Here is a 72,089-nt window from a genome sequence, read left to right as displayed (position 1 = left end):
GCAGCTGTGCTAGGCCCACAGGTTGCTGCAGGAAACCCAGTGATATAGGAGCTGGAGTCTAAGACTCAGCTCTGAACACGAGGCCTGTGAAAGTCCAGGACAGCTCTCACTCCAGCTCTGATTGTAAAACTCAGTTTTATAAAGTATCAGTATTTCCTAGCTGACCTGTGCAATTCCAGTCAAAATTGCAAGTTTCTCATAGAACTTGAAAAGTTGCTTCAAAAATGTATAAGGCAGGTGAAGGGCCAAGATTAGCCAAGATATCTAATCATAAAGAAGAACAAGGGGCCATGCTTGCCATATTGGCTATCAAGCCTTCCATAAAGCGTAACAATGAGGAGGCTGTGGTGTTGGTGCAGAGGCAGTCACATAGGCCAAAGGAACAGAGCAGGATCCCAGAAACAGACTATGGCATCTATGGAAACGTGATAAAGGGGATTAGAACTGTCAGGAAAAGATAGGTCGTTCAATAACTGGGGCTAAAATGATTGGTTATCTATATGGAAGACAATAAAACTGGGTATCCAGGAGCTGGCCTGGTGGCATAGTGGTTAAGTTCACACTACACTTTGGTGGCCTGGGCTTCATGGGTTCGGCTCCTGGACGTGGACCTACACACTGCTCATCAAGCCATGCTGTGGCAGTGACCCACATACAAAGTGGAGGAAGATTGGCATGGCTGTTAGCTCAGGGCCAATCTTCCTCACACACACAAAAAAAATGGGTCTCCGTCTTATCATACACTAAAATAAATTCTAAATGGAGTAGATAATTAAGAAAGGGAAACTTTTGGAGTTTTAGAAGAAAATATAGGAGGACATTTTTATGACCTCAGGATAGGGAAGAATTTCTTAACAAGACATAAAGAGCAAAAGCAATAAAAGAATTGTTAAAGTCAATTACATTAAAAATTAGTAAACTTTATGCATAAAATATGTTGTAAATACAATGGAAAGACATGCCAATGTGAGAAAACACACTTGTGATACACCTAGCCAAGAAAAGCTAAATATACAAAATGTGGAAGGAATTCATACAAATTAATAAGAAGAACATCTCATGGAAAAAGATACTCCAGGGGCTGACCCCATGGCTGAGTGGTTAAGTTCATGCACTCTGCTTCAGCGGCCCAGGGTTTCACCAGTTTGGATCCTGAGCGTGGACCTAGCAATGCTCATCAAGCCATGCTGAGGCAGCATCCCACATAGCATAGCCAGAAGGACACACAACTATATACTGGGGGGCTTTGGGGAGAAGAAGAAAAAGAGAAGAAGAAAATTGGAAACAGATGTTAGCTCAGGTGCCAATCTTTAAAAGAAAAAGATATTCCATGCAAATAGCAAAGAAAAGAAAGCTGGGGTAGTAATATTTATATCAGACAAAATTAACTTTAAAACAAAAACTAACAAGAGACAAAGAAGAGCACTACTAAATGATAAAGGGAGCAATCCAACAAGAGGATATAAGACTTGTAAATATCTATGCACCCACCATAGGAGCACCTAAATATATAAAGCAATTATTAACAGATGTAAAAGGAGAAATAGACAATAACACAATAATAGTAGGGGACTTTAACGCTCCACTTACGCCAATGAATAGATCATCCAAACAGAAGATCAATAAGGAAACATTGGCCTTAAATAACATATTAGACCAGATGGACTTAGTAGATATATAGAGAACATTTCATCCAAAAACTGCAGAATACACATGGAACATTCTCCAGGATCACATATTAGGCCACAAAACAAGTCTCAATAAATTTAAGAATGAAATAATACCAAACATCTTTTCTGACCACAAAGGTATGAAATTAGAAATCAACCACAAAAAGAAAATCAGAAAAGCCAAAATATGTGGAGATTAAACAAAATGTTACTGAACAATGATTGGATCAATGAAGAAATCAAAGGAGAAATCAAAAAATACCTGGAGAAAAATGAAAATGAAAATACAATGTGCCAAAATCTATGTGATACAGCAAAAATTGTTCTAAGCGGGAAGTTTATAGCAATACAGGCCCACCTCAACAAACAAGAAAAATCCCAAATAAACAATCTAACAGTACTCCTAAAGGAACTGGAAAAAGAAGAACAAACAAAGCCCAAAATCAGTAGAAAGAAGAAAATAATAAAAATCAGAGCATAAATAAATGAAATAGAGACAAAAAAAAATAATAGAAAAAAATCATGAACCAAGAGCTGGTTCTTTGAAACAATAAACAAAATCGACAAACCTTTACCTAGATTCACCAAGAACAAAAGAGAGAAGGCTCAAATAAATAAAATCAGAAATGAAAGAGGACAAGTGTCGGTGTCACAATCCAATGTACACATCAGGATAGATGCGGAGAGGGCTGATGGCCACTCTGAGTTTATTATAACCAGCGTTTCAATATATACATAGCTTACAGCTGTTAAACATACACAGGTGTTCTGGATGAAGTAATTAGCGAATGCCAAGAATTCTTAGTGATTTCTCAAGGAGCCCTCCCTTGGCCTCTGTTTTGATATTATCATGTTGTTGCTGTGCTCCTATATTTTGATCTCAGAGCAGGCAAGGTCTCTTAGGCAACGGTCCCTCTTGCTCCCGATATCGATATCGTTTCTCCATCTGTGCCCCCGGGCGGCCGGCCACCGCCTGGCTTAGGTTGCCCCCCCAGGGGGTCTTACCCGTCATTGGCTAACCGGCCTTCTCACCTCCAGGTCACAGTTTGTTGGCAAGCTTTTTTCAGTGATTATTAACCCTTCCTGTGTCAGGGGCGGCTAGAGAGAAGTTACAACAGACACCTCAGAAGTACAAAAGACTATAATAGAATACTATGAAAGGCTATATGCTGACAAACTGAGTAATCTAGAAGAAATAGATAAATTCTTAGAATCATACAACCTTCCAAAACTAAATAAAGAAGAAATAGAGTATTGAATAGACCAGTCACCAGTAAGGAGATCAAAACAGTAATCAAAAACCTCCCAAGAAATAAAAGTCCAGGACCAGACAGCTTCCCTGGTGAATTCTACCAAACATTCAAAAAAGACAATACCTATCCTTTTCAAACTCTTCCAAACAATTGAAGAGGATGGCAAGCCTCCAAACTCATTCTACAAAGCCAACATTATCCTGATACCAAAACCGGACAAGGAGAACACAAAAAAAGAAAATTACAGGCCAATATCACTGACGAACATCAATGCAAAAATCCTCAACAAAATACTAGCAAATCAAATACAACAATACATTAAAAATATCATACACCGTGATCAAGTGGGATTTATTTGAGGGATGCAGGGATGGTTCAACATCCACACATCAATCAATGTGACACACCACATAAACAAAATGAAGAATAAAAATCACATGATCATCTCAATAGATGCAGAGAAAGCATTCACCAAGATATATCATCTATTTATGATAAAAACTCTGAATGAAATTGATATAGAAGGAAAATACCTCAAGATAATAAAGGCCATATATGACAAACTCACAGCTAATATCATTCTCAATGGAGAAAAACTGAAAGCTACCCCTCTAAGAACAGGAACAAGACAAGGATGCCCACTTTCACCACTCTTATTATATAGTATTAGAAGCCCCAACCAGAGCAATAAGGCAAGAAAAGGAAATAATAGGGGTCCTAATTGGAAAGAAAGAAGTGAAACTGTCACTATTTGCAGATTATATGATTTTATATAAAGAAAACACTACAGAATCCACTAAAAAACTTTTAGAAATAATAAATGAATATGGTCAAGTTGCAGGATACAAAATCAACATTAAAAAATCAGTTGCATTTCTATACATTAACAGCAAAGTAGCAGAAAGAGAAATTAAGAATACAATCCCATTTACAATCACAACAAAACAAATAAATACCTACGAATAAACTTAACCAAAGAGGTGAAAGATCTGTACACTGAAACCTATAAAACATTATTGAAAGAAACTGAAGAAGACACAAAGAAATGGAAAGATGTTCATGCTCTTGGATTGGAAGAATTAGCCTAGTTAAAAAGTCCATACTTCCTAAAGCAATCTACAGATTCAATGCAATCCCTATCAAAGTTCCAACAACATTTTTCACAAAAATAGAACAAAGGATCCTAAAATTTACATGGACAACAAAAGACTCTGAATAGCCAAAGGAATCCTGAGAAAAAAGAACAAAGCTGGAGGTATCACACTCCCTGATTTCAAAATATACTACAAAGCTCTAGTAACCAAAACAGCGTGGTACTGGCACAGAAACAGACGCACAGATCAATGAAACAGAATCGAGAGCCCAGAAATAAACCCACACTTCTATGGATAGCTCATTTTGAACAAGGGAGCCAAGAACATACCATAGGGAAAGGAAAGTCTCTGCAATAAATGGTGTTGGGAAAACTGGACAGCCACATGCAAAAGAATGAAACTAGACCACTGTCTTACACCATACACAAAAATTAACTTAAAATGATTAAAGACTTGAAAGGTAAGACCTGAAACCATGAAACAGCTAGAAGAAAACATAGGCAGTATGCTCTTAGACTTCTGTCTTAGCAGCATATTTTCAAGTACTATGTCTGACTGGGCAAAGGAAACAATATAAAAAATAAACAAATGGGACGACATCAAACTAAAAAGCTTCTGCACAGCAAAGGAAACAGGCAACAAAACGAAAAGACAACCTAACAACTGGGAGAATATATTTACAAACCATACATCTGATTAGGGGTTAATATCCAAAATATATAAAGAACTCATAATCTCAACAACAAAAAAATTAAGAATCCAATTTAAAAATGGGCAAAATATCTGAACAGACATTTCTCCAAAGAAGATATACAGATGGCCAACAGGCACGTGAAAGGATGTTCAACATTATTAACTACCAGGGAAATGCAAATCAAAACTACAATGAGATATCACCTCACTCTCATCAGAATGGCTGTAATTAACAAGACAGGAAACAACAAGTATTGGAGAGGATGTGGAGAGAAGGGAACTCTCATACACTGCTGGTGGGAATGCAAACTGGTGCAGCCACTATGGAAAACAGTATGGAGATTACTCAAAAAATTAAGAATAGAACTACCATACGATCCAGCTATTCCACTGCTGGGTATTTATCCAAAGAACTGGAAAACACAAATGCATAGATACATGCACCCCTGTGCTCACTGGAGCATTATTCACAATTGCCAAGACTTGGAAGCAACCTAGATGCCCATCAAGGGACGAATGGATAAAGAAGATGTGGTATATATACACAATGGAATACTTCTCAGCCATAAGAAATGATGAAATCCAGCCATTTGTGACGACATGGATGGACTTTGAAGGCATTATGATATGTGAAATAAGTCAGAGGGAGAAAGTCAAATACTATATGATCTCACTAATAAGTAGAAGATAAAAATGAGAAAGAAACACATAGAAACAGAGATTGGATTGGTGGTTACCAGAGGGTAAAGGGGGAAGGAGGAGGGCGAAATGGGTCATTAGGCACATGTGTATGGTGATAGATTGTCATTAGTCTGTGGGTGGTAAACATGTTGTAATCTACACAGAAATTGACATATATAATGATGTAAAACTGAAATTTATATAATGCTATAAACCACTGTTATTGAAATAAAAAAGAATTAAAAAATAAAGAAAAAATAAAAAAATAAGAAGAAATAGAAATAGAAAGCTGACATAAATAAGCACTTCACAACAAGAGGAAAGAGAAAGGCCAATAAACATAAAAAGACACTCAACCTGAACAGAAGTAAAATAAATCAGAATTAAAGTTGTGATCATTTTACCCCCTCTAGATTGGCAAAAATTTTTAAGTCTGGCAATACTAAGTGTCAGCAAAGATGTGGGGCATCTTATACTCTACTGGTAGGAGTGTAAATTGGTACAAATTTGGAAAATAATTTGGCAGTAACATGTAAAGTTGAACAAGTACACACCCTTTGACTCCTAGGTACTACACTTCCTAGGTACGCACTCCAGAAAAATGCTTGCATGGGACACCATGAGATATGTACAGGCATTGTGATTGCAAAAACTGGGAAACAATCTAAATGGCCACCAGCAAGGCAACAAAACTGTGGGATAGTCATATGATGGGATACTACTACATCCACCAATGGAAACTAACAAATTACTGCTGCGTGCATCAACATGGATGAGTCTCAGAAACATAATGTTCGATGAAATATGAAAATTGCAGAAGAATACACACAGTATGATACTATATTTATATAAAGTCTAAAATAATTAAAACAATATTTTATTAAGAATACATGCATATGTATTAAAGAATGATACACCCAAAATATCAGAATGGTAGGGGCATGGGGTGGCAAAAAGAAGGATGTCCATGAGAGGTGCAAGCAGAGTGTTTGCAATATTGGTAATGTTCCATTTCTCTCACCAGTGGTAGGCCACTGGGTGTCATTTTATTTTTCATTTGTATGTATAATCCTTCATAATGTTAAAAAAAATGTTTTTAAAAATTCATCCCTATGCTTTCAGTTACACATATTGGCACTTCCAAGAGTGTGGGTTCCTCAGGATGTGATGTAGGGGAGTCTTGTTAATATCAAGGATAATCCCCCAGTGTGTGCTAGTAAGTCTGTAACACCATCAAACATCTCTTAATCTTTTTAAGCAGAAACCAAGACTCAGTTGGGGCCTTTCCCAATACCAGTACCTAGATGGAATAGCATTGTCTCATTTTCACATCATTTAGGTTTTTTGCTTATCTATTCATGGCAAGGATATTTCTTTTCCATTACAAAAAATAGTAACACAGACTTCTACTTCTAGGAAAATGGAGTAGGCTTTTTTCCCCATTCTTTACACAGTACAACTGAAAACCCTGGACATCATGTATAAAGCACACCTAAGAAGAAGACTGAAGTGGAGAGAACAAGACAGACCAACTAGGGACTTTGGGAACCAAGGAATGACACAGCACTGAGTTCCTTCTTTTTCGTGTTTGGTTGGTTGGTTTGGGTTGGGTTGGGTTTTGTTGTTGTTGTTTGTTTAATATATCCCAGACTTGGAGCTGAAGAAGCCAGCAAACTCAAAACACCAATGAGCATAGACTAAGAAAATCTCCCAAAAAAAAACTAGCTCTCTCTAATCAAAATAACAAGAAAAGGAACAACATAGCAAGACAGAAAACTTTTAGATGTAATCAGTCTACTCCAACTAAACACCACAGAAAATACTGTGGCCCCATACCCACTCATGCAAGCAAAGACCTAGACTTCTACCCTCTCCAGGCACCACAAACTCTCCACCAGGATACATTCAGTAAAGACCAAATGGGGAGCCAGGACTTTTATCCTAACGGCCACTAACAAGGCCTCCAAACCCAGCAGTGTCAGTGGAGACCACATGAGGACTTCAGCCATCACTCAGCAAAAAGGAGGCACCCTGTCTACTCCCTGTTGCATCAAGAAGGCCTAATGAAGAGTCAAAAATTTTACCACCACCCAGTGGTAATGAGACCACCCCTTCATGGTATCAGTGGAGACCAGACGGAGAGCAGGAACTAGCTACTCCAACCCCTCTCAGCAAGAGGTATCAGTGGACGCCTCATGGGGAATTCGCATCCCTGCTCAGCAATAACAAGAACCTCTTCCTTCAGGTGTCAATGGAGTACAAATGGGAAACCTGGACTTCTACTCCCACCTGGCTATAACACTGCTGAGCAGTGTCAGGAGAAGCCAGCTAAAACAGATTTAAATAAGATTCAGAGTCTCATAATACCCAAAATATCCAGGTTTCAAGTGAAAGTCTCCTGTCATAGCAAGAACCAGTGATATCCCAGAATGAATGAAAAATGACAATTAATAGATGCCAACACAAGATGACAAATACGTTAGAATTACCTGATGAAAATTTTAAAGCAGCCATCACCAAAATGCTTCAGTGAACAATTACAAAAATACATGAAACAAACAAAAAATTAGAAAGTCTTAGCAAAGGAATAGAAAATATAGAGAACCAAATGGAAATTTTAGAACATAGAAATATAATAAATGAAAAAATTCAATTGATGAGCTAAACAACAAGAAAGTGAAAAGAAGAAAGCATCAGAGTACTAGAAGATAGAGTAAGAGAAATTACCCAGTCTGAACAACAGAGAGAAAATAGGTTGAAAAAAAATAAGTGGAGCCTCAGGGACTTAGGAGACTATAACAAAAGATTTAACATGTGTGCCATCAGAGTCCAAAAAGGAAAGGAGAAGGAGGGTAGGGCTGAAAAAGTACTCAAAAAAATAAGAGCTGAAAACTTCCAAAATCTGGCAAAAGACTTAAACCTATAGATTCAAGAGCTGAAAAAAAATCACAAAATGGATAAACTCAAAGAAATCCACACCAAGACACATCTCTGCCAAACTTCTGAAAACTAAAGAACAAAAAAAATCTTGAAGCATCAATTGAGAGATGACACCTACCTATAGAGGGAAAACAGTTTGAATGACAGTGATTTCTCATCAAAAATCATGGCGGTCAGAAGGTGGTAGCACTATCTTTTCAAGTGCTGAAATAAAAGAAATGTCAACCCTAATTCCCATGTCCAGCAAAAATATCCTTATAAATGAAGAAGAAATCAAGACATTATTAAATAAAGGAAAATTAAGAGAATTTTTCACCAACAGAACTACCCTTTAAAAAATGGCTAAAGGAAGTTATCTAAAGAGAAAGGAAATAATAACAGATGAAACTTTGGAACATCAGAAAGGAAGAAAGAATATGGTAATCAAAAATATGGGTAAATGAAATAGACTGTCACATCATGAGTCATCTAAATTGTGTTTGACAGTTGAAGCAAAAAATATACCATTATCTGAAGTGGTTCTAAATTCGTGTAGAGGAAGTTTCAAAATAATTGTATTGTAAGTAAGAGAGGGTAAAGGAACATAAAGAAACGTAAGTTTCCCATACTTTACTAGAATTGGTAAATTATGGACATGAATAGACTTTGACAAGTTATGTATAATGTATGTATTAGTCAGAGTTTTCCAGAGAAACAGAAGATATATAAATATAAATCTTATATATCTATATATCTATCCATCACATATATATATGCATATGTATGTATATAGCCAACCTTATATATGTGTACATGTATATATATATACACATACACATACACTACACCTACACATAGAGAGAGCGAAGCTGGAGACCAGGAAAGCTGATGGTATAGTCCCAGTCTAAAGGTCTGAGAACCAAGAGAGCCAATGATATAACTTCCATTCTGAGTCTGAGACTGAAGGCAGGAGAAGACCAACATCCCACCTCAAAGACAGGCAGAGAAAGAGAATTCTCCCTTACTCAGCCTTTTTGTTCTATTATGGTCTTCAATGTTGTTGGATGAGGCCCACTCATATTGGGGAGGGCAATCTGATTTACTCACTCTACCAATTCAAATGTTAATATCATCTAGAAACACTCTCACAGATGCACCTAGAATAAAGTTTAACCAAATATCTGGGTACTCCATGGTCCAGTCAAGTTTATACAAAGAAATACACTCAAAAACACTATAAGTAAATCAAATGAGAATTCTAAAAAATGTTCAAGTAACCCACATGAAGGCATGAAAAACAGAGAGGATAAACAAAACAAAAAATAAAATGGCAGATAGAAGCGCTAACATATAAATAACTACATGAAATTTAAACGTTCTAAATATACCAATTAAAAGACAGAGATTGGTAGAGTGGATTAAAAAACATGATTCAACTATATGCTATCTATAAGAAACTCACTTCAAATATAACAATACAGGCAGGTTGAAAGTAAAGAGATGGAAAAATATATCATGAAATATTAACAAGAGAAAACAAGAGTGGCCATATTAATATCAAATAAAGTAGGCTTAATGCAAAGAAAATTATCAGAAATAGAAAGAACATTCTATCATGACAAAAGGGTCAACCCACTAAGAAGACATAATAATCCTAAATGTGTATGCACCAAACAACAGAGCTACAAAATATCTGAAGCAAAAACCTATAGAGCTGAAAGGAGAAATAGACAAATTCACAATTACAGCTGGAGGCTTCAACACTCCTCTCTGTACAGTTGATAAAATAAGTAACTGAAAGTCAGCAGGAATATCGAAGAACCCACAATACCATTAACCAACAGGATCTAATTGATATTAATAAAACATTCCACCCAACAACAGCAGAATACACATTATTTTCAAGTGCCCATGAGCTATATACTAAGATAGACCACATCTTGCATCATGAAACAAACCTCATAAATTTAAAATTATTTAAATCATGACTGGTGTGTTCTCTATCTCAGCGGAATTAAACTAGAAATTAATAAAGTAAAGACAACAGGAAAATCTCCAAACACTGGGAAACTTTGCTCAAGGCACATGAGGAATTCTGGGGAAGGGGCTCAAGTGTGAAAGAACCACTTACCTTGCCACCCCTTGGAGGAACAAGCAAGGGGCTCACCATCTTGCTTCACTTATAAAAGGAGATTTCCCCACAGAAAGCTTTGGGATCCAAAACAAAGATACTTCCCGCCAAACAGGAAGTGCTGGGCCAGGCAGCCTTAGGAACAAGTCAAAAGGTCACAATGCTGGAGACAAAAGGCACCATGGAGAGTGGTTGTTCCAGCAGCATGGATTTACAACAGAGGAGAGGGAGGCCCCAGGTGATGGTGGGTAGTCACTGAGGCCACAAGTCAGACCCGGAAGTCCCACCCCACCCTCCTCTAAATTCCATATAAAAAGCAGAAACTGGTGCTGTTCAGAGTCTCACAGCAGGAATTCGTGAGACGGAAGATGTACAATTCACAGAGCTTATGTTTTATAAAATTTTATTTGGTGCCGAAAGAGATTTTGGAGTCACAGTTTCCGTTGCTTGTTTTCTTACAGGGAAAACGTTTTAGGAAAAATAATGCATGATTTGTGTTCCTGGATGTCACCTAGGATGTGCAGGCCCCCCACACTTGATGTGGTCAGTAAGGTCGGCAAGAGCCCACAAAGATCCGGAACCCAGGGGTCATGGCCCTGGGAAGCCACCCAGGCTGAGGCCAGCATGTGGCACGAGGTGAAGCCAGTAGTGGTGTCAGGCTTTGCCCCCGCCCTGCAGAATGCATCCACAGAAGAGTTCATTGCGGAAGAGCGTCTCCTCACCTCATCTTGTTTTCCTTATTCTCCTTGGAACCCCCTCAGACTCTTGGTGGGGGCGGGCCACGGTGGCCTGTGTGGCCCCAAAACTTTACTGACTACTTGTGGAAACCATGTCCTCGGGTTGGAAGTGAGAATCTCATCTCAACCAAGAAAGGAACTCATTTTAAAATTCCAACCAGCTGGGAAAATATGTACACAAAGGTTAGCGCTGTTTTTGCACGTACACACAAGTACATAGATTGGGGTTAATTCTTTCCGAGTTTCTCTATACCTGGCGTTTGGAGGTGTTCTCGGCCTGCCCTGTAGGAGGGTTCCAGTGAGCGCATAGGGGCGGCTTTCCGAGGACCTGGGTCTGGCTTGGGGAGGGGCCGAACAAACCCCACTCGGCAGATCTCGTTCCCCCGACGCTCCCACCGCAGTGACACTGGGTGAGACGGGCCCACGGAGACCGAGCCGCGGGGGGAGGGGTCGGAGTTCTGATCCCCGCACCCTCCCCCCCACCCCCCCCACGGCAAGGTTCCCGCTCGGAAACCCGGGTCTGGCGCCGCGTCCTGGAGCCGGGGCACCTCCTGCCCAGCCAGACGCCCCACGTGGTTCCGCTCGGCCCGGTGATGTGCGCCCGTGGCCCGAGGTGGGAAGGCGCCCCTGTGGCGGGGCCCCGCCGTCCCGCCCCGTGTCGGCCCACGACCTCCCTCACTGGCGGTTCCCTGAGAACCTGCGGGCCCCACGTGCTTACTCTGAAGGTGGAGGGTTGTCCCCACACCCCAGTCCCATGTGGGCACAGGCCCCAGCCCCAGGGTATGCGCGACTGTGCTGTCCCTCATCTGGCTACAGCCATGTCTCTCCATTCCCTCGACAAGCCTTTGAAATGGACAGGAAATATCTAAGTCCCATTTACTTTGGTGAAACCGAGGCACAGCCAACAGCCCCATCCTCCCCTTGGAACCACCCTGAAATGCTGCCCTCCAGGGTGGAAGCTACCGTCCTCAATCAACTCTGCTCAGGATGTGGGAAAACAAGTCACTCCACCAGGCAGCCGCCTGTGGGGAAGAGGGCTGTGACAGGTGGACCTGGGAGAGCACAGGCCACATCCTGCTTCTCAGGGGGGGTCGCTGGATCTCCTCTGGAGACACAGAAGCCCACCATCCCCTAAACTTTGCTCTTGCCAAGTCCCAGAAGAGCCCCGGAGGGGCAATAGCACTTCCTGGGGCAACCAGATTCTGAGGGTCAGGCTCAAGGCCAGAGGTGAGGAGGGCTCATGGCCAGCTCTGTCCCCACCCATTCCTTCAGCCTCTCTCTCCTCCGGTATGGGCCTTAACCTGTGCCATTAGCAAGATGATGGCAGCAACCTGGGCCCACCTCACAACAGAACAAAGTCCAGCACAGAAAGGGGGTGGGCTTCTCCTCAGGACCTCTCCCAAAGGCTCCCCAGACTCTGCTCCCCCACACTGGCCAGAACCACACACCCTGACCTGAGCCCTCATCCGGAACAGATGGAGCACCAGGTTGGCCTTGGCAATCAGGATTTGTCAGGGGGTACATATGGGTCACACTTCCTGCATCGCACAAGGAGGGTGGACACCACCAGACTCTGCCAGGCACCACCACGGGACATTGAGCTTGATGCCAGGGTATGGCCAGCCTCTGAGCTCAGGACTCACCCCTACGCTCCTGATCCTGTGAGCAATGCCACCACCCAGCGACAACCCTCATAGACTTCCTGGAGCCATCAAGGCTTCCCCAGTCTTGGGATGGAGGTGGCATTTCTGAGCCAGCCACCATGGCAGTCCTCCAGAATCTGGCCCTGCACACCTCGCAGCTTCCCCCACAGTCAAGGTACCAGACGTTTCATTGCTACAAGGATCCTCACGTAGCCCTGCTGTAGCCGCCACCTCTTCGTGTTCCAGAATCACTGACAAGGGTAGAGTGAGCAGGATGGAGGGGGCGGGGGGCAGCCACAGATGCGGCTGGCCAGAAGGAAGGGTGAGAGTCAGGGGAGCTGGTGCACGGCCAGGCCTCAGAGTGACAGGCAGCAAAGGCCTGGAAGGGACACTGGCATCTGTCTCGTGGGCTGTGGAGATGATGGTCGTTGTGAATATTCTCAGTATTTTACTCAATCTGCCTGACAACTCTCTGGAGAAGGTACATCATTATCCATAGCTTACACATGGGGAAACTGAGGCACAGTGAGGTGGAGTCACTCATTCAAGGCAGAGTCAAGACTTGAGCTGGGAAGTCTAGGGTGCTCAGCGACCTGGGGTGTAAGTCCTAGGATCATCAGAACTGTGGGTCTGGAGCTCAGGAGAGAGGCCCGAGGCTCTTGAGGTCACCAGCAGGTGTGGGGTGAGTCTGCAAGAGTTGGTGGGCAGGCTTTGGAGAAGCTGGAAGAGCCTTTACAGGGAAGGTGGAAGGAGACGGCAGCCTGACAGAGTTCCAGGACGTTGGGAGGTGATCCAGTGGAGTGGGGGGTGCAGCCCTACATGCAGGGAGCCTCTGAAAGGCCAGAGGAAGTGAGTCCCAAGATGAGGTAGCCATCCCTCCGGAGACAGGTGAAGCAGAAGGTGCTTGTCTCTAGGGGGCAGGACTGTGGGGAATTTCTTTCTTCTCTGACATCACGGTATTTCCCAGGTGGTCTATAGAAGGAATGTCTTGATTGTGAAGTGGAAAAAAATTTTATTTAAAAATCAAAACAAGCACAAATAATAAAGTAGTGTTCTGTGGAGTCATGACCATCCCCCTTCCCCCCACCTTCACCTCACACTCAGCCCAGCTTCTGGTTCCAGCAGCCCTGACTTCTGTGCTCTTGGCAAAGAGGTTTCACACGATGGGAAACCTCCGAGACTCACTGAACACCCCTGCTGCTCCCCGTTAAGCTCTGTGACTCAAATTTTGTTGCTCCATTCAGGGGAATTCTAGTGAAGAAAATGAAATCTGAAAGAGGTCCGATAACCCTGTCCATTTTTACGGCGGTGGCGGGTTTGTAGTCTGCGAGAATCTGCCTCCCTCTGCTTGTACATAAAGTGACACTCTTGTCACTCAGCAGATGATCTGGGGAAGCTGTGTTGGGAAGAAAAAGTAGTAGACTCCTGAAAATGTTTGTGAACACAACATGCCTTTAAAATTTAAAGGGCTCTTCCAATTTTCCTGTTTCTTATAGGGAACAGATTTGCTTACATACTGAGAGTAATGTCTTTGAAGACACAAATTAATTTGGATCACATGTATATGTTTTGCTGTCAACCAAAAGGACATGTAGTACAGGCAGGCTGCCACATTTGCAAACTCCATGGGCCATCATGGCTGCATGTTCCATGGGCTACCACGTCCCACCACTCCCATGTCACCCATGGTCACCCATGTGCACACTCCACAGGCCACTGTGTTTGCATGGCTCCTGGGGCACCCTGTCCTCACCACCCCTGCAGATGCCCACTTTTCTTAGTTTCTTTTGGAAAAAATAAATACATATATATGTGTATTTATATTTCCTCTTCTTATATGTGCATTTATATTTTCTCTTCTTACATAAAAAGTAGCATATTTACATACTCTTTTGCACCTTGTTATTTTCACTTAACAATATGTCCTGGCAATCAGGTCACATCAGTTCATAGAAACTTTCCTGTCTCTTTACAGCTACATAGTACTCCATTCTGGATATGCCAGAGTTAATTCAACCAGTCTCCTATGGTTGGGCATTGAGTTTATTCCAATACTTTGCTATTACCAAATAATACTTCCATGAATAACTTTGTGCATATATTGCTGCACATTTGTGAAGATGTAGCCTCAAAAGTTGACTTTAACCACTGAGATGTGGATGTGGTTTGAAATCGTGTGTATGTGTGTAGAGGAAAGGAAGAAAATCTAATATATGACGCCCACGGAGGGGTGATTTAATGTCTCTCTGCAATAGATGGTCTTCTTTATTGCAGGAAAAAAACCCCACAAAAAAACAAAAAGCCTTGATAATCTGCTCTGGGTGTGAAAAGCACGACTCCCAAGGCTTGGAAGGAATCAGAGAAATGAAGATGTTTAAGAAATAAGATCAGTCCTGGGGTGGGTGAAGAGAGAGGACAGGAATAGGGGTGGCGACCAAGAAAGGGGCACTAGGAACGCAGTAGAGGTGGGGACTTCTGGAAACATGGTAGCCAGTGGCAGGGGCTGCACATATTATATGTACTGGTCTGATGGCCATTCCTACTGCCGTCAGCCCTCAGGAATGCCCAATGGACACACACACATGCCTTGTGCCTTGAGGACACAGACCTGCACTCCAAAAAGCAGAGATGGGATGGTGACAGGGGATGAGAAACAAAAAGGCAATGTTTAGATAGAAATACCATATGACCCAGCTATTCCACTACTGGGTATTTATCCAAACAACTTGAAATCAACAATTCAAAGAGACTTGTGCACCCCTATGTTCATTGCAGCATTATTCCCAACAGCCAAGACGTGAAAGCAAGCCAAGTGCCCATCAACTGATGAATGGGTAAAGAAGATGTGGTGTATATATACAATGGAATACTACTCAGCCATAAAAAAAAGACAAAATCGTCCCATTTGCAACAACATGGGTGGACCTTGAGGGTATTATGTTAAGCAAAATAAGCCAGATAGAGAAAGACAAACACCGTGTGATTTCACTCATATGTGGAAGATAAACAAACACACACAGAGAACAGATTAGTGGTTACCAGGGGGAAGGGAGTTGGGGGGTAGGCAAAAGGGGTAAAGAGGAGCACTTTTATAGTGACTGACAAATAATAATGTACAACTGCAATTTCACAATGTTATAAATTATGACCTCAATAAAATAATTTTTTAAAAGGCAATGTTTAGAGGAAACAGGTAAGCCAAGAAACAGTAGGCAGCGGACTGAGCACCTGGAATTTGCTGGAACTTCCAAGAGGTCCTATGATGGTTCTGAACCTCGAGATAAGATTTCTGAGCAAAGGCCAGGTAAATCTCAAAGAATAGGGTGACCTCAGCTGACATTTGGGTTTCAATAGAAAAATTACTCACATTCACATAGCATAAGCTACATTTGTTTGTATCCTGAAAATTATCTTATTCGACAATGCAATATCACATCCATGTTTCAAAGTATGTTTCGGGGACTCATACAGAGGGTTTTATGGGATATAGATGGCTTGAGTGGACATCAAGATGTACACTGGATACTGCAGCTCCACAGAGGACAGGACTCACAGGCAGAGGCTTCAGCAGGGCCCTCAGCAGAGGACAGATGGCAGACTATTCAGTGTCCACAAAACGTGGGACCCTCAGAACAATGAAGCTCTGGGGAGTGGAGACCTCTCAGCAACAAGACTGGGTGGGTTCCAGGAGCTGCCATTGTTGTGGCCCTGACTGTGCCCTTGAGGGGGAACCTGGGCTTGCAAAGTACCAGAGAGTGCCTTGTCTGTGCTGCATTTCACATGCTGTTAATAGAACGATGCTCTGCTCAACACAAGACCTCCTCAGCCAGCAGGGAGCCACCGGTCCCACCCAAAACCCTGAAAATGACAGAAAAGAGATGCTTTCAACAAATAGATCAGCAACTCCTTCACAAACTCAAGACCCAAAACACCAAAGCAAGTGGAATTTGAGTTAAAGGAGGAAACCACAGGCCAAGAGCGACATGGGATGGAACAAAAGGTGAGACTGCCCAGGTTTGAGTCAGGAGGTGTTAAGTATGAGGTAGAAGTTGGGGCACCTGACAGGGTGATCAGTGGAGATCTTAGTAGGCACACACACACTCACACACCACACACACTGCACATCACACATTCACACACACCATACACTGCACACACTACACACATACAACACACACACCATATGTACAACACATACACACTTGCACAAACACACATCACACCACATACACATATACAGATTTGAGAATGCAGTCAACATCTGGTTCTGGAGAGAATTCTAAGAGTTCATGCATAAAGGTAAAACCTTTGGCATTAATATGATCATATCTAGAAAACAACCTTTCATATAACCAAGTTGCTACCTACTGTCATAGTACATTTTGTGTCTCAAAACAGTCATATTTGTACCGTATATGATTAGCAAAAAAAGTACATACATGCAGACATAAATACATAGATAACATAAAAAATTTAGAAAGGTATTTGCTACTTTCTTATCTTGCCTATATGAGACTGATTTTATTTTATAAAATTTAGTTCATGATTTTAGTGATGAGAGACAAAGAGAAATGTGGGAAAGGGATACTTCCACTTACTAAGGAAATAACTAAGATTTTCACAGGCACGTTGTGAAAATAGACCAAATCCAGAGGGGCAGGGTGGGGTGAGAATTTGCTCTCAGGGTCTGTCAGTTAAACAAAAGCATCATGTATCAGGCAGCTTTTGCTGCATAACAAACCTCTCCAAAACTTAATGGTTTAAAATGAGGATCATTTACTAGTTCAGGATTCTGTGGTCAGCAATTCTGGCTGGGGTGGCTGAGGTTCTTTGCTTGGTCTTACTCAGGCTCACTCCCACATCAACAGTCAGCTGGTGCTTAACTTGTGGAGCTGGAGATAGAAGTAGGCTAAAAAATCGCCCCCCAAAATATCAGGTCCTAATCCCCAAAACCTGTAAATGTTACCTTATATGTAAAAATGGTCTTTGTGGATAATTACATTAAAGATCTTGCTATGGGGAGATTACTCTGGACTACCTAGGTGAGCCCCAAATGCAATCACAAGTGTCCTGATAAGAGAAAGGCAGAGGGAGGCTCCAGCGGGAGCAGAGGAGAAGGCCATGGGATCAGAGGTGAAGAGCCAAGAATGCAAGGAATGCAGCTCCAGAAGGTGGGAGAGGCAAGGCTTTCCTACAGCTTCCAGGGGTAGTGTGGTCCTGTTGTCACCTTGGTTTTAGCCCAGTGTAACTGATTTTGGACTTCTGGCCTCCAGAACTGTAAGAGAATAAATTTCTAATGTTTTAAGCCACAAAGTCTGTGGTAATTTGTTAGAGCAGCCACAGGAAGCTAATACTATATGGGTCCAGGACAACCTCACTCTGACTGGCATTGGTGCTAGCTGCCACCTGGGCCATGTGTCTCCAGCAAATGGGCCTGGGCTTATTCACATAGTGGTGTCTGAGGTCCCATAGAGCAGCAGGAAAAGGCAGGCCCCAATGCAAAAGCACTTTTCAAGCCTCTAATTGGGTCACCTTTGTGATGTCCCATTGGCCAAAGAAATCTCATGGATGAGGCCAGAGTCAATGGCTGGAGGTGAACAGACACCACCTCTTGATGGAAGCAGAGGAAACGGCAAGATGCAAAGGGGTTGTGCTTACAGGAATGGGAGGGACTGGTAACTATGCTGAAATCCACCACATGTCAGCTCCTCCCTTGCCCAAAAGCAAGTCAAATTGGCTTCCAAAATCACAATCTCCACCTTAAAGTGTCTCTAGTGCCCAACAAGGACTCGTTCTGCTTCTTGGAATTATTTTTCACTTCCATAAGTTTCCATTCTGAGTTTCCTCCCAAGAAAACTCTTACCTCGTGTCTTAGTTGTTCAGGCTGCTGTAACAAGCATATCACAGACAGGCGCCTTAAACAACAAACATTTATTTCTCACAGTTCTGGAGGCTGGTAAGTCTAAGATCAAGGTGCCAGCAGATTCAGTCTCTGAGGAGGGCCTGCTTCCTGGTTCAGAGATGGTGCCTTGTCGCTGTCCTCACATGGCAGAAGCAGGGAGGGAGCTCACCCGGGTCTCTTTTATAAAAGCACCAATCTCATCGTAAAGGCTCCACCCACATGAAGTACTCACTTCCCAAGGCCCCTCTCCTAATAAACTTTACATTGGGGGTTAGGGTTTCAACATATGCATTTCAGGGGCACATTCAGTCTGTATCACCTGCTTAGCTTAGCTGGAAGGATTTACTACGGGAGATGAAGCAAAGTTACCCGGATACCCAGAGTTTGACTCTACCCATCTCCTCACCCCAAATCTCATTCTTCTGCAAGTCCTGCCAAATCCACCTTAGATCTCTCCTAAAGCCACGATAGGGACCCTGTCTCAGTCATCCCCATCTCTGCCCCCTCATATGGGCTCCCGCTGCCACCCTTGTTCCTTATGCACCCAGCAGTGTATGCTTTTCAAAACATATGCTGGATCCTGCCACCCCCTCCCTGCTCTCCACGTGCACATGGCCCTCCGTGACAGTTAAGACCAAGCCCAAGCTTATTAGCTTGGCCTATAGTGTCCTGCACTGCTCTGGCCCTGTCCACTTCTCACACACACTCCCTGCTTCCCAAGCAGGTCTTACCATTGCCCTCAACACTCCACACTCATTCCCACCTCAAGACCTTTACATGTGTCATACCTCTGACCTCACCTCTTCTCCTGGATATTCCCAGTGCTCTCCTGCTGGTCACTCTGGGATCTGCTCAAATGTCACCTTCAGAGAAACCATCCCTGACCACCTAGGGCCAGTAACCAGTCCACTCCTCCGAAATCTCTCCCCATTGCTCACCACCATCTAAGCTTATCTCATTCACGCTTTACTGTGCTGCGTCTGAATCTCTCCGTCGCCACACCGCAGGCTCCAGGGGTGAAGGTCCTTGTCATCTTGTTCACGGTGGTGTCCCCAGCACCCAGCACAGCAGAAGCTGGACAGTCACTGAATGAATAAATGGCAGCAGTTAAGGGATCTCCCCAAGGAAAGTCCTTGGTCACTAAGGAGCATCAGGGCCGCATGGCATCCAGATTGTCATGGAAAGTTTCTGAGTGGTTTTTTCCTTACTTAAAAGGGGAGAGGGAAAAAAAAAAAACCAACTACATTCTGCCCAGACCTTCTCTACGCCACCAAGTCCCGTAAGAAAGAAAAGAGCACGCGTCACGCAGCTCACGCCGTCGACCCGCGTTGTCCTTGCTCTGCGCGCCAGCCCCGCCTCCTCCGTGAGGCTCCCCAGCGCCTCGTGCAGCGCGGACTGAAGAGCGGACGCCGGGCGGGGCCGAACGGGTGTGTCCCTTAAAGCAGCCCTGGGGGCTCTCTCGCTCGTTCGGGGTTGGCGGGCTCACTGCTCGGCTGTCGTCAGCGCCACTGGGGCTGCATCACCCACAGGCTCCCCGGGCCGCACGGTGACGCACGACGCTCTTCCCGCTCAGCCACCTGCGCCTCTCGCAAGGCCACGCAGGCTCCATGAGGCCGGAAGCGGAAGTCACCGGAAGTGGAAGGGCCGGCCCGGCAAGGGCCTTGTTGTACGTCGCTTCGTGGGCATCTGCTGGTCCCGGCAGTCACAGGCCCGGCCCACGTGGAGGGGAGGAGGCGTGGCGGGTCATGTCACCGAAGGACAGGTGGGGTGGAGGTGCGCAGTCGGCCCGGGGCCTCCCCGGCCGCGGGCAGCGGCGTTCCTGCGGAGCTCGGGGGCCGCATGTGCGAGTCCGCGCTGCGCCCTGGCGCCGCCCGCCCCTGCCTGAGGTTCCGGAGCCGCGTGCTGGGCCCAGAGCCCGGACTCGGCGGCCGCCTCCTCGCGTCCCCTCTTCCGTACAGGCCGGGATCGTCCAGCCGTGCGTGGAAAGTGAAGAAACCGGTTCGACGTTTTCAGACGATTTCATCTCTCATCTTCGTTTGTTTGGTGACCTGGGCGGAATAGGCAGTTAACGGTGTAAATCACATCACTAGCATCCATTTTGCTGCCTACATGGCCTTAAGAAGCGACCAATAAGGAATTTTGTCCTTCAGAAAACACTTCTTCTTTACTCTAAAGCCAGTCTTTGTCTGATGTTGTTTTGGGCTTTGCAGCGCTGTAAGCCACTTCCGAAGTTTCCTGACGTGACACCATTTTGAAGATGAAACAGATTATGAAGGGCACACCCAGGAGTAAACCACCTGGTCAGGACACCAAATTGACTTCCCTTTATTGAGCTGTGTGTGTGTCAGGTTGTATTTGAGAAAAGTGCAAGATGTTTTCAAATGTTTTCTGCTGAGTTTCGTAAATATGCTTTCAGAACAACAATTTAATGGAAGTCTTTTGTAACCTATCAGCAATCTTAATATGTGATCATCCTGTATCATTAGGCTTGTAAAATGTATAGATTATTTTAAAAATTCTGACAGGAAGGTACAGAACTGATGCTAACTCATTTATTGATTACTTAAAAGTTGGATTGGCTCCTCAGCAGACTGTGTTTAATAGACACATTGTTCAAATTTGTTTATGTGCAATCAAGAGTATTTTCTGGAAAAATCTGTCATTTGTTCAACAAACATTTATATTCCAGTCACTGTTACAGGTATTAGGATACATCAGTGAACAAACATTTTGCCCTAATGAGTTATATCCCAGTGGAGAGATGGGAATGTAGAGTGAACAGTTGATGTAATGTAACTTGGCAGCATGTGGCTTTAATCTTGGATACAAAGAAAGTATAAGGTGCAATTGAATGATGCCTAAAAGAATTTCAAGAAATATAATTTTACCAATACAAATTCAAATTGTTATATAATATTTTTGATAAGGAAAATTGGTATAATGTTTTAATAGGTTTATTTATATCATTTATATGTATATGTAAACACAATTTTTTAATATTTAATAGACTTAATTATTGTATGTTTTTATTGAAAATTTCTAAACATACACAAAAATAAAAAGCGCAGTGGACCTCATACACATCACCCAGCTTCGACAATCACCAGTCATCACAATATTTTGACATATTTGTTTCACTAATCCTCACCTTTCTTTTCGCTGGAGTAATTTGAAAGTAAATCCCAAACATCGTGTCATTTCACCTGCAAAAACATCCGTTGCATCTCAAATAAGCAAACAAAAAAAGACATTTTCTTACTTAACCACAATGTCATTTTTACACCTATGAAAACGAACCGTATTTTTGTAATGTCAGCTTGTACCCATTTCAAATTCAAATTTCCCATATTGTCTAAGAAAGAAAATATCTTTTCACAGTTGGTTTTATTCCCATCAGGACTCAAACATGGTCCACACATTGTAATTGTTCCTATGTCTCTTAAACCTCTTATTATCACAGACCTCTCTCTCAGTCCTCTCTCCCCTCTTTGTGTGTATGGATTTGTCCTGTCATTGACATGTTCAGGTGACTGAGTCATTCATCCCACAGATTTCCTAAATTCAGCTCTGGCTTCCTTGGACTGCTATTTAACTGGTCCTTCTACCATCTGTTTTCTGCAGAGTAGAAGTTAGCTCTAAATACTTGATTATATCTAAGCTCCTTTTTTTCCCCAAGAATATTTAAATAACTATGTTTTCTTTTTCCAAAATAAATGAAGGACACTCATGGTGGTTAATTTTGTGTCAATTTGGCTAGTCCACGGTGCCCAGATATTTAGTCAAACATTATTCTAGATTTTTCTGTGAAGGTATATTTTAGATGTGATTAACATTTAAATCAGTAAACTTTGAGTAAAGCAGATTACCCTTCAAAGAGTGGATGGGCCTTCTAGTCAATTGAAGGCCTTAATAGAAAAAAGACTGACCTCCCCTAGGAAGAGGTAATTCTGACAGCAGACTGCCTTCAGACTCCAACTGAAACATCAACTCTCCTGGATCTCAGCCTGCCAGTCTACCCTACAGATTTTGAACTTATCAGCCTCCACAATCGCATAAGCCAATTCCTTAAAATCTCTCTCTCTCTCTCGATAGAGATGATAGATATAGATATAGATACGTACATCCTATTGGTTCTACTTCTCTGGAGAACTCTGACAAATACAGTATTTTTTAAGGGAACTTTAGTGGAAAAATATTTAAACAAATATACCTCCCTAAAATACGAAAAGAGCAACTTGAAATGTCAAATTATTGAAAATGTTGAAATTATGTTTGCCCCCACTTTGTCTCTTCTATGTTCAGACTTCACTTTCATGAATTTTGGAGGTGAACTTTTGTCTTTGGATGGGAAAGAGAATAAATTGTTGAGGGCTGTGGCCATGTTTTCCTATTTATTTATTTTAGTAGAAGTCATTTAATATTAATTTTGTCTTAGTATATTAAAAACAAACACACTTATTCCTGTTACAGCTTCACTCAACCTCCACTTTAATGTATTTTTTAATGTGTAACCCATTTCCTCTCTGTAAAACTGGCAATAATAATACCTGCTTTAAGATGCTTCATACAGAGTGCGGCTCATACAGAGCAATAAATGATAGTGATCATCATTATCACTATCATCAGCATCCTTCTCACCATCATCATCACCACCACCGCCTCCATCATCATCATCCTCACCATCACTATCAGCAAGATCATCATCATCACCACAATCTGCTTTGCTCTGAATCCATGCAGAGCTCCTCACATAGCAGAGAATGCACTCACTTTCAGTGTGAATTCATAAAATTTCATTTTAGTTTTTAAAAAATGGGACTAATTTCCCAGGCCACACTTATAGTACTCCCAGCTTATGTGGCTAGTCTTCCCCATAAGCTGATCCTTGCTTTCCCCAGAGGTCCCAGCTCCTCCAGCATTACTCACGGCCCTCTGGACTGTGTGCAGTGGAACAGAACAGCTCAAATGAGGTTCATGCATTAGGGAAGAAGCAAGGACTGCAGAGCAATGAAGAAGTCTTCTGGTGCCTGCCCATCTCCACCCCTTTCCCAACCCACAGGGGACCTTCTCAACACCCGAAATGACCATCCATCACTCCAGGGCCTGTCACAACACATGGTCAGTCTGATATCTGCCTAGCAGCTGGGTGACCTTAGGGAAACCTCTTAACCTCTTCAAGCTCCACTTATTAATCTGTAAAAAAAAGATGATGTTACTTTCAGGACTCTTTGGGCATCCACATTCATGAGTGTGAATGGGCTGACTCTAGGAAAGGGCTTAAAAGAGTTGACAAATGGATGGACAGATAGACGGGTGGATGGATGAAGTGTGTCACTCGCCTTGCAGATTCCAAAGCATTTTCATATACTTGATCCTCACCACATCCTTGTGAAGTGGGCAGCGGAGGTAAAGTCCCCTTGAAAATAAGGCAACTGTTCCAAGATCCTGGTGGGAGTGAATGGGGGTATTGGGTTTCAAGATAGAGTGTGGCATATCCTGATTAATTCTTACCACATTGCAAAGCTGTGGACACGTGTCTTGTATTAGGTCAGTATTTCTTGCGTGAATAATGTATGGACAATTTCTAAAGAAAAAAGTTCTATCTCACTAGGGTCAACCTAAATTATTTTTATCATATAGCTTAAATATATACTAATATAAACTAAACATAAACTCAAAACAAATGTATAAATTGAATACCAATAATCCCCTGTGCCTATGGCATTTGGGCTGCAGCGTACCCCTGAGGGAATATTCCTGTGATGTGCTGCGCAGCCTGGAGGGCTCCTGCCTCCTTCCTCAGGTCCAGTCCAGGGTCATGGGGCCTTTGCATGGGGTCTACTTTGTACTTTCCTCATTTTCTGTGAAATGAGAGTGGCTTTTCTTAGCCCCTGAGTGGTCATGAACACAAACGCTCACACAGCACTGGTCATATGGCAGGAAGCTGGGACACTGCTCAATCCCAGGTGGGCTTTTATCAACATTTTGGGCCATCACAGAGAAAAGATCGTGACATTTAACTCCCAGGAGAGATCTGCAGATGAGGGAAAGGGCAATGTCTAACACAATGTCCCAATCCTTGCCAGGGCAGAACTCCAACATTACCCTCTGATTTTCCTCCGCCATAACTGTCCTCACACTTGACCCCTCACTCCTGGGGAGGGTGCGCACCCATGAGCCCCCTCCTGCCCCGTACAGCCAGCTTGCTCTTCACTCAAGGCAGGAAGGACAGACACAGGCCCTCCCTAGGACTCAGCCAAGCACTGCCCACTGATGGTTCTGTCCAGGGACCCAGCCTTCCCTATGGAGGCTAGTTTGTGGGACAGAGGACTGACACCTGCCCCAGGGCTGCTGAGGTCCTCTGGCCTGGCCTGGGTGACCAGGCAGGACTCCTTCTGCCTGCCCTCCAGATGCGTCCTCACCCTCTCCCCCTCTCTACCCTGGAGGCTGACCTGTAGGGACAGCATCAGCAGGTTCCCTGGTCCCCAATTTTGATTGGTTGGTTTCAGCCAATGGGAGCAGGAAGTGAGAGGCAATTGGTGGTGTTCCTCTCCCTTGGCTGGCCCCAAAGCCACTTGCAGGTTTTCTCATAAACTCTCTGCAGGCCCCTGTTTGCAAGGACCATGGTGTTTGCCAGGCCCACTGGGGGCCCAGAGCCTGGCCCCTCCCTCCTCTTTCACCAGCCACTGGCCAACGCCTGAGTGTCAGCCTCAGAGTGGAGGGAACCCAGAGCCCACCACACCTGCTCATTTCATGGGTATGAATTTGAATCCTTAATAGACCCAGGAGGATGAGCCCAGGTCCCACCACTGGACTGAGGGTCACTCAGACGCAGGGTCCTGATGGGAGAGCTAAGGCAGCCCCTCTGGGCCCAACAGAGAGGGGTGCAAGCTCATTCTGGAAGTGTGCAGATCCAAAGCCCCTCAGTCACAGCCCCCTATTCCAGCCCCCACCAGGCACAACCCCAAGGGGTAACCCTGCTCAAAGGGGGACACTGGGTTGGAGGCTATGCATTCCACTTTTTCCACAAAACCCATGAAAGAGGAGGCTGTGAGGGAGGAGGCGGTGAGGGAGGAGGCCCATGCAAGATCAGTGGGAGGAAAAGAAGGACCCGTGTTTCCACATGGCGGGGTGGGAGGTCAATCACCAAATTATCTGCTGCCCCTTCTTAAACTACTCCACAGACAGTAGTGTAGCAGCAGCTGATGGATATGGTGATCCCTCTGGTTAGCCTTGGAATAAAGCAGCCACTCCTGGACACCATTGGGACATCTGGAAGGACTCAGTTCCAGGTGCACCAGGGCCAACAGCAGTTGAGGTGCAGGTTGAGAGTGGGAGATTGATCCAAAGTTGAAACTTGACCAAGTTGACCTCCAAATCCCATGTCCAGGCTCCAGTTTACTAAAGGAACCTCCAAGGGCCTCCTGCTTAAGGAAATTTCCAGGGAACATTCCATAGGCAAAGAACCCACAGGCTCCAATGGGCTTCAAGAGGGTCATGCGGTGTAGAGACTAACTTTGTGCCTAAGTGAGGTCGTCTGCCGGCCCACGTGCCTCTGGTGATGGGCAGAGCCTCTCAGTCTGCCCACACAGCGGCGTTGCTCAGTCTCTCCCTTGGCGTCCTTCTGTTTCCACATCGTCAGTTTTCCCTGTTCAGGCTTACACCTGTCTGTGCCCGGGCCCGTCTTGACTGTTTGGTGAGGATAGAGTTCCTGTCCTTGGTGCCAGGTGTGGGACACAGGGCTGAAAACTCACTCTGGGCCTTCCCACATCTCATCCCTCTCACGTCGTGGTTCAGGGCCCCACAGAGATGGGCAAGGTATGGGGCTGCGTCCCCCATGCTGAGCCTGTCCGTCCATGCTCAGAGAACTCACAGTAAGCAAACTGACCAAGATGAAGGCAAAACCTGAGAAACTGGACCCCTAGGCCAGCAACAGGCCCTCCAATGCCCCTGCCAGGTCTGCCTGAGGAAGGATGGATCCAAGAACCCACCCTTTAGAATGATTTCTCTTCATCACCCTGCAGAGAGATCATGGTGGCTGGTGGTTTGCTGTCTGGCGCTGGAGTTTCATCTGAGTTCACATGGCTGCACTCACATTAGCAAACTCCCTGCTGTGCAAAAAAGGCCGCTGATGCAGTTGGCAGCTGAATTCCAGAGAAAGAAGCTGGGAGCGCACCGTCTGGACCCCTGGGGCACCACAAGGCACGCTTCTGCATGTGTGGAGTGCATATTTTGTAAAGAACCAGCCAAGTGCATCTTAGACGAGGCCTTCCTGTCACAATATTGAGATTGCTTCATGGCCTCTGGGGTCAGACACTCACAGCTGCCAGCTTGAGAATGTAAGGACCCAGTGGACAGAAACCACACAGCAGGAACCATAGACCGAAAGTTGCCTTAACCCCACACTGACCAGGACCAGCGGGCAGCCCCTGTGCCCACCTGGGCCCCCAGGACAGTGGCCTGCTCCTACATTCCCTCATCTCTTCTCCCACCTGGGTTGCTGTCTGAGACATTCACTGCAGGTTTGATTTTTAAAGATGCCCACAAAAAGAGAATATCAAAACTGCACCATAAGTGCTGTCCTTTGCAGATTGGTGACTGAAGATTTGCTACCAGGGGCTCACTGGGGTCAGGGCTGTGCAGAGCCAGGGAAGGTGTGAAAGGGGTCACCATAGCAAGTAAGAGGATGCCGAGCTGGGGCTGCTTCCCACGCCCAGGCCAGGCTCATACATTCACGTGCACAGGCACACGCACACACACACACACACACACACTCCAGCCTTCATAAGAACCTGCCCAGACTCAGCCCAGAGCAGGAACACACAGCACTCTGACCCTCCATATACATTTCTCACCATCATCGCAGGTCTTTAGACACACACGTGGAATACAGTTGGTACCCAGGTGAGCATTTGTGCCCCCAGTAGTTACAAAATAAAAAAGTCATGTCCATCCTTTCAACATCAACTCACTTGTTCTACAAATTACAAGAGGGTTGCACATCCCCTGGGTGGGGATCACCTGGGCAAGCGGCAGCCTGTCAACCTCCTGGGACAGGGCACGCACAGACTATAACAGCTGGCAGTGTGGTGATGGTCTAAAGGGACAGCTGAATCCCTGTTCCCTACATGTGGCTGGAGGGTTATCCATGTCATTAATCTCAGAGAACCAGCTGTGGCCTCATTATTTTTTTGTTTTCTATTTCATTGATTTTGCCTTTGATATTTTTTATTTACTTTATCCACTTTATTGAGTTTAGTCTGCTCTTCTCTTTCAGTTCCTTCAGGTAGAAGCTGAGACCTTTCTTCTTTTCTGACATACTTTTTTATTGTGGTAAAATGTACATAAAAATACACCATTTTAACCATTTTTAAGTGTATGGTTCAGGAGCATTAAATATGTAACACAGACTTTTAATGGTATGAGTTTCCATTAAGTCTTGCTTTAGCCGCATCCCAAAAATTGTTATATTTTCATTTTCTTTCAGTTCAAAATTATAATTTCCCATTCTTTGAGCCATGGGTTATTTAGAAGGATGTTTTCTACTTTTCAAATATTTGAGCATTTCCCAGAGATCTTTGTTGTCTTTCTAATTTCTGTTTTCATTTTTATGTGTGCCTTTTCCTGCTTTGCTTTTTTTTAAACTTCTTCAACTGATGGTTGCTTCACTTGTCTTTATTCTCTTTCATCATTTCATCATATCATTCTCTTTCATTTTATGTGAGAAAGATTGTCTACAAGGGCACCAAGAGAATTAGACGGGGGGAAAGAATCGTCTTTTCAACAAAGTGGTGCTCAGATAACTGGACGTCCACTTACAAAAGGATGAAATTGTATGCCTTCCTTACACCATATACAAAAGTTAACTCCAAATGAGTCAGGATCTGAATGCAAGAACTCAAAGTATAAACTCTTAGAATAAAACATAGGAGTAAATCTTCATGACCTTGGGTTAGGCAGTGGTTTCTTAGATATGACACCAAAAACACAAGTGACAAGAGAAAAAAACAGATGAATTGGATATCATCAAAATTAAAAACATTTGTGCTGCAACATGAAATAAGAACCCACAGAATGAAAAAAATATTTGTAAATCATATATCTGATGAGAGACTTGTATTCAGAATATATGAAGAATTCTTACAACTCAATAACAAAAAGATAACAAACAGGCAAAAGATCTGAATAGACACTCCTCCAAAGAAGATACAGAAATGGACCATAAGCACGTGAAAAGATGCTTAACATCGTTAGGCATTCCCTAATGGAAATGCAAGTCAAAACCAAAATGAGATATCACTTCATACCTATTGAGATGACTATAATAATAATTTTTTTAAAAGACAAACGAGTGCTCGCAAAGATGTGGAGAAATTAGAATCCTCATATACTGTTGATGGGAATGTAAAATGGTGCAGCCACTTTGGAAAATAGTTTGACAGTTCCTCAAAAAGTTAAACACAGAGTTACCACATGACCCAGCAATTCCACTCCTAGGTATACACCCAAGAGAAATGAAAATATATGCCCACACAAAAACTTGTACATGAATAATTGTAACAGCACTATTCATAATAGCCAAAGAGTGGAAACAACTCCAATGTTCATCAATGGATGAATGAATAAACAAAATGTGGAATATCATTCCTCCATAAAAAGGAATGAAGTTCTGATACATGCCACAAAATGTGGCCTTGAAAACATGATGCTAAATGATACAAGCCAGTCACAAACTATCACATATTGCAGAATTTCATTTATATGAAATGTCCAAAGTAGGCAAATCCATAGAGACAGAAGTAGATTAGTGGTTGCCTAGGGCTGAGAATCAGGAGGTTGGGAAAGAAGGGGAGTATTTGCTAATGGGTACAAGGTTTCTTTTGGGGGTAATGAAATGTTCTAAAATTAGATTGTAGTGATGGTTGCACAACTCTGTGAATATAGTAAAAACCACTGACTTGTACACTTTAATGGGTGAAATGTATGATATGTAAACTATCTCTCAAAGAAAGCTGCTTTTGAAAAGCAGATGTGAAACATTCACAAATTTCGCTTTAACACAAGTTGGAACGGTGCCTTATGTCACTACTGTGCCATTGCTGTTGCCATTATTTCTAATCATGCATCTGTAACTGTAGTTTGTATTTCCTAAGAATAATTTAAGAGAAGATGTTCTTGCTTACTTGCTGCTTTTGTTTTGTTTAGTCTTTTGGCTACTGGACCTGGCCTAGGTTTAAAAATGCACTAAATACTTCCCTCTGTGCTCACATTGTTCTCCGTTACTCCTGTAACAAATGCTCCTTCACTAAACAAACATTCTTCGACGATGTGCCAGGAGACAGGTGCTTGGGATGATAGAACAGGACAAGAGAGACAAAACACCTGCCTTGTGAGACCTACATTCAGTGAAGAAAAAGGCAGCAAACAAGTAAACCATCTACAGTCACCAACTGGGGAAGCAAGAAACCGTGGTAATCAAGAGCCATGGGGACAGGGGCCTGGCAGGCAGAGCATCAGACCAAGGAGGATTACTGTCCAGCCTCAAGAACTGATGAGATTTGCCTTGCTAGGTTTTAGACATGATGGGGCCCATCAGCCCCTTCATTCTTTCCTTTTGGAATGAGAGTATCTATCCTACACCCGTCCCATCACTGTGTTTCAGAAGCACGTAGCTTGTCTGGTTCCACAGGCTCACAGCTGGAAAGGATTTTGCCTCAGGTTGAATCCTACCTCAAGTCTCACATATGTCTGGTTTAGATGATATTTAGATGAGACTTTGGACTTTAGAGTTGATACTGGAGTTAGGACTTTTGGGGCTGTTGGGATGGGGTGAATGTATTTTGTATGCAAGAAGGATATGAATTTGGGGGCCGGGGGCAAAATGTTATGGACTGAATTGTGTCCTTCCAAAATTCATATGTTGAGGCCTGTCTTGAGTCTGTTCAGGCTGCTATAAGAGAATATTAAATAGTAGGTAGATTATAAACAACATAAATTTATCTCTCACAGTCTGGAAGCTGGGAAGTCCAATATTGAGGCACTGGTAGATTCAATGTCTGGTGAAGGCCCACTTTCTGGTTCACAGATGGCCATCTTCTTGCTGTGTCATCACATGGTGGAAGAGACAAGGGAACTCTGTGGGGCCTCTTTTATAAGGGTACTAATGCCATTTATGAGGGCTTCACCTTCATGACCTAATCACCACCCTCAGGCCCCACCTCCAAATACCATTACATTGGGGGTTAGGTTTCAACATTTGAATTTTGTGGGGACACAAACAGTATATAGTCATGTACTGCATAACGACATTTCAGTCAATGGTGGACCACTTACATGACAGTGGTCCCAGGAGATTAGTACCATATAGGCTAGATGTGTAGTAGGCTATACCACCTAGGTTTGTGTAAGTACACTCTACGATATTTGCACAACGACAGAATCCCCTAAGGACACATTTCTCAGAACATGTCCCCGTGGTTAAGTGACACATGACTGTATAGCAAAGCCCCAAACCCCAATGTGACTGTATTTGGAGATAGGGGCTTTAAGGAAGTAATTAAGGTTAAAAGAGGTCATAAAGGAGGAGCCCTGATCCAACAGAATTAGTATCCTTATAAGAAGATCCACCAGAGAGCTCACTCTCTCTCTCCCCACCATGTGAGGACACATCGAGAAGGCAGCTGTCTGCAAATCAGGAAGAGGGCACTCACCTGGAACTAAAGTGGCTGGCACCTTGATCTTGGACTTCCCAGCCTCTAGAACTAAATTCCTGAGAATAACATTCCTGCGAAATAAATTCCTGTTGTTTAAGCCACAAAGCCTATGGTATTTTGTTAGGGCAACCTGACCAGTCTAAGACAGAGATTTTTAATCCTCCCTCTCAGTAGCTGATAGAATAAGTAGACAAAAATATCAGTCAAGGTCCAACTATCTGAACAACATAATTAACAAACTTGATCTAAATGACATATTTAGAACTCTGCACTCAGAGTACAATACACATTCTTTTCAAGTATACATGAATACAACTGACATATGTTGAGTCACGAAACAAGATTAAGAAATTTCAAGGGCTTGAAATCACTCAGTTTGTTCTCTGACAGCAGTGGAATTAAGCTAGAGATCAATAAGAAAAGATAACTAGAAAATCCCGCCTTTTGAAAGTAAGCCACACACTTCTAAATAACCCATGGTACAACAGAAGAAATCATAACGGAAATTAGAAAATATTTGAAACTCCATGATATTGAAAATATATCAAAATATGTTGTAGCTAAAGCAGTTCTAGAGGAAAATTCAGTTTTGATTCATGTATTAGAAAAGGAAAAAGGTTGGAAATCAATGATCTAAGCTTCTACCTCATGGGGAAAATAAATCTTAACCCCTCCCTCTCATCAATGACAAAATCAATTCCAAGTGGAGTATCGATCTAAATGCAACAGATAAAACAATGTAAGTTGTAAAAGCGAATATAAGAAAACACCTTTATGATCTTGGAACAGGCAAAGCTTCTTAAATAAGACACAAAAAATGCTAATCCTAAAAAATAATAATGTCAAATTGGACAACATAAAACTTAAAAACTTCTGTTTGTCAAAATACTCTAAAGAATGAAAAAAAGCCACAGAGCAGAAGATATACAAAAAATAAATACGTTAAAGGACTCATAGCCAGATTACATCAAGAACTCCTGCAAAATTAATTAGAAACAGACAATCAACCTTAATAGCAAAATGGGCAAAGGCTTGAAGAAGCACTTCAAAAGTTGGCTACCCAATGACCAGTGAACACAAGAAGCTGCATCAGCCCCCAGGGAAATGCATAGAAATCCATACACCCACCAGAAAGGGTAAAATGAAAACACAGACAATAGCAGGTGCTGAGGAGGATGTGCAGCATTGTGACTTCATGCACTGCGGGTAGGGACGGAAGGTTCTTGACTGCAAAAAACTATCTGGTCATTTCCAATAAAGTTGAACTCCTCAGTGTATACCCAACAGAAATATGCACATACATATATGAACCAAAACATACATACAGAAATGCTCACATTTGCACCAATCAAAACAGCAGACCCTGGAAACAACCCAACTTCACCAACAGTGGAATAAGACACGTAAACTGTGGAACAAGCAATGAGTAGACTACACAGCAATGGGAAGGCAACCACACCACACAACTCACAGATGAATCTCACAAACATAGGTGCACTAAAAAAGGCAGACACGAGAGAGCACTGTCTTAGACCCTATGGGCTGCCATACCGGAACACCACAGACCGGGTGGCCCAAACAACAGAAATTTATTTCTCACAGTCTGGAGACTGCAAGACCAATATCAAGGCCCACTTGGTGCCTGCTGAGAGCCCACTTCCTGGTTCACAGACAGCCACTTTCTTGATGTGTCCTCACATGGTGGAAGGGGCAAGGCACTCTCTAGAGTCTCTTTCATAAGGGCAGTAATCCTATTCACAGGGGCTCCACTTTCATGACCTCATCTCCTCCCAAAGGCTCTGCCTCCTAATACCATCACCTTGGGGGTTAGGTTTCAACATATGAATTTTGGACGGACACAAACATTCAGTCCACAACAAATACACAATGTATAACTCCATTCATGCAATGTTCAACACCACACAAAAGTAATCTATAAGTGTCAGAAGTCAAGCATTACCCTCAGGAGTGGTACTGAGAGGAAGGGGCACTTGGGGCCTTCTGGTTGTTGAAGGATCTTGGCCAGAGAGCTGGTTACATGTGTGTCCACTTGCTGAAATTTCATCCATCTGTATACTCATGACTTGTGCAGTTTGGGGTATATTTTTTATATTTCAATAAAAATTTAACTAAAAATCAAAACAACAACAAAAAATGTAGATCTGGCATGGAAGTTTCTTCATAATATTAGATGAGGGAAGGTTACAAAGCAATATGGAGCACAATCCATGCTTGGAAAAAATAACATATACACACAGAAATAGGATATACACCAATATTCATTAAAAAATATTTATTGAGCATGTACTATATCCAACACATAATTTATCTGGAAGACATCTCTATAACTGTACTATCCCATGCAGTCCCATCGCATGCACTGCCACCTCTAGGTCCTGCAAGGCTTTGTACAACCCCACATTCCGCATGTTGAGTGGATGAAGCAAGGGCAGTAAGGAACCATTAACACAAGATGCATGAACAGTCACTTTCACAGGAGTACAAGGTTGATGTGTGTGTCCCACGAGTTTAGAACTAAACTAGCTTAGGAACACTGTGCCACCAACTTACCCACAGGTCGGCACTGTGGACACCACTGGTGGACACCTGGAAACACAGCCTACCTCTAGAGGAGAGACCTGGGCAGTGACAGTGGTGAGGGCAGTTCCTGCTGAGCCCACATACATTTGTCTGGGGAAGGACCCTCACAATGGCCCCAAGCCCACAGATAAGGGTGTTACCACCTTTCAGGCAAGTAAGAGTTCACGGGCTTTCACAAGAACGTGCATTCGCATCAGCTGCGTCTTCATTCACTCACATTCACTCCTCTGCTATATGCACACTGCTTCCCAAACAGAACTTCAACTGTCATCTCCAGATTGGAAAGACTTTTTCTCCAACCTGACAAGGACAAAGAAAACAAATCAACCAAATAATAAATTGTTTCAATTTGATTAACATGTGGTATTTCCTAACAATAATTTAATATTGGACAAGAGAATGGCATTCAGGTGCAGAATCTTTTTTTAAATGACAAACATTTAAACTTTTAACGTAAAATTATCATAAGCAAAGCACAAAACAGGTATTAAATAATAAAGGGAGACCATTAATTGTTTTCTTTTTTCTCCTACATTAACCCTTAGTCTGAAGAAGAGAATCCATTTTTCAGTGGCCTCTGTGAGACATGAAGCCTGAAGCCCCCGCCCGGCTATACTGTTTCCTTGTGGGAACAATGGGCTCTTCAGTCCTCAAACCACTGGCACAGTCAAAACGTGACACTCACACCACATATCCACAGTACCCTCTGCTGAAGGCACCACGGTGTGTGGAGGGCTGCGCAATGGCTTGGCCCTCCACCCCTTCTCTCCAGCCTGGGCTCCCCTGGACAGGAGGAAGGGGTGGCCTCTTGGCTGGTGTGGGTCTGTGGTCTCACTGACTGGCTGTGTCACAGAGGACATGACTTACCTTCCTGCACCTCCATTTCCTGTTCTGTAAATAACAGCATCCAGTTCCCACCTCGAGGACTAGAAAAATGATGCAGGCAAGGCGTGGCCATGGGGTCTGGCCACAGTGGGAACGAGTGTCTGCCATTGTGTCGCCACAGACCCAGCACCCATGAATATGACTTTACATGCAAATATCTTACTTTCTGTGAAGTGGGGTCTTGCCTGGAAGCAACAGACCAACTCAGAGCGACGGACATATGTCTCCTCCACACTGGGTTTCTCTGCAACACAACTGAGCCTGTGACCACATCTCCCGTCTGGACGGAGACAGGCTCGTCCATCATGAACAGCACTTGCTTCCAGTGGGTGGTGCTGTAAGACAGAGCGTGGCGTTACCTGGAGCTTGTTCCTCTCTGGGAGCCTTGACTTGTCAGGTTTACCACGGGACACACGCTCAAGCCCCATGATCAAGATGGCCTTTATGGGACACTGGGATCCAGTCACAACAAGGCCAACTCCAGACACAACCCACTGAGGACACGGCTCCTGGACACTGCTCGGGTTCCACGAAGGGTGAGGGTGGCTCACCCTGGTGGCCCAGAGGGTGCATGGTGGTCACCCACCCAGGGCCATCCTGCTCCTTCTCTAAGCCACTGATGCCCAAGGTTCTTGTTCCCGTAGTTAAAGCAGGAATTACACTGATGAAATCATGATCCAAAAAGTCGTTTTTGTGACCGTTAGGCTGAATGTGAGCAAGATGACTATAACGTATGGGAGAAAATAGTTACACTCTGGGAATCTTTAAGCTCTGTGGGATCTGACCCCCAGACATGCCCACACTGTCCTCAGCCCAAGTGCACCTGGCATGGGCCCCAGGGCCCCAGCATCACCCCCCACAGAGAGGCACTGGCTGCCTCTCCCTGTTTCTCACATCCTCCCTGACTCGAGGGCTACTCCTGCTCAGCCACCATGGCCCATCACTAAGAGCGCATCCTCGGGATCTGCACCTGCACCCTGACTGTCCCCACCTACAACCCCTCAGCAGACACTCAGGTGGACCACCACCCAGGCACACCACTGTCCCCTGGTGGGTTCTGAGGTTCCTGCCCTCATCGGGCAACAGCTCCCATCTGCGCTGGTGGGCTCTGGAAGGAGGACCAGCCAGAGTCCCAGCCCTGCCATCTCCATAGTATGCTCTGGGCAAACAGCCCCTCGGCCTTGCTCTCTTTTCACAAAAGGATGGCTGGTCCTTCCAGGCCCAAATGGCACAGCCAGCATTTAACCCAGGCACTTCTACGACCTCCATGGTGCTTGCTCACTTCACCTGACTGCTACGTCTGCAGGGAGTCTCCAGGGCAGTTACTGAAAGGGCAACGAAAGCCCCTAGATGAAGGCGGTGTTTCCACAGGGCCTGCTGTCTACCACACCACAGACGTCAGCTTTCCAGTGGGCACACAAGCACGCACACAGCCACAGAATGTTATCACACAAAAAATTTGTCTCAAGAAACATTTGCCTTCCCCGAAAAAGTATGAGTAAAACCCCCTAAAATTCTGTTGACTGTTTTGTGTTAGACCATAAAAAGCTGCAGCAGCGCTTAGGGCAACTGAGAGAAGATTAAGCCTGCTCCCTCGCAGCCCTGTGTCTGCTCATCCACAGGTTCCAGGAGCAGCCAACGGCAGCGGCAAGTGGGGGCACAGACAACAGACGCACCTGCACACACAGCCTGTGCCCTAGCGCCCACCTACCACCCGCACGCCCTGGCTCCAGGCCACAGCTCCCCACCAGAATTCAGCCTGGCCTGGAGAGTTTAGGTCAACTTCAGCATAAGTAGATCTTCACTTCATGTCCCTGTCATGCCAACAACCTGAAGGCAAACCGTTTTGCACCCCTCTGAGAGCCACTGTGTTCGCACAACCGCCCGCCAGGGAGGGGAAGGCACTCACGGGTGGAACGGTCCCGTGCTCAGCACCAGTTGCGGCTCGTCCTCCTCCAGGTTCTGAAACCAGACACTGAACCAGGCTGTGAATCCATGCAAGGTGCCAGCTTTCTTGATATCAAAGCACAGCTCACCTTTCATTGTCTGTGTTCAAGCAAACAAGAAAACAGACATGGGTTCCATAAGCACGTGACGTGAGGCCGCCGTGGGCTCTCTGTGAGTGAGAATTAGTAACTCTGTCCTCCGCTTGGCCACATTTCATAAACCCACAACAATGCACTGAACTAAGTAGGCACATCATCTATTTCAGTAATTATGAAACAAATTCATAACTTGCTAGTTTAGCTGAACACATCAAAAACCACATAAAATTCCTTCTAGGGAAAGTAAATATTAAAACTTGCATTATGAATTCAAATACGGCAGATAATCAGAAAGGTTTCAAGCAACATGGGCCTCACCTGCCTAATTTTCCACCCCCAAATTCAAGCACAATACTCTCTCTTTTCAACTCTCCATACATAGAAAGTTCCAGGCTGGGTCTCTACAATGCCAAAACCAACTAAAGCTTCAAAAGTTCAGTTCGCACGTTGTTTTGCCATCAAAGCTCCAGACAGGAGCTTCACACAGTGACCTCCTGCTCCTCTGCCTCAGAGCACACCCTTAAAATGAGATCACCCTGAACTCACACGTGCCAGCAGAGGGTAAATAAAAGAAAGAATTTTAAGAATTCTGTCATCAATGGTAGCTAAAAAAATCTTTAAAAAATTTTTGATTCAAATTCCATGATGAAATTAGATATAATTTATTTGAATCTGAAGATTCTGAGAATATTAAACATACATCTAAAAATAATTGAAGATGTTAAAGAAGTTAACTAGGAAGAAAACAATGTAAAAATACAAGAGGAAATTAATATTAAAAAAAAAAAAAGACTGGGAAAATCCATAGCAAAGAGTTCATAAATTCATTTACTTGCATAACAAGTTTCTCCCACGCACATGTTAATTTTTAACGTGAGAAGGAAACATTCATCTTTTCTCACCTCTAGATCAGCGATCTGCACAGTTCTCATGTCCAGCTGCAATATAGTGCATGGTTCAGAGAGACAGTCTTCTGGTTTCAAAATGTGGTTATACTTGGGCTTCGAAAAAAACTCCTTAATTGCTAAAGATCTGGGGAAAAGGTCAAAGTAATTGCTCAAATGCATTTACCAACATCTCAGGCTTTGACACACACGCGTGACAACCTGCCTTCTGCTTCTGTGTTAGCAGGAATTCCAAACCACCGTCTGCAGCCCCGAGGGCAGAGGCTGTGCTGTGGAGGGTCCAACCCTAAGAGCCCCCGAGCCCTGGGGCCTCCCTCCCTCCCTGCGGCCTGGCGGGGGCTACTCGCAGCCTTCCTGAACCTCTGCCAAGGTATGAGTAATGGGGTGCCTCCCTTTTGTCCTATTCATGGGGTCTGAACACACAGAGACCAACCTTCACCACAGACCTAGGAGACACGGGAGCTGCAGTGTGTTCCCTTCAGTTTTAGAATCTATTTCATTTCAAAATACCTCTCATGGATCTGCTATTACACAGCAAATAAAAAAGAAATGCCTGTTCTAGGTCACTCCACAATAAACGTAATGCCTCAGCAGGACCGAAGCTGCTCACTTGAGCCCGGCTCTCAGGAGAAATCCTTGTGTTGTTTCGACACAAACACAGAAACAGATACTGGGCCTCCTGCGGGACCCCTCTGCTTGCAGCCCCTGTCTAACACCCCACCTCACTGGCTGAACCCTGTGCTTGCCAGAAGGTAATCTATTATTTACCACAGAAATGTTCCAAAGATTAAGCCAGCAGTAACTTCTGACACAGCAAATAAAAGTAAACATTTTAGTAAACATTCCACTATATGGACACATTTTTAATATTTTCCTGATGATAAAAATAACTGTAAATTTATAAAGAATTTGGAAAATACAGAAAAGCATAAAGAAAAAATTTAAATCCCCCATACTCCTGCCATAGGACTTTGATATATTCACTCACTTTTCTCCCCCAAAGACATAGGTATACGTACATATATTTGTGCAAAACAGAAGCCATCTGTATAAACAGTTTGTGTCCTCCCCATTTAAGTCTCTTGACACTATCTGGTATCATCAGATATTCCTAAAAACACTCAGTTTTTAAACAGTGGCACAATTCTCCATCAGTTGAACATACAGCAATTTAACCACATCCCTATGGAGAGCCATTTGTTTCCAGTGTTTTGCGTGTAGACTCGAGAGCACCATGACCCCGTGATGTGTATCTTCAGCAGTAGGGTCTGATGGTGGTGGGGTGGACCCGACCTGCAAGGTCCCTGCACCGACGGGGTCCCTGCACCCACGGGGTCCCTGCACCCACGGTTCTGGGCAGATGGTGCTCTCTCTCTCCCATCACACCTGCAGCTCACGCAGCATGAACACTGAATTTTAATTTAATCTTTGCTCATCTAGTAGGCCAAAATGGCATTCTTTTTTTTTTTTTTTGAGGAAGATTAGCCCTGAGCTAACACCTGCCGCCAATCCTCCTCTTTTTGCTGAGGAAGACTGGCCCTGAGCTAACATCAGTGCCCATCTTCCTCTACTTTATATGTGGGACGCCTACCACAGCATGGCGTGCCAAGCAGTGCCATGTCCGCACCCAGGATCTGAACCAGCGAACCCCAGGCTGCCGAAAGAGAATGTGCAAACTTAACCACTGCACCACTGGGCCAGCCCCTCAAAAAATGGCATTCATTTTAATTTGCATTTTAATTACTAATGATGTTGCAATTTTTTTCAAATATTTATTGGTAACTTTATTTAGTTTTCATGAGTTGCCTGTTCCGTGACTTGGCTATAATTTCATATGTATAGTCTTTTTCCTTTTGGTGAGGAAGAGCGGCACTGAGCTAACATCTGTTGCCAATCTTCCTTTTTGCCTGAGGAAGATTTTCCCTGAGCTAACATCCTTGCCAATCTTCCTCTATTTTGTACACAGGACGCCACCACAGCATAGCTTAACGAGCGGTATATAGGTCCGCACTCGGGATCCAAACCTGCAAACCCCGGACTGCCAAAGCAGAGCACATGAACTTAACCACTACATCGTCACTGGGCTGGTCCCTGGATATTCATTTTATTCTAATTGACTGTTAAGATCTGGCAGCTGGTAACTTTCTCTAAGTATGTAGTCATTGCCTTTTTTAATTACATTTTTGCTGCTTTCTGACACAGAGTCTGTCAATTTTTTTTAAGTCTAGTGCCTCTTTCTTTGTTTCTGTTGACTTTCTTTCCATTGAGGACCTGACACACAGGCCCCCACAGATTCCTGGAGTTGATGCAGATGTTTTAACACAAAACTCTTAAATCCATGTGGAATTAAATTTTAATGTATGGTGTGAGAAGAAAAGAACTTTCTCCAAGGGGCTAAGCAAGTGCCCCAGAATAATGTGCTGCCCCGGCCCTCACTCCCACCTCCTCCACACACCAAGAGGTCTGTGCCGGCCACGGCCTGTTCTGCTGTCTTTTCTGGTCTCAGGAGCACAGTGTGTCAATCACTCTGACCACTGAACGCTAATGCCTGGCCACGTGAGAACATCCTCACTGCTCTGTTCCGAAGCTTCCCAGCCCTTTCTACTCACTGTTTCCTGGAGGAACTATGGGACCCCTCTGTCAGGGACCTTCCCCCCACCCACTGTGGGATATGGATGGAAGACAAAACGACTCAACATGTTAACCAGGGAAGTTTCATACCTTTATGTTACTATTTTCTCTTTTTTAAAACTTTTCAATAAAACAAAAAGTCCCAGAGGCCCTGTCCTGCTGCCAACTCTCCATCCGGGTGTCTCGCAGGCGTCCAGGCTCCTCTGGCCCTGGCTGCACAAACCAAAGTTTCTTGCAGCTTGACAAACAGTGACCCTTCCCTGACTTCCAGGGCCAATGCTGGGTTTCTCCTAATGCTCACGGCACCCTCGGAAGGGGAAGCAGCCCGTTTACGTCACCATCCTTCTCAGAAAAGGAAACACTAGAAATGTAAAAGCCTTATCGAGAAATCACCTTATGTTAGAATCTGAAGCTCAACTGTACAAGTGTGTCTGTATCTTAAAAACCAGGAAATCAGCTATTTTGGAGCACTGCTTTCTTTCCGAAATGCAAGGAATGACTTCACTAATACATTTTCTGATCCTTATTAAAAATTTACAGCTCTTACTGGGAATATACATTTGTGTTTTAACGGCCCACACATTTATAAAGGCCTCATTTCTAAACATGACCTTATTTTTCCCATTACATTGGGGAACTTAAGACTGCAAAAGACATTTCAATTCCCATCACATCTGCTATCAGTTTAAAGGCATTAAAGGAAACGTGCAAAATTCTCAGGCACGTGAGTAAATTTAGATTATCTGCGGCATGTTCTACTACAGAGTATAGTTATTCTGTGTCTAAGAAAGTCTGTGGTTTGCACTGCCCAGAGGCCCAATAAAGCGGCTGGATGTGCCCTAGCTGCAGACACTCACTTGAGGGCACTGAGGTTGAACTCGTAGGCGTTGTCCCAGAAGAGGACCTTGCTGCGGTAGTCCCTGTCCGCACTGCAGGGCACGAGGTGCAGCGCGGCTGTGGTCGGCCAGATGACCCCATCCTCTTTCAGCCACGTGTCCCGGGCATACAGGATGGACTCAATCATGAACTCGAACTGCACGGAGGGAGAAACACACAGGAGACACGGTGACTGAGGCCCATGTCTGTGCAGACCTCCCTGGCTGCAGACAGTCTGGCATCTTTATAAGCTTCACCCCTGACACCATTACCAGCCAGGATAAGCACTGCCCAGCCAGCAAGTCTTGGAGGAATTATCTTGTACCCACACACTGATGGTCACCGACTCCTATCAGTCTGGATTTAAGTCACGTCAACTCACATGAGAATTCAGAACTGGGGCACGGCTGAGTTAGGAGAAACCTTCCCTCTGGCTCCACCTCAGTCACTCAGTTGCTACTATATTTTAAAGAGCCCCTCAGCACTGCAGCGTTTTAACTGTCAAATGATCTCAGTTTGGTCTGGGGTATTCTCAGAATTTTTACAACCCTGTGACTGAAATCACTTTTTAAAAACATGAAAAGTCAAAGCAGGAGTGCCACAGAGGTTCACGTTCATTAAGTCAGAAGAGCAGCCACGCACCACCCTGTGTAGCTCAGAATGCCCCAGCAAAGGGGGCATGTGCCGTCTCGACTGAGGACATGGGACGCTGACAGCCCCCAGAGGCCACGCTTTGCATGTGGGAGGGCGTGCCAGGGAGGAGGCCAGAGGCCCTTCATCCTGTGGCTAATGGGAAGTCACAGAAGGGTTTTGTTTTTCTTAAATAACCTCAGGCAGGTTTGATTATAGAAGTAACCCATGTTCAGTATGGAAAAGTTTAGAAAAGCACAAACAAAAATAAAAATCATGAGTAAACTAGCACCCAGAAGGAACACTGTTATCACTTGGCTGCTTATCTTCAAGGATTTTCCTTCAGTCACACAAATATACACACATGTAAAAATTATATACGTATAATTTTTTATTTCTTAAATTATCACATAGTAAATCACTTACAGCCCATGAATTTTAACACTTACATAGATCTGTGTAACCACAACCACAATCAGGATACAGAACAGCTCTGTTACCCCAAAACATTCCTCATACTATCCTTTGTGGTCACGTCCTCTTGCGATCACTGATCTGGTCTCCATCCCCGTGGTGCTGTCTTTTTTGAGAATGTCATATAAATGGAATCATACAGTACATAATCTTGTGAGCCTGGCTTCTTTCATTCACAATACCAACTTTTTCATATACTAAAAAGTCGTGTTCTGTGTCGTGTATCCTGTTCTGTTCATCTATCTTTTCTTGTTACAGTATCACACTTTTTTTTTTTTTTTTTTAAAGATTTTATTTTTTCCTTTTTCTCCCCAAAGCCCCCCGGTACATAGTTGTGTATTCTTCGTTGTGGGTTCCTCTAGTTGTGGCATGTGGGACGCTGCCTCAGCGTGGTCTGACGAGCAGTGCCATGTCCGCGCCCAGGATTCGAACCGACGAAACACTGGGCCGCCTGCAGCGGAGCGCGCAAACTTAACCACTCAGCCACGGGGCCAGCCCCAGTATCACACTTTTTAATTACTCTAAGTAATCTTAATTCCTCCAGTATAATGTCTTTGGGGTTTGTCCGTGTCATTCACGTATCCACAGTTCCTTCCTCTGTATTACTCAGCAGTTTTCCATCAAGCGGATGGACCACAGTTGTTTATCCAGTCACCTGCTGAAAGACACCTGGGTTGTTTTCAGTTTTCTGGCAATTATAATTAGAGCTAGTATGAAATTCACATACGGGTTTTTGTGTGAACATAGCTTGCATTTCTAAGAAATACGCAGGAGTATAATTGCTGGGTCATATGATGAGTATACTTACATCTTTATAAAAAACTGCCAGACTGTCTTCCAGAGTGGCTGTATGATTACACATTCCCACCATTGTAAGTTTTAGTTGTTCCACATCCTTGTCAGCACTTGGCAATACTGTTAGTATTTTTTAAAATCTTAGCCATTTCAATAGGTATGTAGTTATTTCTCATTATGGTTTTAACTTGTATTTCCCTGATGGTTAATAATGTTGAATGTTTTTTCATGTGCTTGTCATCCATATATCCACTTTGGTGAAATATCTGTTCAAGTCTTTTGCCCATTTTTCAATTAGGTTATTTTCTTCCGGTTCAATTTTGAGAGTTCTTTGTGTATTCAGGATACATATCGGATATGTGATTTGCAAATATTTTCTCCTAATCTTAGCAGGTCTTTTCATTCTCTTAACACTATCTGCTATAGAGCAAATATTTTTAGTTTTGATGAAGTCCAATTTATCAATTTCTTTAATGGATCTTGCTTTTGAAGTCACATCTAAAAACTCTTGGCCTAACCCATGAAGATTTTCTCCTACGATTTCTTCTGAAAGTTATAATACCTATAACAGTATAAGTATTATACTCTATGCAACTAGATCTCAAATCAATTTTGAGTTAATTGTTTTGTGTGAAGAATGAGGCTTAAAGCTGAAGTTTTGTTGGGTTTTTTTGCATATGGATGGCCAACTGTTCCAATTTCATTTGTTGAAAAGACCAGTTTTTCTCCATTAAATGGATTTTGTTCCTCTGTTAAAAATCAATTGACCATATATGTAGGAGTCTATTTCTCCACTCTGTTGCATTGACTTGTGTGTCTATCCTTCACCAATACCACACTGTGTTGACTACTATAGTTTTATACTAAGTTTTAAAGTCAGGTAGTATAACTCTTCCAATTTTATTCTTCTTTTAAAAATTATATCAGCTATTCTAGTTTCTTTACATTCCACATAAATTTTACAATGAGCTTGTCTGTATCTATCAAAAACTCCTGCTTGGAGTTTTACTGGAATTGTATTAAATCTATAGATTAATTTGAGAAGAGACATCTTCACCAGACTGTGTACTAGTCCATGAGCACTGTACATATCTCCACTCATTTAGGTCTTCTGTGATTTCTTTCACAGCATCTTACAGTCTTCAGCACACAGCACTTGAACATGTTTTATTAGATTTCTAAGTATCCTGTGATATAAATGCAACTATAAATGGTATTGTACATTGCTAGTATACAAAAAGATGACTGATTTTTGTGTGTTGATTGCACTCTGTGATCTTCTTAAACTTGCCTATTAGTTCTAGGAAATTTCATGGAGATTCCTTGGGATTTTCCACAAAGACACTCACGTTGCCTGACAATGGGGACGGTCTCTTTTTTTTTGTTTTCAGTCTATGTCCTCTTATTTCTTCTTTCTCCTTTGCATTGTTTAGGTTTCCAGAACAATGCTGAACTGAATGGCAGAGTGACCCTGACTCATTCTTGTGCTCAGGTGAAGGCACTGATCCTTCAGCTGCAGGTTTTTGTAGATGCCCTTTATTAGGTTGAGTAAATTCCCTTCTATTCCTAGTTTGTTGAGAATGTAATCAAGAACTGAAGCTGAATTTTGCCAAATTTTACAATCCAGCATGTGAAGACCCTGGCAGTGCCATTCTGTCCTAACAAGTAAAAAGCTGAGCAAACTGAAACATCAACAACTCTTCTTAGATCTGTAAGAGAAATGGAGTCACAGAGCAACCTGCTGCCTCCAAAACTGGAGGAAAGAACAAGCTAACACAGAGAATCACAACTTACCAGAGCAGAAACCTGCCTCTGGAGCCAGTGCTTGGGCAGCAAAACCTGAGCTGTAGCTGACAAGCTGCTGGAGGCTCAGCATGGACAACTGAGAGTTAAAACTCCAGGCGGGCCCAGTCATAGGGAGACCCTCAGACTTCTGAGCTTCACCTCCTAGACCCCCACCAGGGTCCCACAGTAAACACTGGAGAAAAATCCCCTCATGCTTCTGGCAGGGCAGGGGAAAAGGAAGCATTTTGAAATAGGACAGAGTATTCTGCTCTTCTTAACAGGGTCTGCCCTCAGGAGAAACTAGTGAACAGAGCCTAATCCACCAAGATTTTATCAGAGCCTAACTGAGCCGGGGAAAGAGAAATACCCAACTTCAGCCCCTCTAGACACCTTGGCCCACCTAAGCGAGGAGGAAAAAACCTGAGAAACCTTAAGAGGTTGACAGTCCATAGGCACAGGCTCACTAAAAGACTGAGACCTTTCATAGGACCATAGAACACATCCCCTCCCCCCACCTCACACCACATCACTGAAGAGCTATTTACACAGATCCTTTTACCCCATACCTCATGTCTGGCTATCAAGAAAAAATTACAAGGCATACCAAAAGGCAGCAGACACAGTTTGAAGAGACACAGCAGGCATCAGAACCAGACTCAGATATGGCAGGGATGTTGGAAATATCAGGCTGGGAATTTAACACAACTACAATTAATAAGCTAAGGGCTCTATGGGGCCAGCCCCATGGCCGAGTGGTTAAGTTCACATGCTCCGCTTCAGCGGCCCAGGGTTTCACTAGTTTGGATCCTGGGCACAGACACGGCACGGCTCATCAAGCCATGCTGAGGCAGCATCCCACAGAGCACAACCAGAAGGAGCTACAACTAGAATATACAAGTACTTACTGGGGGGCTTTGGGAAGAAGCAGCAAAAAAAAAAAAGATTGGCAATGGATGTTAGCTCAGTTGCCAATCTTTAAAAAAATAACAGCTAAGGGTTCTAAAGGATAAAGTAGACAGCAGCAGTCAAGAACAGATGGCAATGTAAACAGAAATGGAAATCCTAAGAAAGAACCAAAAAGAAATGCTCAAGATCAAAAACACTGTAACAGAAATGAAGGCCTCTGATGGGCTTATTAGTAGAGAGGACACAGCTGAGGAAAGAATCTGAGCTAGATGATATGACAATAGAATCCTCAAAAACTGAAAAGCAAAGAAAACAAGGCTGAAAAAACAGAATATCCAAGGATTGTGGGACAACCACAAAATGTGGAACATACCTGTAATGGAAATACCAGAAGGAGAAGAGGGGAAGGAAGAGAAGAAATATTTGAAACAATAATGACTCAGAATTTTCCCCAAATTAATACTAGACACCAACCCACAGATCCAGAAAGCTCAGAGCACACCAAGCAGGATAAATACTAAAAAAAAGTACACCTTGGTATGTCATTTGCAAACTACAGAAACTCAAAGATAAACTCTTTAAAGAAGCCAGAGGAAAAAAACACCTTACCTACAGAGGTACAAAGAAAATTACATCTGACTTCTCCTTGGAAAGCATGCAGGCAAGAAGAGAGTGGAATGAAATATTTAAGGTGTAGTGAGAAAAAAACACCAAACTAGCATTCAGTACCCTGCCAAATTAACATTCAAAAGTGAGGGAAAAACAAAGACTTTCTCGGACAAACAAAAATTGAGGAAATGTGTTGCCAGCAGACCAGGCTTGCAAGAAATGTTAAAAGAAGTTCTTTAGAGAGAAGGAAAATGATTTAGATGAGAAACTCAGATCTATATAAAGATATAAAAGCACTGAAGAAAGAACAAGTGAAGGTAAAACTTTTATTTTTCTTCTTAATCAATCTAACAATTTGTCCAAAATAACAGCAACACAGTAATTGACCATGCATGCGTATGTATGTATATTTATGTTTATGGATGCTTATATATAAGTGAGATGAATGACAATGATGACACAAGGGATGGAAGGGAGAAATTAGGATTATTTTGTAATCATAAAATACTCAGACTACCCATGAAGCAGTATAGCATTATATGAAAGCAGACTTAGATGAGCTGTAAATGTATATTGCAAACTGAAGGGCAACCACTTAAAAAAAAAAGTATGACATATGCTAAGAAAGGAGAGAAAATGGAGTCATGTAAAGTCTCAATTAAAACTTCAAAAGGCACAGCACCTTAAGATACAAGGAAAATCCTAACAGATCTAAAGGGAGAAAGAGACAGTGATACCATAACAGCAGGGAATTCTCAACAACGGACTGATCATCTAGATAGAAAATCCGAAGGAAACACTGGACTTAAACTACCTATTGGACCAGATGGACTAACACCCCATCCAACATTCCATTCAACAGCAGCAGGATACACACATTCTTCTCAAACACACACAGAACAGTCTCCAGGATAGGTCATATGTTAGGTCACAAAACAAATCAATAAATTTAATAAGACTGAAATGATATCAAGCATCTTTTCTGACCACAATGGTATGAAAGTAGAAATCAAAAACAAGAAGAAAATTGGAAATTCACAAATATGTGGAGAATAAACAACATAATCCTGAACAAACAATGCGTCATCAAAGAATTCAAAAGAGAAATCAAAAAATATCTTGAGACAAACAAAAATGGAAACACAACATACTAAAACTTACGGGATGCAGCAAAAGCAGTTCTAAGGGGGAAGTTTACAGCAATAAATACCTACATTAAGAAAAAACAAAGATCTCAAATAAACAATCTAACTTTGCACCTCAAGGAACAGGAAAAGAACAAATTAGCCCAAAGTTATTAGAAGGAAGGAAATAACAAAGATCAGAATAGAAATAAATGAAATAGAGAGTAAAAAGACAATAGAAGAGATCAATGAAACTAAGAGCTGGTTTTTTGAAAAGCTAAAGAAAACAGACAAATCTTTAGCTAGACTTACCAAAAAAAAAAAGGACTGAAATACATAAAATTATAACTGAAAGAGGAGACAATACAACTGATATCACAGAAATACAAAGGATCATGAGACTACTACAAACAATTATTTGCCAACAAATTGAACAACCTAGAAGAAATGGATAGGTTTCTAGAAACATATAACCTACCAAGACTGAATCATGAAGAAATAGAAAATTTCAACAGACCAATTACCAGTGATGAGATTGAATCAGTAATCAAAAACCTCCCAACAAATAAAAGTCCACGACCAGATGGCTTCAATGGTAAATTCCACCAAACATTTAAAGAATTAATACCAAACCTTTTCAAACTCTTGCAAAAAACTGAAAAGGACAGAACTTCTCCAAACTCATTTTACAATGCCAGCATTACCCAATACCAAAGCCAGGCAAGGACACTACAAGCAAAGAAAATTACAGGCCAATATCTCTGATAAACAGAGATGGAAAAATCCTCAACAAAATATTAGCAAACTGAATTTCACAGGACAGACGGTCCCCAACTTATGATGGTTCAACTTACAATTTTTTGTCTTTCCATGGTGCAAAAGCAATACACATTCAATAGAAACCATACTTCAAATTTAGAATTTTGCTCTTTCCCTGGCCTAGCAATATTTGGTACAATACTCTCACATGATTCTGGGCAGCAGCAGCGAGTCACACCTCCCAGTCAGCCATGTGATCATGAGGATAAACAACTGATACACTTACAACCATTGTGTACCCACACAACCATTCTGCTTTTCACTTTTACTCTACAGTAGCCACTAAAATTACAGGAGATATTCAACACTTCATTATAAAATAGGCTTTATGTTTAGATTATTTTGCCCAACTTTAGGCTAATGTAAGCGTTCTGAGCACATTTAAGGTAGGCTAGGCTAAGCTATGATGTTCGCTAGGTTAAGTGTATTAAATGCATTTTTTTACTTACAGTATCTTCAACTTATGATGGGTTAATTGGGATGTAACCCCATTGTAAGTTGAGGAAGATCTGTATATTAAAAAGACCATACACCGCGATCAAGTGGGATTTATTCCTGGGATGCAAAAGGATGGTTCAACATAGCAAATCAGTAAACATGATATACAGAGCCAGCCCTGACGGCCTAGTGGTTAAAGTTTGGCACTCTCACCACTTTGATGGCCTGGGTTGGTTCCTGGTCGTGGAACCACACTACTTGTCTGTCAGAAGCCATGCTGTGGTGGTGGTTCACAGAGAAGAACTAGAAGGACTTACAAGTAGAATATACAACTATGTACTGGGGCTTTGGGGAGAGAGAATAAAAAGAGGAGGACTGGTAACAGATGTTAGCTCAGGGCAAATCTTTCCCAGCAAAAGAAATAAATGTGACATAACCCATTAAATAAATGAAGGATAAAAATCACATGATCATCTCAATAGATGCAGGAAAAGCATTTGATAAAATCCAACCACCTTCCATGATAAAAAATGGGTATCAGGGAACATACCACAACATAACAAAGGTCACATAATGACAAACCCACAGCTAATATCATATTCAACAATGAAAAGCTGAAAGCTTTTCCTCTAAGCTCAGAAACAAGACAAAGATGCCCACTCTCATCACTTTTATTTAACATAGTCCTGGCAGTCCTAGCCAGAGCAATCACGCAAGAAAAGAAATAAAAGGTACGCAAATTGGAAAAGAAGTAAAACTGTCTCTATTTGCAGATAACATGATATTATATATAGAAAACCCTAAAAACTCCACCAAAAAACTGTCAGAATTAATAAACAAATTCAACAAAGATGCAGGATACAAAATCAATATACAAAAATTAGTTGCGTTTCTATACATTAACAAACTACGAGAAAGAGAAATTAAGAAAACAATCCCATTCACAATTGCATTAAGAATAAAATATCTAGGAGTAAATTTAACTAAGGAGGTGAAAGACTTGTTCACTGAAAACTATAAGACATTGATGAGAGAAACTGAAGACACAAACAAATGGAAAGATACCCTGTATTCCTGGATAGGAAAAAACAATTCTGTTTACATGTCCCTACTACCCAAAGCTATCTACAGATTCAATGCAACCCCTATCAAAATTCCAAGGACATTTTTTACAGAAAGAGAAAAAAAATCCCCAAATTTAAATGACCCCAAAGAGCCAAAGCAATCCCGAGAAGAACAAGGCTGGAGGCATCCCACGCCCTGGTTTCACACTATACTACAAAGCCATAGCAATGAAAACCGCGCGGCACTGGCCTGAAAACAGACACAGACCAATGGGACAGAACAGACCCCAGAAAGAAGTACACACACACCCCCAATACACGGTCAACCAACAACTGACGAGGGAGCCGAGAATACTCAATGGGGAAGAAGAGTCTCTTCGAGGAGCGGCGCCGAAAACCAACAGGCGGGGCGGAAGCGCGGCGGGCGCGCGGCACCGGAGACCCGCAGCTGCAGGCCCAGGCCGCGGTCTCCCAGGGACGCCCGGCACCCGCGCGCAGCCGGCCTCCCGCCGCCCCACCTGCTCCCGCCCCGCGTCCCCAGGGACTCGGCGCCGCCCTCCATCGTTCCCACCGCGGTCCCGCGCTGCGCAGCTCACGGCGCGAGGCAGCGCCGGGAAAAGCGCCAGGCGGCTTGGCCTCGACGGGACAGCCCCGGTCCCCTCCGGGCGCCGCGCTCAGGCCGCCCCTACGGACCTTCCACTCCTCCGCGGAACCCACGCCTGCGCCTGCAGGCAGAACAGACCTCGCCACCGCCTCCCGCCGAGGTCAAGGCCCCCTCCGCCCACGTCCCCATCAGGAAGCCCCTCCCCAGGGGGCCTCTCCTCTCCCTCCGACACAGCAAACCCACCACCCCACCAGCCGGCTCCACGGAGTCCGCGCGGAGCCAGCCTTCCCCAGTCCAGCGAGCCGCCCCCAGGCTCGGCCCGCCCCACCCAGGGGTCCCTGCTGTCATCCCCTTCGCCTCCACCTCCTCCCCTCTCACCTTCTCATGATCCTCCTCCCTCTTCATGCCCCTCCTCCTCTTTGCCTCCCGCGTCCCTCCCACGCGGCCAGGGGCAGAGCTGGACCCTTGGCACCCAGGTTGCCCAAACTGCGCTGGGCGTGGGGACACATCTCCACTGCAGGCTGGCTCCCCAGGCCCCCGTGGCCAGGAGGCTCAATATATATTTACCGAATGAACACTGGTGTTTGGGGGGCAAGGGCCAATGCCCACTTTACCCATTAACGGTGTAGCTAGTTCCTTTGTTCCCTGTGTATCATCTTACGAATCCACAGAGGTTATTAATAAGCCCAATTATCATGGATGTTGACTCTGTGTACACTTCACCTTCAGACAACATAATTTCAACAGGGCTAAAAGCCCAAGGTCATTTGTCGTCATCTCCCTCAATCTCTGCAATCTATAAGGAGCTGGGGCAACATTCAACAGCTACTTGCTTATTATTTAAACGGATTTCTTCCTGGAAACATCAGCCATATTCTTCTCACCTTCACCCAGATGTTATTTTTCTGGATTTTCACAAACTAAATTTCAGATTGGGATGTTTCACTTTATTGTCTTAGGTCCAGAGATGCTGAGCCCAAGAGAAGGCTGGGCATAGGGTAGGAGGAAATGCAGACCTGTAGGCCTGGCTCCCACCCACCTCTCAACGTGCCCTCCGAGCTCACAGAGTTTGTGAGCACATAAAGCACTGAACAGAGTGGGCCGGTGCATAACCAGAAAACTGTCCACCCCCATCTGTGTGAGCCTCGGGGAGAGTGACTTGGGGGAGCCTGAACTCCAGCCTGGGTGGCACTTAGGCTAATTAGGGGCCTCATAAAGAAGGGAGACCCAGGCTAGGGAAAATAGACAAAGACTGCTGCTATTAAAAAAACAGCCTAAGACAATAAGCATTGGCTATTCGCAGGTTCCCAAAGAGAACAGAATTTATGTACACACTCATGAGAAAGTTACATTAACTCTGACTTAGATTTCTCATAAAGGCATTTTTGAATCAGTTAAAAATTCAAGACACTGAGCCAATGTTCATACAAGAAGTCAGTAACACAGCAGCTTAGAAAAAAGTCAAAATTAATCATGATTTGTTAAGATTCCAGAGATCAGCCCACCCGCCCCACCCCATCCCACAGCAGTTCCTTACCAGCAGGCAGGTCCCCATCCACTCAGACACCAGCACATCCACCTTCTCTGGCAGCACCACATCCTCCACCTTTTGCTGGAACACGGTGATGATGTCAGCAAAGCCATTCTGCATGACCAGCTGCCCCGTGTGTTGGGCCATCTCACTGGCCTCCACCGCATACACCTGCATGTGGCAGAAGCACCATCAGTGTGTGTCCCGGCCTTGCACTAGCGGCCTATCTACTCTCCCCAAGCCTGAGTCTCCTGGGCTAAGTCAGAACCAGCATCAGAGGAAACAGCAAACGGCAGCCACAGAAGGAAGCAGGTGTGGACAGTGGCAGGCAGTGGCCAGGCCAGGGTGTGCCACCTCCACCAGACAGCCCTCAGAAGGGAGCTGCCACTAATTCTAACTCCATCTTGTGCCTAAGACACAGACATGGGGCTGTGGGTAGATAGCAGCTTTGCACACTCTCGGGGCCGTCCATCCCAGGAGCCCTCTTGGCTAAGGCCCAGGGGCCCGGCCCCCATACACACAGCAACACATTCCACAACTAACACATTCCTTAGCACTCAACTGAGAACAGCTGGACTTTTAGGATATCAGTGGCTTCTGAGACAATTTCAAATCCAGGTTCTTATAGGAAGGTCCCGAGTTCTACGTCCTGGTTCCAGCAGGATCTGGACTCAGGCAGTCACTGAACTGCAGTTTCACCTGTAAACTAGGAATTCCATCTACCTCTGCCAGGAGCCACCATGAGATTGCAACTCTGCACAGCCCAGGCATGCTTTAAAGGGAAGAGCAGGATGGGAGTCCAGCAGGTGTCATGGGGCATGGTCTGTCCTGTCCCTGCCAGGCAGTCATGCAAGCATGACACTTGAATGGTGATCTATATAAGTGGCAAGCCCAGACACATGGACACATGTGCACCTATATTTAACTGAAATAAACTTTTCACAAAAAATATCCCACCACATGCAGCTCACTCAGATATCTTCTACTCTGTCCTAGTCCACTATGTGCTGTTGCGACTCATTAAACCAACGTCACTGCCTCTGATGGGCTCAGCCTACAAGAACACATTGCCCATTCCAACGATACGGTGCCTTGCTCACACGGAGGACATTTCACCAAGATGCAGCTCAGAAGCTGCTGGAAGGACAGCTGCCTCCTACTCACTGCTCTGGGCTGCGCGTAATGTGCACAGAAGAGGCTGATGATCCCAGTTCCACAGCCGACATCCAGAATCACTTTATCCTTCAGGGATTCTTTATTCTGCAGGATGACGTTGTGATATTTAGTTGTTCGTGGCTGGTCTGCCAACATCTCCAAGTGAAGTTTCTACAGGAAACAGACATTAAGAATCATTGCTTGTAACAACAGCTTTGCTGAGCTCTGGTTTAAGATGGAAGATTAGAGCTTGAGCTCACACCCTTGACCCCACCACCCCACACCTAAAAATGTGAGCAACAAAGAGGTTTAAAAAAATCAAAAGACCAAAATATGTCCATAGATAAAAATAAGAGAAGACAATGAAGGAATGAAATGGAAATTCCTGGAATCCTTCCAGCTCAGTGTGGTGCTGCCTGCAGCTTCTCCCTGCAACCCTCCAGGAGCCAGGTAAGCACAGAAGCAGGTGTGGACCACTCGAGAGGTGGTGTAGACATCGCCCTCCTGACCACTGTTCCCACCTGAGACAGGAGGCACCACCACATTCCCAACTAGACACAACCTGGGCAAGTATCTGCCAAGAGAGAACATGGACAAGCCACCAGGAGAGATGCTGGAGGAGGCACACAGGGCTCCACGCCAGAGTCCTCTGCATGCAGGGCCCAAAAGTTACTCTCACACATAAATCTGCCCTTTGTTTGCTTGGGAAGCGCAGAAACTACAGCTCTGGAGGGGAATGACACCCCACCAACCCAACCCTCGGGCGTGAGCCTAAGGCCCCCAGCCATGTCCAGAAGGAAAATATCTCAAACCCAAGGACACACCCCCTGGGAATTGGGCCAACTCCCAGAGGCACAGAGGAAGGCTCCTCCAGACAGTTCACGAAGCCAGGACGGTGGTCAGAGCCCCGAATGCTGGCCAGGCTGCACCCAGCGCCCATTCCCCATGCCCCACTCCTCAGGTCTCAGCTGCAGAAAACCCAGCCTAGAAACGGCACCACTTAGAGGGAGACAGACAGCCAGGCCACCCAGACCGTGTCAGCACAAACATGAGATCTGGACGGGGTCTTCACAAGCCCATCTTGGCTCCTCACAAAGACGGCATTGACAAAAACATAGGGGTGGACTGAGGGAGGCCTTCGGAGTGGATGAGTCAAGACCCAGCCATTTTGCCTGCAGGAATCACCTAAGAGAAAGTCAGAACGAGGATGCGAAGGCACCGTGCTGACGCCAGAGGAAAGACACTGGAGCAACTATTAACATCAGACAAAATACACTTCAGAGCAAAGAATATTCCCAGGGACGAAGAGGGCCAGTTCATAATAACACAAGAATCACTTCAGCAAAAGGACATCATAATTCTAAATATTTTTGTACCTAACAACAGAGCTTCAAAAGCAAAAACCAACAGAAAGGCCACGAGAAACAGACAAATTCACAATGTGGTCAGAGACTTCAACACCCTTCTCTCAGTAACTGACAGACATAGACAGAAAATCAATAAGGACACAGACTTGAACAACACTATCAACCAACTTAATCTAGTTGGTATTCAGAGAACACTTTACCCAACCATTCACAATAATAATACACAAAAATATCTACGAATAGATTTAACAAGAAAGGTACACAACCCTGTATGATCAAAACTTTAAAACTCTGAGAGAATAGAACAAAGTTTAAGAAATGGGACAGTCAGCATGATGTTACAAAGATGTCACTTCTCCCTTAATTAATGTACACTATCCATGTAATACCAACTAAAATGCTAACCAATTTGGCATGGGGGTGGACAAGAAAATGATGATAAATTTAGTTTTGAAAAACTACACAGCCAAGCCTAGCCATGAAAATGCTAAAAATACAGAACTGCAAGAGGCAAAGCTCTCTGAGACATTCAAAGCTACAAAAGTAAGTGTCTGGAGCTGCAGAAGAAATAAACAGGCCAATGAAATGAAGAGAGATTCCAGAAACAGACCCCAGAAATTTAACGTATGATAAACATGAATTTCACATCACCAGGAAAAGGAGGATTATCCAACAGCTGATGCTGGAACAGCCCGATATGGAAACTGTCGGAATTTTACCTTATTTTTTACAAGTAAATTCCAAGTTGATTTAAATCTTTCGTTGTTAATAATGAGATCATAAAGGTCCTAAGAGAAAGCATGGATATTTGTAATCTTGGAGTGAAGAAGGCCATCAAAGTAGAACACAAAACCCAGAAGCCACAAAGGAAAGGACCAGTTAGACTAGACAAAAAATTCCATGGAAAAAAAGGGTGGCAAGTGATAAGTGTAATACATATCACAAATATAGGCTCAACTACTTATTTAAGACATAAACTGACAGAAATCAAAAGAAAAATGGGAAAATTATATGAAAGTTTACCAAAAGGGAAGAAATACAAACTGCCAATAAAATACGAAAGATGATCAATCTCACTTTAAAAAATGGAAATCAGGGGCTGGCCCCGTGGCCGAGTGGTTAAGTTCGCGCGTTCCGCTGCAGGCGGCCCAGTGTTTCGTCAGTTCGAATCCTGGGCGCGGACATGGCACTGCTCATCAAACCATGCTGAGGCGGCGTCCCACATGCCACAACTAGAAGGACCCACAACTAAGAATATACAACTATGTACCGGGGGGCTTTGGAGAGAAAAAGGAAAAAATAAAATCTTTAAAAAAATAAAATAAAATAAAAAAATAAAAATAAAAAATGGAAATCAAAATCAAGAGATACCATATTTCACCCTTAAGAGCGGAAATCTTTCACTTTGATGATTTGTGGCGATGAAGTGTTCACACCCCCTTGGTAGGTGTAACATCAGTGAATCTTTCTGGAGAGCAAATTGGCATGACCCGCCAAAGCAAAACGCACATACATACACTGTATGGATTCACCCAGTGGAAATTCTAGCAAAGTTTACCAGAATGTATGTAGGAGGATGTCCGTTACGGCATTGTCAGTCATGATAAAAAGCTGTTAAATAAGAAAAACACCAATGGTCCTTTTAAAATCAACACAATACTCTGCAGCTGTTGTAAAGAACAGACCTTCAAAATAATATAGCTGCGTGAAAAGATGAGGTGAAAACTGTGTGTGGAACTATTCCTTTTCTATAAATTTAAAATAACACAGATGTAGCTTATACTTGGAAGAAGGAAACATACAGCTGCTGAAAGAAACCTCAAGGGGCAGTGGGGCTCTTGGGTGGGGGCAGCAGACTGAGGAGACAGACTACAGACTTTACGTTTCTCTTAATAGATTGAAACCTCTAACCATGTACATATATCACAGATTTTCATTTATTTTAACGTTTTTAATTGTGAAATAGGACCTACAAAAAAGTATCTCAGGGGCTGGCCCTGTGGCCGAGTGGTTAAGTTCGTGCGCTCCGCTGCAGGCGGCCCAGTGTTTCGTTGGTTCGAATCCTGGGTGCGGACATGGCACTGCTCATCAAACCATGCTGGGGCAGCATCCCACATGCCACAACTAGAAGGACCCACAACGAAGAATATACAACTATGTACCAGGAGGCTTTGGGGAGAAAAAGGAAAAAAATAAAATCTCAAAAAAAAAAAAAAAGTATCTCAAAGGGTGCCTTACAGTGTATCAAATACGGTTACACAGCAAACACTCCCATGACCAGCAGGAGAGCAGCGCCAGCACCTTCCCACCCGTCTGCCAATCACGGCCTCCCTCACCAGTCACCACCATCCTGATCTCAGGGGAACCAGGTCCCTGATCTCCATTAGAGTCTCACCACTTACACACTGTTCATAAAAAGTATCTTTCTACGGTGCCTTTATATAACTAAATCAAACATTAGATATTTTTTGATGTCTTGCTGCTTTAGCTCAACATTATGTTTGCAACATTCATCCTACAATTATCTGTTTTTATCTAGTTTTAAGATATAAACGGGTTATCCAGATCATAGGATTATGGGTCTTTAGCCACATTTTAAAAAAACAAATAAGGCAGTTATTTAGACTTATTATTGTTGATTTATATAACTTTTTTGTATTTTATTTTTAAAGTAAAATTTATTACTTTTTTTTAAATACTGAGAAAAGTTCATAATCCCATTGCCCAATCCAGGCCACCACGTGCTTCTGTATGGCCTGGAAGCTAAGAATGGCTTTTAGATTTTTAAATGGTTTTTAGAAATGAAAAGAAGGATATGACACACAAAAATTATATGAAATTCAAATTTCAATGTCCATGGATGAAATTTTATTGGAACACAGCCATGCTCACTTTCTGTGTTTTCACGGGTGCTTTTGCACTACGATGGCAGAGCCAAGCAGCCGTGACTCAGATCACACAGCCTGCTAATCAGAAGAAAAAGTCTGCTCTAAATAATGAGTAGAAGCCCAGATATTATTTTTTGAAGTCAGAACCTAAAACTAGAAAGAAGAAACCACAACCTGGCCAGTGAACAGGGAGTGTGGAAAGCAATACCAGGGTTCCATAGCTGCCGAAATACTCTTCATCCTGCCACGTGTCCTCAGGGTCACACTCCTCCAGGTGCTTCCCCAGGTGGTTCGCTGGGATGTACCCACAGCAGCCTGCACGCTCACCCCACCACCAATCAGCAGTAGTTTGTCTCAGGATGAGAATTTTTTCTCCTCTCAAAAAACTGAGCTGGAAAAAATATATACAGAAGTGAAAATTCAAGAAAAACCTGTAGTTGGTATTTCAACCACAGCTCAGCGAGAAATCCCCCATCACTGGGGCCCAAATCACAGCAATTTCAAAAAGAAGTCAATGGGTAATTTACACCAACTGACAATTTATGAAAATGATACCAGGATTTAGAGATTTTTGTGGAACATTTACATGAAAGAAGAGCATAGCTTAATTGATATTTTTTAAAAGAAAGATTAAACATTTTCAGATGGCTTAGGACAGAATTTCTCAAAAGCCTCTTCCCAATAACTCAGCTGTGCAGTAGCTGCTTCAGTTACTGGAGGCTTACACTAAGAAATTCCCGTTAAAAATGTTAAAAATGTCAAGAAAGCTACATTCAAATATTTTTATTTTATAGCTTCATTTTCTATTAACTAAAATAGATTCTAAACCAAGGTTTCCAAGCAAAAACTGGAATAGGCGCTTCCTCCCTCCATTCCTTACCCAGTATCTTTCATATCAGACTTGGGACCAGAATTTGTTAGGCTAGGAAGAGGTCACTCACAGGTCTCACGTGGCTCTAAAAATCTGAGTACTTCTTTAACTTTGGTATGACTTCTGCAAAACTTAATCTAATTCTGTCATTGAACGTTCTGAATCCATAAAACATGCACCTGATGCACACGGGCCCCGCATGTGAGTGACTGCACATGGCTACCTGCGTCTCATCGGTGGCAGAATAGTCTGCGATGGCCACAAACTCCTCGGGGTGCAGACCCTCCTGGAGATGTTCTTCTTCACCATGCCCAACAGGTTCTTGTCCCTCCTGCTTAAAGCCAAAGAAAGAACAAGGAAATGACTGTGTGGCTTCTTTTTCTCTCTCTTTTTTTTTGGCGGCAGGTCATTAGGATGGTTTCAAATGAAGATTCATGTGGCCAAGTTTTCATCATACAAACAATTTGGGACATCTTCACTAGCCAAGTCAAGAGATCTCATCCTAACTGCACCTTTACTTTATGTCTCTATTACAAAACGATTTGCATCCTCAAGAAAACTCAAAGAAACAAGACAGAGGTGCTTTTAGTGTCTATTTGGTGACTGAGCCCTGATCATCAGCAATGCTTCCTGAAAGTGATGACCAGCCCCAGGAGAAAGCAGCCCTGTTTCTGAAGTGCTGTGTTCTGGGGACAGCGTCAGATCCAAGGACAGAGCTGGGCGGGCTTCAACAATGGCCCAGGAAAGGTGCTGGTGACCTGGCAAAAGCAGCTAGCCTCAATCAGACTGCAATGCTGCTGACACATGCCCTAGACCTGGGGCCCTGCACACACCCCACCTCCGCTTTATTTCAGAATAGGCTTCCTTGGAAGACACCCACTGGAGGTGGCAGAACCTCCAATCACACGTTCCAGTTCACTGGGGCAATCCTGTTCCAACATATACACTTTAAACAAATTTTCCTTAAACACAGACATAATTCACATTCATCCTAGAAAATGTGTGAAAGCACAAGAGTACACAGAGGAAAATTAAAACCATCTGCAATCTTGCTCACTGGCCAGACATAATGCTGGTCAACATTTTCATTCATATCCTTTCAGGCTTTTTTTTTAAGTGTACATATAACACGTGCATAAGGCTGTTTATTCAGATCATATAATTCTGCCTTGTGAAATGTTTCCCACTTGTTAAATTCTGAACCCTTTTCCTCATTATTAGACTTCTAAACACCATGTTTTTAACATCTGATAGTATTCCATTCTATGAATTATCGTAACTTACTTATCTAAACTCCTAGTTTTGGACAAAGTGTTTTCAGTTTTCACTATTATAAATTAAGACAAACTTTCTTAAACATAAATCATTTCGACTGTCCTTGGTAACATTCTTAGGATAAATTCCTGAATGTGGAATTGGTCAATTAAGAGGACACATACTTTTATGACTTTTGATATCACCACCAAATGCCCTCCAGAAAGGCGGTTCCTTAGACCCTACCTGAGATTAGGACTTAACTCTGTGAGAGTAGGTGACTGATGCACCACTTTAATTCTGCCAATTTGATGGGGAGAAATTGCCTGTCACTGTTACCTCCATTTCCCTTTCTCTGATTATTAGTGAGGTCAAACGTGTTTTTTAAGTACTTACTGGTCATCTTTTTTATTTTGCTAATTCACTATTTGTATCCTTTGCACACTTTCCTGTTACAGGAACAAGATTAGTTTTGGCACACTATCTTGTTCTTTTTAGCTTGCCTCCATGCCCTGTCCCTGCTCACCACATCATCACCCTCTCACCGCCATCCAAGTCTGTTTTAGGCCCCTGGTGGGTATCCCCCAAACTTTCTCCATGCTCATGTCATATACAAACACACACACACGGTTTATTCTTTGACATGGTTTTCTGTCAAGGATACCACAGAGCCTTCTTTTTAATTTTGCTTCTTTTACTCATACAACACCTTGTGAAAAACTTCCCAACTGTTAGAATTCTAACTTATAATTTCCAATGGCTATTTAATACCCTCCAGCAGGAATTCTGCCTGATTCTTCAGCCATCTTCAATTAATGGACTTTCTCTTGGTGTCTAGTTTTCTACCCCCATAAACAACACTGCCACAAACATCTGTGCACATTTTTCCTTATGTGATCACATTTTGCCAGGGCTAAAAAATAACATCGTTTTCATTCAAATATTTGTCAGACTTTCCATAAAGGGTGTAGGACTTCACACTTCACCAGCAATGCATGGAGTACCTTCTGCCTGAATACTCAGCAACAACAGGCATTATCACTATCTTTAATTTTTGCCAGAGTGATAGGTACAAAGACCCCAGAAAAAGAAAAAAATGTGAGGAAATACACTATTTCTTATATACTTTATAAAAAAGAATTTTGATAGTATAATAATTTATTGTGACGTTTATAACATATATAGAAGTAAAATATGTTACAACAATAGCACAAAAAATAGGAGCTGGTAAATGGAACTAATCTGGAGGATTCCTACATTGTGAAGTGGTCAAAAAAAAAAGACTGGAATAGGTTAAGGATCACAGCTTCTTGGGTAACCACTAAAATAATACAAAAAGGTACAGCTAAAAAGCCAATAGAGGAGATAATGCGGGATTACAGACAATACTTTATTAAACCAAAAGAAGGCAAGAATGGGAAAAGGAACAAAGAAATGTGACAAACAGGAGCAAAATGTTAGACTTCATCATATCAGTCATTATGTTAAATGCTAATAGACTAAATACTCCAATTAAAGGGCAGAAATTATCTGACAGGAAAAAAAGGACAGAACTATAGGCTCTTTATAAGACAAACACTTTAAATATAAGGACTTACATTGAAAATATAGGGGGCGTGTTTGTGTGTGTGTGTGTGTGTGTGTGTGTACTATGCAAGCACTAACCATAAGAAAGCTGGTACAGCAATATTAATATAAGACAAACTAGATGCAAGGCAAGAAGTATTAATAGGCAAAAACAGAGGTTTCATAAAAATAAAAGGGTCAATTAATCTAGAAAACAAAAACTATCCTAAATCGAAGTACCAAATAATAGAGATTCAAAATGTATGAAGCAAAAAGTGATAGATCCAAAAGAAAATAAACAAAAAAACAGACAAATCCACAATCATACTTGAGATTTTTGAAGCTCATCTCTCTCAGTAATTGATAGAACAAGGGGACAAAAATTCAGAAAACATACAGAGATTTGAACAATACTAATAACCCACTTGACCTGAATGACATTTATAGAACACTATAACCAACAATTATAGACTACATATTCTTTCCAAGTGCACACACAACATTCACCAAAATGGCCCATATGAATAGGCGATAAAGCAGGCCTGGATAAATTTCAAAAGACTGAAACTTTACAGACTAAGTTATATTTTCTGACCAAACATAATCAAACCAAAATTAAACAAAAAAATAAGTAAAATTTCCCAAATGTTTGGAAATTAAGCAACACACTACTGAATAGCCCAGAAAATTTCCAATTTCCATTGTGCTGTATTGGAAAGTATTTGAACTCAACAATAATGAAACACAATGTATTTAAATGTGTGAAGTGCAGCAAAAGCGGTGATTAGAGGAAAAGTCATAGCTTTAAAGAGCTATATTAGAGAAGAAAGGTTTAAAAATCAGTGATCCAAGCTTCCATCTCAACACACTATAAAAAGAGAAAATTAAACCCAAATAGAATTGAATAAAAGAAACAGAGATCAAAGCAGAAATCAGCGAAATAGAAAAGAGATGAACAAAGAGAAAGTTAAAGACAAAACTGGTTCTTTGAAAATATAAAATTAACAAAACTCTAAAAAACTGATCAAGAGGAAAAAAGATATAACACAAATTGTGAATGTAAGGCACCTCTTCTGTAATGGAAGGTGCTATTAAGAGAATGAACACAAATATTATTGAAATACTACCATAACTCACAAGTAATCAGGAAAACTAAAATAACAAGATACCATTTCTAACCCAACAGACTGACCAAAATTTAAAAGTCTGATGCTCTCAAGTGTTAGCAAGCACTATGTGGGCTACCGACAAAGCTGTGAACTGGTAAAGCCACTCTGGAGAACAACTGATCATTATTTAGTAAAAATGAAAGTATGCAATCCTTTCCACTCTGCAATGCCATTACTAGGAATATACCCAGGGCACATGTGCACAAGGAGACCTGGAGAAGGATGTTCACTGTAGCACTGTTTGAAATAGAGAAAAACTGCAAAGAACATTAAGTGTCCAACAAAAAGAAAATAAATAAAATGTAGTGTATACACACTGTATAACAGTAAAACTGCAAAAGAACTATAAACATATGTACAAAGGTAATACCTTCATATAAGGAACATGCTACAGGAGCATCCTATAGGACTGAACTAGCCCTACACACACATCAAGGACAAATCCCCCAAAAGTAACATGAGTGGAAAAGGCAAGCTGCAGATGACACACAGAATATACCACCACTTGGGAAATTTCTAAGAAGCACAGACCAACATCATATATTGCTCAAGGATGCGTATACAAAGTATGAAAGTACAAAAAATGGTGCAGAAGTACAAAGATCAATTCATAATTCACAATAGTATTTGCCTCTAGAGAAAGAGGAGGAAGAATGGGACTGGGGTTCTGGGGCTGGAGAACAAACTGTATCTATGGTTTTGTTATTTATACTTATTTATACATATATTCTTTAGCAATATGACAAAACGTTAAGTTTTCACTTCTGTGTAATATGTACTTAATGTCTGCAACATTATTCAGTAACCATTCCAGTATTTTTCAATTCTCAAAAGAAAAATGAGACATCCATGGAATTAAAACATTTTATAATCAATCTTCAGAAACAGATTAATGACCCACTATAAATAAAGTTCCTATATACAAAAACTCAAATGAAATTAGAACAATCATTAGAAGGAAAGGAAAAAAAGATACGTTAAAATTGACATCACAGACATGAAAATGTTTGATTTTTTAAAAACATTATTTATTAGAGTATTTATCTGGTTTTAAATTCACATAATCAACATTCCTTGAAATTTAAGGTGACTTTTCTTTTTACTGCTAACTTGAATGAAACTTATGTGTATCCTAGGAAGAAAAGCAGTATGAATACATAAATCTTTTCTAATGTGTCCAACCTGCCTTTAACATATTACGCCTGGGACTTCATCAAACTACTAAGAAAATGTGCTTGCTTCACCAGCTTAGGTACAAAAAATGGAACCCTAGATTCCTGGGAGGTGTCTACAATACCCAATTCAGAATGTCATCTGTGACCCTTACAAACATTACACTTCCACTACTTAAGCATCCCATGGTTGGTGGCCACCTTCAAAGGTCCAAGGAAAGTGCCACCACTCTGGGCTGAGCTCAGTGATGTTCACGGTCTTTAAATACAGGTTCTTGCAAGCAGAACCAAAATTACCTGCGGTTCACTTCTGGTGCAGTCACCTGGTGTTGCCATAGTTCTCTTAGGATCTGCCACATAGCTGCCGCTTTTAATGTTTCATTTTTCCCTCCATTCCTACTTTTAAAAGGAGAGAGAATGAGAAAATGCTTTTTACAATACTTAACTTCTAAGGTCCATGATAAAGTTTCTCTACCAAAGGGAAGTAAAACATGCACGTGTAAAGAATGAAATAAAAATGAAGTTTACAGACACAATTCTTTACAAAAACAATCGAAAGCATTTAATATTTATAAACCCTAACCTGTGTTTTCTTCACTAGTCTGCAAGGTGTCAAACTTATTAGCTGAAGCTTGTTAGTTTCTGTTAGATCACTGGGGTGATTTAAAACAACAAATCGATGTCAAATCTTTTCTGGGAATCCTGATAGCTTTAACTCCAACTGAAATTCCCTACCTGGGGCTTTAAAGTGTTTCCACTAACAGGATCGCTGCATCTTTAGAGGTTCTTCCTTCTCATTCTCAATTCTCATTTTTTCAGTGACAGTGTAAGCCGTACTAGTCTGAGATGAACGTTTTTTCAATTACACAGCAATTCTTTGCTTACAATGTGTGATTCACTTACCAAGACCCAATACTTGTGTGATATCTGTCATCACAAACACGAAAATACATACACTGCGTTTTCATCGGAAAACACCGCACTGCGGCCAGGGTGGGACGGGGCCGGGACCGGCCCGGCTGATGGGGCGGGGGCAGGATGGGGCCGGGATGCGGTGGGGTTGGGACCTGGTTGAAGCGGCGAGGGCGGGACCGGGCGCGGCCGGCGGGCGCAGGGGCGCGGGCTCCGGACGCTGCGGCGGCGAGGGCCGAGGCTCCTGAGGGCGGCCGGCCAAGGAGGGCGCTGGGGAGACGGGGAAGCGACGAGAGGGAGCGCGACGCTGCCAGAGCGGGCGGCAGGCAGGGACGCGCGGGGGCGCCGCCGGGAGTGGGCGTGGCTCGAGGCAGGCGCCGCCGGTGGGCGGGGCTGGCAGCGGGGTGGGCGGGGCGCGGAGCCCGCGGTCAGCGCCGGGCGCGGAGGAGAGGCAGGGAAAGCGCCGGAGAGTCTCGGAGCAGGGCGGAGGCCTCGGCCCGCTCGCTGACGCACATGCCGGGCCGGGCCCCCTCACTGGCGTGTCCCGTTTGGCGCGCCGCCCAGCCGCCTGAGCTGCCGCCGAGAAACGGGAAACCTACCTCAGCCGCCTTTCTGCCCTGAGTTCCGCGGCCTCGCCGCCTGCGCGGAGGGGCGGACGGTGCCTACGAAGACACGAGCCGCCGCCCTCGGCCCGCGCAGACGCGGTGCGCGCAACCGCGCAGTGGGCCCCGCCCTGGGCTCGGCGTCCCGCGCTTGCCCAGTCCCCGCCGTGAGAAGCGGCGCCACCGCTCTCGTCGTGCGCAGGCGCGGTGCGCTCAGGCCCTTGGCGGAGCGGGGGCCTGGGCTGAGCGACCCGCGCAGGCGCATTTCCTGGGTCCCGCCTCCTGTGGTCGCAAGAGTTGAGGGGCTGCGCCGCTGGCGTGCGGCCTATGCTTCGCGTCCCGGCGCCGCCTGACCCGGGGAGGGGACCTTGGTGGCCCGGGAGGGAGCGACGGGGCCGGGCACATATTGGCCTGGGGATCGGAACGCTATTATGGCAAGAGAAATGCTGACATTTCTGGAGCCAGACCGCCTTTCTCCTGCTTTTTTTTCTAATAATTCAATTAACCTTCCCATCTACGGCTGTAAAGTGTGAACAGTCTGTCATTCTTTCCACTTGACAAATGGAAGCAGAGTGATTAAGTTTTTATTTCACCAAGGGGAACTTAGGGATTAAAAGGAAAATAGGATAACGTTCGTGCCGGTTACTGGGTGGTGGTCCCAGAGGGTTGGCCGGTGGCAGCGCTGCAGTCCGGGAAGGCTCGGACGCGGTAGTCAGAAATCTCAGAGACACAAAGCAGAGGTGGTTGCCAGGGGCTAGGGAGGGCCAACGGGGAGATCACGTTAGCCTTAGAGGTTTCAGTTTTACACGATGAAGAGTTCTGGAGATGGATGTTGGTTCTGGTTGCACAACAATGTGAATGTATTTAATACCAGTGAACTGTACACTTAGAAAGGTTAAGATGATAAATTTTCTGTGTATTTTACCACAATAAAAAAAAGCAGGAACACAAATTACGAATATGAGGAATGAAAAAGGAATTCAGTACAGATTATAGATTTTTTTAAAAGATAGTAAACTGATATGAAGCTTTATGTCAAAAATTGGACAAATTCCTTGAAAAACACAACTTAGCAACACTGAAGAATATTTAGAAAATCTGTGTGGTTCCATATTTGTTACCCGAATTAATTTCATAATTAAAAACCATTCTACAAAGAATACTCAAGGCCCACATGGTTTCATGAGTAAATGCTTTCAAACATAGAAGGAGAAAATAATACCAATATTACTCAAATTCTTCCAGAAAATAGAGAAAAGTGAAATACTTCCTAACTGGTTTTATAAGGCCAGCATAACCTGCTATATAATATTAGCAAAAAATCCAATGATAAAGAAATGATTACATATTATGACGTGTGGTATATTCTAGGAATGAAGATTGTTTAATATTAAAAAATCAGTTATTTCCACATTACAGATTATAGGACAAAAACCATATGAGCATGTACACAGGTGTAGAAAAAACGTTTCATAAAATTCAACACCCACTAAACTCACAAAACTAGAAATAGAAAGGAGTATCTTCATCTGTGAAAAGATATCTGTTAAAAACACACAGATATAATATTTAATAGCAAAATAGTGGATGCTCTCCTCCTGGATTAAGGCACAAGACAAGATGTTCTCTATCACCATTTCTACTCAACAGTGTACTGGCAGTCCTATCCAATGCAAGAAAGCCAGAGAAAAACAAAAAATGTGGAGATTTAAAGGGAAAAGTAAAACTGCCATTATTCACAGATGACATGATTGTGTATGCATATGATCCAAAGTAATCTACAAATAAAATCTTACAATTAATAAGTGAATATCCAAGGTCTCCAGATGAAGGGCCAATATAGTAGCAATCAGCAGTTGGAAACTGCAATCTAAAAATTCCATGTACCATAGCACCAAGTAACATCAGATGTCATCTGTCATTTAGTAACTGACAGAACAACTGGACAAACAAACACAGTAAGGATATAAAGGATCTAAATAACACTATCACACCAATGATTTCATTAATAATCATAAATAATACGCCAAACTGCAGAATATACCTTATTATTAAGGTCACATGGAACGTCAACCAAGACAGACCACATGCTGGCCCATAAAATAAGTCACAATAAATCACAAAGATTAAAATCTTAAAGAGCATGTTCTCTGACCATAGTGAAATAAATTAGAAATCCATATAATAAGAAATCTAGAAAAGCCCAAAATATTTGGAAATTAAGCAGCATACATATGAATAATCCATGGGTCAACAGAAGAAACCAAAGAGATATTTCTTTTAATTTCAAATTGAATGATAATGGAAATGTACTGCTATGGTCTGAATGTCTGCATCCCCCCAAAATTCATGTGTTGAAATCCTACACCAAGGTGATAGTGTTAGCAAGCGGAGCTTGAGGTGGAGATTAGATCGTTAGAGCAGAGCCCTCATGATGGAAAAATGCCCTTATAAAAGAGACCCCAGAGAGATCCCTGACCCATCCACCATGTGAGGACACAATGAAAAGACACCAAACACTGAATCTGTCGGCACTGTGATCTTGGACTTCCTAGCCTCCAGAACTATGAGAAATTAATGTTTGTTGTTTATAAGGCACACAGTTTAAAGGTAATTTTGCTACAACAACCTGAACAGACTAAGACACATATATTAAAATTTGGGGGATGCAGATAAAGCAGACTTAGAGAAATCAATGCTTTCAATGCTTATGTTAGAATGGAAGAAAAAGTTAACGCCAATGATCTAAACTTCCAACTTAAGCTACAATTTAAAAATAAAGGAAAAGCAAATTAAAGTCAAAGTAAGGAAATATTAAAAATATAAACATAAATCGGTGAACAACAGAAACAATAGAAAAGGTTAACAAAGACAAAAGTTGGTTCTTTGAAAAAATTGATAGAATTGTTAAATTCCTAGCAAGATTTAGCAAGAGAAATAGAAAGAAAACATAAGACTATCAATATTAGAAATAAAAAAGAGGACCTATTACAAGATCACACGAATGTTAAAAAGATTAAATAGGGGCCAGCCTGGTGGTGCAGCTGTTAAGTGCACACGTTCTGCCTCAGCAGCCTGGGGTTCACCGGTTTGGATCCCAGGTGCAGATGATGTGGATTAAGGCTGCCCCAGCTAGAGAAACCCAAGGTGACCTGGCCTACATGCCAAACTATATGACCCAGTGGACTTTTTTTATGGTATGAATTAGGGCTGCCCCAGGGAGAGAAGCCCAGGGCATCCTCACCTACATGCCGATCTATATGGCCAGATTTGTATCTAAAGTTATATGACCGCACAATAACCAGACCCCATCTGCACTGAAATCATTTAATGACTTTTTACATCATCTTTTCTTTTCTCCAATAAAAATAAGTCACATACCCATGCCTTATAAAATTAGCCCTCACCCTCAACTCGGGGCAGCAGCAGGAGCTCTGACTGCCCGTGGGCCCTGTCCCCATGCCAGTGGGGGCAGCAGAAGCAGTGGCAGCAGAAGCTCTGACTGCCCATGGGTCCTGTCCCCATGCTATTCCACACTATTCTCTAAATAAAAGAGCACTACTGCCAGATCTTCAGAGTCTAAGAAATCTTTCTTTTGACTCCTCGGCTCACCGACCCCACATCACAGACATGGCACCACTTGGCAAGCCATGCCGTGGTAGGCGTCCCACATATAAAGTGGAGGAAGGTGGGCATGGGTGTTAGCTCAGGGCCAGTCTTCCTAAAAAGAAAAAAAAAGATTAAATAGAAGACCATGACCAACTTTATGCCAATACATTTGATAACTTTTATGAAATGGACAAACTCCTTTAAGGCATTACTTACCAAAACTGACACAAGAGAAAATAAAAAATGTACTATATATAATAAATTTGTTACCAAAAACCTTCCCACAAAGAAAATTCCACTCCTAAATTGTTTCACCGTGAATCCTGTCAAATGTGAAAGGAAGTGTGAGAGATCAGAATTGGCCACCCCAAAATGTGTTTCTTTGGCTTGATTATTTTTAACGGCGGGAGACTCTGAAAGAAACTTGACCTTTCCCCTAATTGCCTAAAAGAATTTAAGATAGAAGGCCTGACCCCGGGACAGGCCATCATCCTAGATAACTCTGGGGGTCAGTAGACTGAGAGGGTCCTTGCTAAGCCAATTCTTATCAAAGTTCTGTCTCTTGGTCACATTGTCTATAGAGGGCCCAACAAACACTTGTTGAACAAACATTTACATTTCTATCTCCATGGAAATTGCCTTCCTCCCCTTTGAAGCCTCAAACCACTACGCCAACATTCTCCTTTGTCTTTAGCTGAAAATGGTATTTAAGGTGGCGACTTTGGCCATTAATGAATTACTCAGTTTTTCTGGGTCTCTCCCATGTCTATGTGTTATTAAACTTTGTTTGGTTTTCTCCTGTTATTCTGTCTCATGTCAATTTAATTCTTAGACCAGCCAGAAGGACCTAGAGAGTAGAGGAATTGTTTTCCTCCCCTCCAGAAGAAATAACACCAATATTACTAAAATTTAAAGAAAATAGGGGATGGACACTTCCCAATTTGTTTTATGAGACAAACATAACTCTGATACAAACACCTGACAAATACAAGAAAAGAATATTAAAGACCCATATCTTCATAAAAATAGATGCAAAAACCCTTAACAAAATATTAGCAAATCAAACCCAACAATATGCACAGAGGGTAATACATTATGGCCAAGTTGAGTTTATCCCAGTAGTGTAAAATTGGTCTAACACTTTGGTTCTTTGAAAAAATTAATAGAATAAAAAATCAATGTAATTCACTATTTAAACAGAATAAAGGAAAAAAATCATATGATCATTTCAATAAATTTTTTAAAAGAGTTGACAAAATAATACCCAGTCATAATTTCTTTTTAATATCAGCAAAAATAGAACATCTTATATCTGTAAAAGGCATCTATCAAAAACTCTATCACTAAAATCATGCTTAATGATGTTATATTGAAAGCTTTTTTTGGAAGCAAGGCAAATGTATCCACTTTTACCACTTCTATTCAACATTTTATAAGAAATCCTGGCCAATACAATAAGGCAAGTAAAGCAACAAATAAATATAAGGAATAACTATTAGAAAGGAAGAAATAAAATTATGTATATTCACAGAAAATTAGATTGTTTGCGTAGAATAGCCTAACAAGTCTACAAAACAACTACTAGAACAAATAAGTGAATTTAGCAAGATTGTGGAATACAAGATCAACATAGAGAAATAAGTGTATTTCTATTTATTAGGAGCAAAACATTGAAAATGAACTTTTTTAAAAACCCATTTATAATAGCACTGTAGGGTAAGCACCTGACAATTAGCTTTTTTGATTATAAGTACCTGACATTAAGCTTTTGATTGCTGAGGCATCCACTTCAATAAACGAATAAACACATTGCCAGCTACACAACTAGATAAAGAGCCAGTCCACCCTACCCATAAAGCTCCCTTTTTTAGAAAGCCCTGGGTAACCTAGATAACTGACCTTTTGACCACTTGTTTTTCCCTTCCTGCACTTTAATTGCACCTCTTAGGTTTTAAATTCACCAATAAAGAGTGAACCCATGAAACTCTAGGCACCCTCCCTTCACCCCAATACAGGCAGAACCTCAGGCATGTGCTCATGCCCGCACTCTCTCTCTACCTGCGACCTTGCTGTGTGGCCCCAGGCATGTGTGTACCCTCTAGGACTTGTGAGTAATAAACCTTGTCTTTTCAAATTTCTGCTATAGTTGTTGCTGAGGTCTGTCTTGCAATCATAATAAGAACCATGAGGGCCAGTCCAAACACAACACTGGAAATGTCTGTAGGGACTCTCTACAAATAGTAGAGGCCCAGGTGAGTGCCCCCAGGCATTTCTAGTGGATGGCATCAGTATCCACAGGCTGAGACAGACCCAGAACAAGTATCAACATAAAATGCTCCAGAATAAATTTAACTAAAATATGTGCAAGACTTTATACTAAAACTGTATCTAAAATGCTGAGAGAAACTTTAAAATATCTAAATAAACGGTGAGAGATCTCATGTCCATACTGGAAATTCAATATATTTAAGAAGTCAATTTTCCACAACAATCCCAATCATAATCCCAATAGGATTTTTTCCTAGAAACTGACAAACTGCTTCCAAAATGCATAGAGCAATGCACAGGACCTAGAGTAGCAGGACAATTTTAAAAGAAAATGACAACATCGTAAGACAGACAGTCTCCGACTTCAATAATCATTACACAGATACAATAATCAAGACAATGCGGTATTGTCAAAATAACAGGCAAAGAGAGCAATGGAACAGGAAATAAAGTCCAGAAGTAGACCCAAGCTTTTATAGTCATTGATCTCCAACAAAGGCGCCCAAGCAGTTTGACGGGGGGTGAGGAAAGTCTTTTCAAAAGATGGGAGGCAAGAACTGGATATTTGTTTAGAAACAACGAACCTAGATGCCTACCTTATACACTATACAAAAGCTTATTTGGGATGGATCACAGAAGTCCATGTAAAAGCTAAAACTTTAAAGCTAGAGGCAGGAGCTTTCCTTAGATGTAAAAAGCACTAACAACAAAATTAGAAATTGGTATATTAGCCTGGGGTCCGCAAACATTTCCTATAAAGGGCCAGACAGTAACTACTTTAAGCTTTGCAGGCAGTCTCAGTCAGAACTACTCCACCCTGCAGTTGTAGCATGAAAACAGCCATAAACAACACGTGAATGAATGGATGCAGCTGTGTTTCAATACAACTTTTATTTACAAACCCAGTTTGCTGTATTAGATCATCAAAATTTAAGACTCTGCTCATCAAAATTAAGAAATTAAGAAAACAAATTAAGAAAACAAATAGGTGAACCATAGACTGGGAAAAAAGCATTTGCAAAACATCTGCCTACCAAAAGATTTGTATACCAAATACATAAGACTTCTAAAACTCAACAACTAAATTAAAAAGCAAAC

At 42.9% G+C, this 72,089-nt stretch overlaps 1 protein-coding gene across 7 annotated transcripts; it reads right to left on the bottom strand.

Moving 5' to 3' along the window:
• Positions 1–33,714: 33,714 nt before the first annotated feature.
• PRMT2 (protein arginine methyltransferase 2) lies at positions 33,715–65,263 on the bottom strand. Of its 7 annotated transcripts, none has more exons than XM_046648143.1 (11): positions 65,112–65,263; positions 63,898–63,996; positions 58,663–58,773; positions 57,777–57,959; positions 53,323–53,484; positions 52,165–52,329; positions 41,361–41,536; positions 37,870–37,999; positions 36,832–36,968; positions 35,086–35,257; positions 33,715–34,337 (listed from the first exon to the last, which is right to left on the bottom strand). In XM_046648143.1, exons 2-11 carry the CDS (start codon positions 63,934–63,936, stop codon positions 34,305–34,307), a joined length of 1,308 nt encoding a protein of 435 aa, XP_046504099.1. In that variant the 5' UTR covers positions 63,937–63,996; positions 65,112–65,263; the 3' UTR covers positions 33,715–34,304. The 7 variants fall into 7 exon arrangements, with proteins under 7 accessions (XP_046504099.1, XP_046504103.1, XP_046504101.1 ...); XM_046648147.1 differs by having other exon boundaries at positions 58,663–58,770; XM_046648145.1 differs by having other exon boundaries at positions 63,898–63,999; positions 65,112–65,203.
• Between the last annotated feature and the right edge of the window lie 6,826 nt (positions 65,264–72,089).

The sequence above is a fragment of the Equus quagga genome, chromosome 21, assembly GCF_021613505.1.
Source record: "Equus quagga isolate Etosha38 chromosome 21, UCLA_HA_Equagga_1.0, whole genome shotgun sequence".
Lineage (NCBI taxonomy): Eukaryota > Metazoa > Chordata > Mammalia > Perissodactyla > Equidae > Equus > Equus quagga.
This window is presented reverse-complemented; position numbering and strand designations above follow the sequence as displayed.

Excerpts from the sequence above, each read along its gene's own strand:
- PRMT2 (XM_046648143.1), bottom strand. The coding sequence starts at position 63,936 with ATGGCAACACCAGGTGACTGCACCAGAAGTGAACCGCAG. Across the intron at positions 58,774-63,897 it reads GCACCAGAAGTGAACCGCAG|CAGGAGGGACAAGAACCTGT; the intron begins GTAATTTTGGTT and ends TTTGGCTTTAAG. Across the intron at positions 38,000-41,360 it reads TTCAACCTCAGTGCCCTCAA|ATCTTTAGCAATTAAGGAGT; the intron begins GTGAGTGTCTGC and ends CCTTTTCCCCAG.